Raw genomic sequence first — 72,089 nt, 5'->3', positions numbered from 1 at the left:
CAAGCAAACTCTTGAGCCCTCTACATACTCTGATCCTATGAACAGTGGGTGATGCCCTCGAACGGAGCATTTTGGATGCCTTGAGCTAATATGGATACCGCCCCGTCTACCACCTCGAGTCCAAGGAGCTCCCTGATCAATCTCTCCTCTATATTAACGAGTTTCTCATCCTCCTCGCCTATTGCCCATGCATGCCATCCCCGACATCAAACTGGGCCATGAGGTTGGTCTTTGAGGAGGCATATAGCTCATGTAATGTGCATCTGGAGCTGATCATGCTTTTAGATGTCAACGTTGCCGGTGCTACAGTCACCCAATTGATCACCAGTGTTACTAGCACCCACTGCCTGATTATATTGTAGCATCCCATTATGAAGCTGAGTTGGAGTTGTGTGCCACTATCTAAAGCATATTTTCTTTCAAGGTATTGAAGCGCTTCAGCTTCTCTTCCTCCTCGCCTCCTGTAGTATAGCAGTTCCCAAGCAAGAGGCACTGCCACCACCTCTTGCTGAGCTCTCTACCAATATTGTCGAGGTGTCGTAGCTGTCCGCAAGCTAGGTTGTCCAGCATGTGAGGTGCAGCAAATGCTCTGTGAGGCCAGTCAACAGGACAGGTAGAGCCTCGCTAGAGCAGGACGAGAGAGAGAGAGAGAGAGAGACGCTAATATTCCAAGGCACACGGTTTAATGGTGTTTTACATGGTTAATGACCTTGAAATCACTTTAGGTGCATACACCCAAAAGCAAAATTTTCTCTTACACCACTACAATCCACCGATGTAATTTTAGGTATGCCTTTTTGTCATGAGCATAACCCCGACATTGACTACACGACACATACAATGTACTTCACTTTTAACTGTCAACACATCAATCTCATTGGTGACCCATAACTTGAGATATACCCACTCCTTTCACACACTCAAGTTAAATGTGCACTTAGGAAAGAACACAAAGCGTATATAGTGTATGTGACAGAAGTTGGGGAGAGCAGCATCCCCCTCTCTCACCTCAACCGCAACAGTTTTTGCATGCATGTAATGATTTTTTTTCTCACAATTACCCACCTCACTTACCTCCCTCTCGTGGCGGCATAGACCACACAATAGAGGTCATCGCTGGCAGTCAACCACCGCACCATGCACCATATTGTCACAATCCCATGCACCAACATGAGATTCAACAACAAGTCTCTGACCTCCTAGAAGAAGGACTTATTAGACCTAGCTCCTCTCCTTTTGGCGCACCCGTCCTATTAGTCCAGAAGAAAGATAAATCATTTAGGATGTGCATTGACTATAGGACTCTCAACAAGGTCACTCTGAAGAACCGCTACCCTATTCCCCGTGTAGATGACCTCCTAGACAAGTTAAAAGGTACCTCATTGTTTAGCAAGATAGACCTAAAATCAGGGTATCATCAAATTCGTATGCACCCAAATGATATTTTTAAAACCACATTTTACACACAGTTCAGGCAGTATGAATTTGTTGGACTTCCTTTTGGTTTCACCAATGCACCAACAATATCCTCCCGCATGATGAACAAAATGTTTCTGAAGCACCAGCATTTTGTCATTGTCTTTTTTTATGATATTTTGATTTTCAGTAAATCACAAAAAGGACATGAATAACATTTGCACACTATATTTGAGCTTCTACGTGACCATGATCTCTATGCTAACCTTAATAAGAGTCATTTCTTTCAAAAAAAATAGAGTATTACATCGTCTCTAGTGAAGGTATTCGACCAAATCCCAAGAAGATAGAGACCATTCAGAATTGGCCAACCGCCAACACCATACACGAAGTTAGATCATTTCTAGGTCTCTCTGGCTTTTATCGTAAATTTGCAAGGACTTACTCTCACATTGCACTCCCTCTCACCCTTCTCACACGTAAGCATACGACTTTTCGCTGAGGCAAAAATCGACAAAAAGCATTTAACACACTCAAGTATTTGCTCACATGCACGTGTTTTACAATTGCCTGATTTCACACAATCTTTCTTTGTTGTAATTACTTATGCTAGTGGATCTGGAATAGGTGTTGTGTTAATGCAAAATAACCACCCCATTGCATATGAAAGTAGGAAGCTTAAACCTAGTCAAGCCAACAACTACAATGTATATGATATGTAACTCCTTGCATTAGTTCATGCATTAGATATCCCAAAACATTATCTTATGGGCTCCGAACTCCTCATTAAGACTGACCAATAGGCTATCAAACACCTACTCTCTCAATCTACGATCTTTGATAGGCACATAAAGTGGGCGAGCTTCATTCAAAACTTTCACCCAATGACAAAGCCAATGTCGTAGCTGACGCCCTTAGTCGTAGGCTAGAAGATGATCTTTACTTTTATATATTTGCTAACATTCAAGAGGTGTATCTTAATTATGTTTCTACTGCTGAAATTCAATCTTTAGATGCTATGATTGAATAGATATGGATTTTTAACATGCCTAGTCTGGTTTGGTTGCCAATATTTATTTGGCTGTGGGTGACTACTCTTTTGCAAATGGTTTTGTATTTTATCGTAAAAAGCTTTGTGTCACTGCACAGTTTAGAGAACTCGCTATTAACAAAATGCATGCACCAAAGTAAATGGGTCACCATGGCATGCAAAGCACTCTCTCTGCTTGCACTGACTACTTCTTTTGGCCTGACATGAAGCACGATGCTGCACAATTTGTCTCACAGTGCATTGTTTGTCAGCTTTTCAAGAGGCACCATGGTAAAACTCATGGACTTCTTATGCCCCTATTCCAAAGGGCATAAGATGCTACACAATTTGTCTCACACTGCATTGTTTTTCAGCTTTTCAAGAGGCACCATGGTAAAACTCATGGTTTCTACATCACCTATTCCAAAGGGCCCTTGAAAAGAGATTTCTATAGATTTTATCGCAGTTTTTTCACCCACCTCTTCGCACAATGATATGATATGGACTGTCGTAGATAGGTTTAGCAAGCAAGCATATTTTGTTCCCTGTAAAAAGACTCTCACTGCGCCTCAAGCTACAAAAATGTTTTTGAATCTCATTTTTCCTCACCATGGTTTTCCTAAAGTAGTAATTTCTGATCATGATGGCCGATTTTGCAATCATTATTTGTTTGCATTATGCACTAACCTAGGCTCCAAAATGGACTTCACGTCTGCTTTCCATCCTAAAAGTAATGGCCATACCAAAGCTACCAATAGTACTATCCTTGACCTCCTCATGGCCTACACAATAGACATTCCTCTCCTCCAATTTTCTTAGAACAACACTACTCACTCTGCCACAAACAAAGCTCCCTTCGAGATTGTTTATGGTAAGAAGTTGCATGTCCCTATGATCACCATCACTAGTAATGTGACTACGGACAACACCCTTGCACAAGATCACGTTCTCATTTTGCAAGAAGTCACCACAGCTATCCAAAAAGTTCAAGCATGCTACACCGCAGAAGCAAACAAAAAGCGTGAGTTCGTTGAGTTCACTTTAAATGATTATGTTGGTTGTGTATTGAAAAGTGTCATTTAAAGAACATTGAAAAGCATCCCGAGGTCAAGTTAGACTCTAGATTTTATGGCCCCTTCAAGATCATCGAGATCATTAACCCCAATGTATACAGGCTTGGCATTCCACATCATTGGCGCATACACAATTCCTTCGATGTTAGTTTGTCGCAAGAATTTAAAGGCACCCCACCTATTGCACCTGTTTTTGGTGACCCACCATTACTTGAAGATGATGAACAATTATTAATTTTGGAACCTATTATTGACCATGATCTTACTATTATATGCATTGGTACACAATATCACAGATACCTTGTTAAATATAAGAATCACTTTGTTGAAAAATGTCAATGGTTTTCGGCAGTCACTTTAAGTCCCATGTACTAGCACTTGATTTCTGCATACCACAATCAGAGTAATGCATTTAGGCCTGACGAGGCATCATTAGGCAATGCATAGTGTCAAAATTTGGTGGCATGGTTTTAGTTGTCAATGGAATGCAATACATGGAATGGATTGGCACATCGATTGGTTTTTATGGAATTAATTCAAACATATGTTAGAGCTCCTACGCCTAAAAAAGGCAAGTCTCTCCATTATACAAGTTTTTATGGAATTGATTGTTGTTACATACATGTGTATTAGAGTTCCTACTCCTAGTGAGGCATGACACTGCGTAATATTTTACATGTAGAACTGGTTTAACACATATTTTTTGGCAAATTTTTATAAACAATTGAGGTCAGTTGCTTTTGTAACCCCGGGGTATGTTATGGAATGGATGATGAGAAGGTTGAGACTAACCATGTGTGCGTGATGTCATAAAATCTAATATCTAACCAACCCAAATGATTTTCTCATATTAAATTGATCACTTAATGTGGGAGAATAAACGGGAACAAGTGTTAAGATATAGATATGTGCTTATAGATCTATCTCAACACGGGGCCAATAGTAAAGGGGCCCTAATGGGAGATGGTCTATCAAGAGCAAGGCTAACCAATGGATCATATGACCTTAGGGTTAGCTTCATTGAAGACCTCCAATAATGTGTGTAAAAGTCCTTTGACCTTAGGTAAGCTAGGGTTGAGCTTGAGGTGGGAACCCGGCCCAAGCTCGAGGTGCTTGTCGTGCTTGAGGTGCTCGTCCTGCTTGAGGTGCTTGTCATGCTTGAGGTGCTTGATTAAGATGCTTGAGGTGCTTGACTGGCTCCATGCTTGAGGTGCTTGACTTGGTGCATGATTAAGGTGCTTGAGGTGCCTTGAGAAGCTTGCCTGAGATGCTTGTGGGAACACCCCCTACTTCAAGTGCTTAATCATGCTTGATGACTAAGGTTCTTGCTCATCCAAAGTCAAAAAGATCCCTACAAGGACGGGGGCGAGCCTACAAGGGGGGGGGATGAGAGAGAACACACACACACACACACACACACACACACACACACACACACACACACACACAAGGGAAGCCCCATCTTGAAGAGGCAGCAAGGACACTTGTCAAGTTCCTCCTCATGTTGCCCTCATGGTGTGCCTGAAGCCTATTGGTTGGCCACCCAAGGGATCCAATGATAATTTAGGATATTTAATTAATTGATTTTGCATTTATCAAGTCCTCTCTCTCAAAGGGGAAAGGGGGACACTTGTCCCAAGGCTACCCCTGTTGCTTGTAATGGCTCCTGCTTGTGATTGGCTAGGCCTGGAAGGGTCCAATGAGCTTCAAGCATGAGCTACAAGGGGGGGTTGACCCAAGCAAGCTAGGGGGGTGCTTAGGGGTATACTCACCTACACACACTCACAAACACTCTCATTGTGTACTATGCAAAGTGCAAGAGCTCCCTCTCCTCCTCCAAGCAAGTAGAGGTTGAGAGCCTACACCAACACTCTTGGCTATGGAGTGCAAATCCATCCAAGAGACATGCTTCAATGCTTGAGCTTGCCATCTATTTCTTCCTCATTAATATGCTATTATGTATGCTGGCACAAGAGTTATGATAAGTGAGGAACTAGCTCTTTCTCGTATGAAATGTTTCTTCTTCCTCTTCCCTACCCTCATTCCCTGCTAGCTCTCTCCACCTTCGAAGGTGTTTGAGGTCTTGGGACTGAGGCTTGGTATAGTTAAAGCTTTCTTCAAGTTTAGGTTATGCTATGATGGTGATGCATGAATCTTTCCATCTTCATTGCTTCACCTAGGTTACAAGGAACACAAAGAATGTATTGTAACAAGTCTCTCTTTATGGGAGAAATCAAAATACAAATGCCTATTGGAGGGGGGACCGGCTCCACATAAATCCGGTCCTCAACTGTTGTCATGTTCTCTAAATTCTCTCTCTTGCAAAAGTATTGTCTATGCCAAGTTAACTAAGTGCTATGATTATGTTGCTATCTTCAATTATGTCTACCCGCTATGCTCACAAAATCATTTCTTGAAAGTACTCTCATTAAATTCCGCTACTCTCAAATTGAATAGGCAAATTCCATTACATTGGTATCAGAGCATTTGGTTTCTCTTTTCTTACTTAAGAAGAGAGGTCCTTAAGTAGCCTATAAATGGTTGATTTTGTTAATTATAATAGAGTAAGTGGAACTGGGATCTAATATCGGTTTTGTTAAGCCCACTATGTGGGGGATGGTGCACACCTCGGGAGCTTTGGACTTAATAATGGAGTCTTTTTAGACTTGCCTACGGATTTACCATTATTGAGCCATAAGATGTCCGAAAGGAGCTAGCCCTTGGCAACTCTGCTATGTTAGACCTACTCCTCTACTCTCTATAATTAACCACTTTGAGCCGTGGGTGCAGATACTTAAGAGCCGAATTTCAAAGGCTAAGAGGAGTGGCAACTAAGGTTTTGAATCTCCAAAGCATACACTAAGTATAAACAAAAATTTTGTTAACATGGCTGACAATAATCAAGAGAGTAGAATGAACATTGATAGCTTTGATTTTGCACATGAAGGTGCTAATGATGATGCTCCCATGTTTGTGAATTATCTCGTCACTAGGTTGCAGCAAGCTATGGGCAACCCTGCTTTGCAAGCCGAAGTTACTCAACAACTTCGTGCTTATGGAATTTCCGTTCCTCTCCCAGAGGAAAGAGAGCTTAGGAGGCCTCTTGAAGAGACCCCCAAAAGAAGACTCTCTCCCATTCGAGAGGAGGAATCCAAAGAGAAAGAAAGAAATGAAAGTCTAAGTTCTTCTGAAGATGTGGCTCCACGAAGACGGCGGTCTAGACGATCGGCTACTCCTCCCAAGAGGAAAAGAGCAACCTATAGTCCTTCTCCTCATCACTCTGAAAGGAAAGAGAGGAAACAAAGGAAGAAAAGGGCTAGGAAGAGGTCACCCTCTTCTACTTCTTCTTCACCTTCCTCCTCTTCCGATGAAAGTTATGGCTATTCTCCTAGAGAATACAAGAGGGGAGGACATCGCAAATCATTTCCTGCATGGCGAAGGTCACAAAAGCTAAAGAAGTTCAAGGAGGGAGGAAAGAGTATCTCTTTTCTCACCTACGATGGCACCTTTGGTGCTACCGACAAAGTGTTGGCCTTCATCCAGCAATTTGATGCGGCCTTTGGGGACGAGGGCTTCACAGAGTCCTCCAAGCTACGCCATGTAGCTATGCACTTCCAAAAATCAGCTCGTCAATGGTGGGCTAGCCTTCGTGGCAATGGAGAAGCCCCAAAGACATGGAAAACTCTACGAGTTTCCATCATGAAGCAATTTCTTCCAAGCGATACTAAAGATAAAGTTCTTTCCGAATGGTGCGGCTTGAAGCTTCTCTCTCATGAGTCTATCAACAAGTATGTAGACAAGTTTTGGGATTTACATCTCAAAGCTACTGTCTTTCAAAAGATAGACTTTGCCGAGCAAAGACAACAATTCTGTGCGGGATTACCTGAAGAGATGGCCGAATACATCAACTCTCAACGGCCTGGTACTATTACCGAAGTAATCCATCACACCATCGTTGCTTCACGCATCAATTTCCATCAAGGGGCTAGACGTAATGTCAAGCCCATGGAAAACAAAGATAAAAATAATGCAAAGGGGAAATCCAATGCTCAAAATAATTCCCAAGGCACTTCCAACAACAACAATCGGTCCAAGGAGAAGGGAGTTTACAAAGGTAAAAACAAACTCTCTCCTGAAGAGCTTGAAGCTTTTCGCAAGGACCATAAGTGTTTCGAGTGTGGGGAGCAAGGACATGGCTATCGTTCTTGCCCCAAGAAGAATACTGGCAATGAGACTCCTAGGGCTTCCACCATCGAAGCTCCGAAAGAGGATGCTCATTGCAAAGGATCATCACTCTCCTATGCTTGGGGAAAGGTAAGAGAGCATGATGCCTTCATCTTGTTTTACCCTAGCTCTACTCTCAACTTCATATCAATAGAGTTGGCCACCAAGTCGGGCATTCAAGCTTTTGAGATGGGAGATATAGTAACAGCTGATGCAGCTTTCAAGGGACAACAAGCCTCCGTTACTCCCTTGATTGGGAAGTTGAGGCTTCATGTCCAAAGCTATGTCGACAAAGAAGACTTCTTTATCTCTCCTCTCCAACATCAAGATGTTATCCTAGGGGCACCATGGTTTGATCGCATGGCTGCCAACATGAAGTTCCCTGAAAGGAGAATTTACTTCACCTACAGGGGAAAGAACATGTATATAGATGCTAGTGAGCGTGGTCGCACTATTCCACTTGTAAATCCTCTTTCTTTTGATAAATCAATGAAGAGCTCAGTTTCTGCGTACATGATTTATGTCAAAGAGTCTCTAAAAGCTAATAATGTTTCATCAAATGAAAATGATAGGAATCAAGAAGAGTTATACTTGTCTACTTTTCTAAAAGGATTCCAAGATGTGTTCATCGATGATATCCCTATGGACCTACCTCCAAAACGAGGGGATGATGACCATCGTATTGAGCTCCTTCCAGGAAGCTCACCGCCTAACAAACCTCTTTATCAAGTCTCACAAGCTCAACAAGAGGAGATTATGAGGCAAGTACAGGAATTGGTAGACAAAGGGATGGTGAGGCCTAGTTCCTCTCCCTTTTGTTCTCCAGTCCTTTTAGTGCAAAAGAAAGATGGTACATACCGTATGTGTGTGGACTATCGAGCACTAAACCATATCACTATCAAAAACAGATTTCCCGTGCCTCGGGTAGAAGATCTGTTTGATAAGCTACAAGGATCTACCTACTTCAATAGGATTGACCTTAAGAGTGGCTATCATCAAATAAGGATAGTGGATGAAGATATCCTAAAGACCGCGTTTCGCACAACACTCGTGCTTCCGGATCTCTCAAAGCCATTTGAGGTCCAATGTGATGCTTGTGGTGATTGCCTTGGAGCGGTTTTGCTTCAAGAAGGGCATGCCATAGCATATGAGAGCCAAAGGCTCAATAGTGATGAACGAGTCTTGGGAATTTATGAGATAGAGCTTTTAGCTGTTCTACATGCCCTAGATACATGGAAGCACTACCTATTGGGGACTCCATTTATCCTACGAACCGACCACCAAAGTCTCAAGTATTTCATGACGCAAACCAAACTTTCTGACAAACAAATGAGGTGGGCAAATTTTCTTTCGCAATTTAATTTCCATATTGCTCACATAGCTGGTAAGCACAATCAAGTTGCCGATGCACTTTCACGACGACCAAAATTTAATGCGGTGTCTATAGCTACTCACAATGATCTATCCTCTATGATAGATGAGTAGGCTACTGACCCTGACTTTAGAGACATAATGTCAGCCCTTGCTTTGGGGAAGAAAGAGGAACCATTCACCTTGCAGGATGGTTACCTTCTCCACAGCAATAGGCTATGTGTTACCCATTCCCTTCGTGAGAAGGTTATGTATGAATCCCATGCTCCTCCATATGCAGGGCATAGAGGTATTCAACCTACTCTCCGAGGAGTAGAGACGTATTTCTATTGGCCTACCATGAAAGTGGACATACAAGAGTATGTTTCAAAATGTGTAGTATGCCAAAAGACCAAGTATGATAGAGGGAAGCAACCTGGATTACTCCAGCCATTGCCTATTCCAAATTCACCATGGGAGAGTATATCCATGGATTTCATCTTTGGATTACCCAAGTCTATCCATGGGAATACAGGAATATGGACAATAGTCGACAGGTTTAGCAAGCAAGCACATTTTATTCCTGTCAAAAAGACTATTAAGGCACATCAAATGGCAACTCTCTTCATATCTCAGATTTTCAAGCACCATGGATTACCCACATCCATCGTGTCAGATAGAGATCCTAGAATGACCAGTAATTTTTGGAAAGGTCTCTTTGAAAATCTAGGAACAAGATTGAATTTCTCTTCGGCCTATCACCCACAAACGGATGGCCAAAGTGAGATAGCCAATCTTACGATACTCGATCTACTCAAGACTTATGTTACCGAAGTAGATCAACGCTCGCAATGGGAAAAGTATTTACCTCTAGTAGAGTATGCCTACAATAATATTGTACATACTTCTACGGGGAAAGCACCTTTCGAGATCATAGAGGGAAGACCTAAAAGTCCCTTGCTACTCAAAGTACATGGGAAGATCTTCGCCGCCGATGAGTATAGCCGTGACCTACAAGAATCTTTTCAAAAGATTAGGGAGGCTATAGCCATCTCTCAACAAAGGCAAAAAGCTGCTACTGATAAGCACAGAAGAGCCTTAAAGTTCAAAGAAAATGATTGGGTCTTACTCAAGTTTCCTAAGGCTCGATTAAGGAAAACGACAGGCAAAAATTCTACGGGCCATCAAAAGTATTATGCTAAACTAGCAAAAAGATACTATGGTCCTTTCCAAATCTTGAAGCCCATCAATGAGACGGGTTATCAACTCAAGTTGCCCAACCATTGGCTTATACACAATGCCTTTCATGTAAGCCTACTTAAGCCCTACAAAGGAGAGCCACCAACTGAACCAATTATTTAAGACCCTCCCGAAGTTGAAGACCAAGAAGAGGTGCTACAACCCGAAACTGTCCTTTGGCATGAAGACAAGGTACTACGACATGGTAAGATAATCCAACGGTATCTTATTAAGTTCAAAAATTATCCTTTTGAAGATGCTAAATGGATGCAAGGACTACAACTTAAGGATAGTATGAACCTTGTCAATACTTACAATGCTACATTAGAGTAAGCAAATGTACAACTCTCTTTTAAATGACTCATGTTTTTGTCTTATAAAACTAATCCTCTTTTTAATTGTGCACAAACTTAACTAGTATGCATGCTTAGAATCATGTTTGTGATGACGACGTCTCTCAAACACCAAGTAGAATTTGTCACTCTACTTTGGGAGAATGAAATGGACTACAGAGCAGACATGCTTGCGGCAGCTATGTCTCCCAAGCACCAAATGGATTAGTCATCCATATTGGAAAGATGTTGTAGTGTAAAAAAGGGATCCTCTACCCGTACGATTGACTAATGACTAAAGCTTTATCTCTTCTACCTCATAGTCGAGGACGACTATGATTTCAAGAGAGAGGTAATGTTATAAAATCTAATATCTAACCAACCCAAATGATTTTCTTATACTAAATTGATCACTTAATGTGGGAGAATAAACGGGAACAAGTGTTAAGATATAGATATGTGCTTATAGATCTATCTCAACACGGGGCCAATAGTAAAGGGTCCCAAATGGGAGATGGTCTATCAAGAGCAAGGCTAACCAATGGAGCATAAGACCTTAGGGTTAGCTTCATTGAAGACCTCCAATAATGTGTGTAAAACTCCTTTGACCTTAGGTAAGCTAGGGCTGAGCTTGATGTGGAAACCCGGCCCAAGCTTGAGGTGCTTGTCGTGCTTGAGGTGCTTGAGGTGCTTGTCCTGCTTGAGGTGCTTGTCATCCTTGAGGTGCTTGACTGGCTCCATGCTTGAGGTGCTTGACTTGGTGCATGATTAAGGTGCTTGAGGTGCCTTGAGAAGCTTGCCTGAGATGCTTGTGGGAACACCCACTACTTCAAGTGCTTAATCATGCTTGATGACTAAGGGGCTTGCTCATCCAAAGTCAAAAAGATCCCTACAGGGACGGGGGCGAGCCTACAAGGGGGGGGATGAGAGAGAACACACACACACAAGGGAAGCCCCAGCTTGAAGAGGCAGCAAGGACACTTGTCAAGTTCCTCCTCATGTTGCCCTCATGGTGTGCCTGAAGCCTATTGGTTGGCCACCCAAGGGATCCAATGATAATTTAGGATATTTAATTAATTGATTTTGCATTTATCAAGTCCTCTCTCTCAAAGGGGAAAGGGGGACACTTGTCCCAAGGCTACCCCTGTTGCTTGTAATGGCTCCTGCTTGTGATTGGCTAGGCCTGGAAGGGTCCAATGAGCTTCAAGCATGAGCTACAAGGGGGGGTTGACCCAAGCAAGCTAGGGGGGTGCTTAGGGGTATACTCACCTACACACACTCACAAACACTCTCATTGTGTACTATGCAAAGTGCAAGAGCTCCCTCTCCTCCTCCAAGCAAGTAGAGGTTGAGAGCCTACACCAACACTCTTGGCTATGGAGTGCAAATCCATCCAAGAGACATGCTTCAATGCTTGAGCTTGCCATCTATTTCTTCCTCATTAATATGCTATTATGTATGCTGGCACAAGAGTTATGATAAGTGAGGAACTAGCTCTTTCTCGTATGAAATGTTTCTTCTTCCTCTTCCCTACCCTCATTCCCTGCTAGCTCTCTCCACCTTCGAAGGTGTTTGAGGTCTTGGGACTGAGGCTTGGTATAGTTAAAGCTTTCTTCAAGTTTAGGTTATGCTATGATGGTGATGCATGAATCTTTCCATCTTCATTGCTTCACCTAGGTTACAAGGAACACAAAGAATGTATTGTAACAAGTCTCTCTTTATGGGAGAAATCAAAATACAAATGCCTATTGGAGGGGGGACCGGCTCCACATAAATCCGGTCCTCAACTGTTGTCATGTTCTCTAAATTCTCTCTCTTGCAAAAGTATTGTCTATGCCAAGTTAACTAAGTGCTATGATTATGTTGCTATCTTCAATTATGTCTACCCGCTATGCTCACAAAATCATTTCTTGAAAGTACTCTCATTAAATTCCGCTACTCTCAAATTGAATAGGCAAATTCCATTACATTGGTATCAGAGCATTTGGTTTCTCTTTTCCTTCTTAAGAAGAGAGGTCCTTAAGTAGCCTATAAATGGTTGATGTTGTTAATTATAATAGAGTAAGTGGAACTGGGATCTAATATCGGTTTTGTTAAGCCCACTATGTGGGGGATGGTGCACACCTCGGGAGCTTTGGACTTAATAATGGAGTCTTTTTAGACTTGCCTACGGCTTTACCATTATTGAGCCATAAGATGTCCGAAAGGAGCTAGCCCTTGGCAACTCTGCTATGTTAGACCTACTCCTCTACTCTCTATAATTAACCACTTTGAGCCGTGGGTGCAGATACTTAAGAGCCGAATTTCAAAGGCTAAGAGGAGTGGCAACTAAGGTTTTGAATCTCCAAAGCATACACTAAGTATAAACATAAATTTTGTTAACATGGCTGACAATAATCAAGAGAGTAGAATGAACATTGATAGCTTTGATTTTGCACATGAAGGTGCTAATGATGATGCTCCCATGTTTGTGAATTATCTCGTCACTAGGTTGCAGCAAGCTATGGGCAACCCTGCTTTGCAAGCCGAAGTTACTCAACAACTTCGTGCTTATGGAATTTTCGTTCCTCTCCCAGAGGAGAGAGAGCTTAGGAGGCCTCTTGAAGAGATCCCCAAAAGAAGACTCTCTCCCATTCGAGAGGAGGAATCCAAAGAGAAAGAAAGAAATGAAAGTCTAAGTTCTTCTGAAGATGTGGCTCCACGAAGACGGCGGTCTAGACGATCGGCTACTCCTCCCAAGAGGAAAAGAGCAACCTATAGTCCTTCTCCTCATCACTCTGAAAGGAAAGAGAGGAAACAAAGGAAGAAAAGGGCTAGGAAGAGGTCACCCTCTTCTACTTCTTCTTCACCTTCCTCCTCTTCCGATGAAAGTTATGGCTATTCTCCTAGAGAATACAAGAGGGGAGGACATCGCAAATCATTTCCTGCATGGCGAAGGTCACAAAAGCTAAAGAAGTTCAAGGAGGAAGGAAAGAGTATCTCTTTTCTCACCTACGATGGCACCTTTGGTGCTACCGACAAAGTGTTGGCCTTCATCCAGCAATTTGATGCGGCCTTTGGGGACGAGGGCTTCACAGAGTCCTTCAAGCTATGCCATGTAGCTATGCACTTCCAAAAATCAGCTCGTCAATGGTGGGCTAGCCTTCGTGGCAATGGAGAAGCCACAAAGACATGGAAAACTCTACGAGTTTCCATCATGAAGCAATTTCTTCCAAGCGATACTAAAGATAAAGTTCTTTCCGAATGGCGCGGCTTGAAGCTTCTCTCTCATGAGTCTATCAACAAGTATGTAGACAAGTTTTGGGATTTACATCTCAAAGCTACTGTCTTTCAAAAGATAGACTTTGCCGAGCAAAGACAACAATTCTGTGCGGGATTACCTGAAGAGATGGCCGAATACATCAACTCTCAACGGCCTGGTACTATTACCGATGTAATCCATCACACCATGGTTGCTTCACGCATCAATTTCCATCAAGGGGCTAGACGTAATGTCAAGCCCATGGAAAACAAAGATAAAAATAATGCAAAGGGAAAATCCAATGCTCAAATAATTCCCAAGGCACTTCCAACAACAACAATCGGTCCAAGGAGAAGGGAGTTTACAAAGGTAAAAACAAACTCTCCCCTGAAGAGCTTGAAGCTTTTCGCAAGCAACATAAGTGTTTCGAGTGTGCGGAGCAAGGACATGGCTATCGTTCTTTCCTAGGGCTTCCACCATCGAAGCTCTTGACCCTGGCTCTACTCTCAACTTCATATCAATAGAGTTGGCCACCAAGTTGGGCATTCAAGCTTTTGAGATGGGAGATATAGTAACAGCTGATGCAGCTTTCAAGGGACAACAAGCCTCCGTTACTCCCTTGATTGGGAAGTTGAGGCTTCATGTCCAAAGCTATGTCGACAAAGAAGACTTCTTCATCTCTCCTCTCCAACATCAAGAGGTTATCCTAGGGGCACCATGGTTTGATCGCATGGCTGCCAACATGAAGTTCCTTGAAAGGAGAATTTACTTCACCTACAGGGGAAAGAACATGTATATAGATGCTAGTGAGCGTGGTCACACTATTCCACTTGTAAATCCTCTTTCTTTTGATAAATCAATGAAGAGCTCAGTTTCTGCGTACATGATTTATGTCAAAGAGTCTCTAAAAGCTAATAATGTTTCATCAAATGAAAATGATAGGAATCAAGAAGAGTTATACTTGTCTACTTTTCTAAAAGGATTCCAAGATGTGTTCATCGATGATATCCCTATGGACCTACCTCCAAAACGAGGGGATGATGACCATCGTATTGAGCTCCTTCCAGGAAGCTCACCGCCTAACAAACCTCTTTATCAAGTCTCACAAGCTCAACAAGAGGAGATTATGAGGCAAGTACAGGAATTGGTAGACAAAGGGATGGTGAGGCCTAGTTCCTCTCCCTTTTTTTCTCCAGTCCTTTTAGTGCAAAAGAAAGATGGTACATACCGTATGTGTGTGGACTATCGAGCACTAAACCATATCACTATCAAAAACAGATTTCCCGTGCCTCGGGTAGAAGATCTGTTTGATAAGCTACAAGGATCTACCTACTTCAGTAGGATTGACCTTAAGAGTGGCTATCATCAAATAAGGATAGTGGATGAAGATATCCTAAAGACCGCGTTTCGCACAACACTCGTGCTTCCGGATCTCTCAAAGCCATTTGAGGTCCAATGTGATGCTTGTGGTGATTGCCTTGGAGCGGTTTTGCTTCAAGAAGGGCATGCCATAGCATATGAGAGCCAAAGGCTCAATAGTGATGAACGAGTCTTGGGAATTTATGAGATAGAGCTTTTAGCTGTTCTACATGCCCTAGATACATGGAAGCACTACCTATTGGGGACTCCATTTATCCTACGAACCGACCACCAAAGTCTCAAGTATTTCATGACGCAAACCAAACTTTCTGACAAACAAATGAGGTGGGCAAATTTTCTTTCGCAATTTAATTTCCATATTGCTCACATAGCTGGTAAGCACAATCAAGTTGCCGATGCACTTTCACGACGACCAAAATTTAATGCGGTGTCTATAGCTACTCACAATGATCTATCCTCTATGATAGATGAGTAGGCTACTGACCCTGACTTTAGAGACATAATGTCAGCCCTTGCTTTGGGGAAGAAAGAGGAACCATTCACCTTGCAGGATGGTTACCTTCTCCACAGCAATAGGCTATGTGTTACCCATTCCCTTCGTGAGAAGGTTATGTATGAATCCCATGCTCCTCCATATGCAGGGCATAGAGGTATTCAACCTATTCTCCGAGGAGTAGAGACGTATTTCTATTGGCCTACCATGAAAGTGGACATACAAGAGTATGTTTCAAAATGTGTAGTATGCCAAAAGACCAAGTATGATAGAGGGAAGCAACCTGGATTACTCCAGCCATTGCCTATTCCAAATTCACCATGGGAGAGTATATCCATGGATTTCATCTTTGGATTACCCAAGTCTATCCATGGGAATACAGGAATATGGACAATAGTAGACAGGTTTAGCAAGCAAGCACATTTTATTCCTGTCAAAAAGACTATTAAGGCACATCAAATGGCAACTCTCTTCATATCTCAGATTTTCAAGCACCATGGATTACCCACATCCATCGTGTCAGATAGAGATCCTAGAATGACCAGTAATTTTTGGAAAGGTCTCTTTGAAAATCTAGGAACAAGATTGAATTTCTCTTCGGCCTATCACCCACAAACGGATGGCCAAAGTGAGATAGCCAATCTTACGATACTCGATCTACTCAAGACTTATGTTACCGAAGTAGATCAACGCTCGCAATGGGAAAAGTATTTACCTCTAGTAGAGTATGCCTACAATAATATTGTACATACTTCTACGGGGAAAGCACCTTTCGAGATCATAGAGGGAAGACCTAAAAGTCCCTTGCTACTCAAAGTACATGGGAAGATCTTCGCCGCCGATGAGTATAGCCGTGACCTACAAGAATCTTTTCAAAAGATTAGGGAGGCTATAGCCATCTCTCAACAAAGGCAAAAAGCTGCTACTGATAAGCACAGAAGAGCCTTAAAGTTCAAAGAAAATGATTGGGTCTTACTCAAGTTTCCTAAGGCTCGATTAAGGAAAACGACGGGCAAAAATCCTACGGGCCATCAAAAGTATTATGCTAAACTAGCAAAAAGATACTATGGTCCTTTCCAAATCTTGAAGCCCATCAATGAGACGGGTTATCAACGCAAGTTGCCCAACCATTGGATTATACACAATGCCTTTCATGTAAGCCTACTTAAGCCCTACAAAGGAGAGCCACCAACTGAACCAATTATTTAAGACCCTCCCGAAGTTGAAGACCAAGAAGAGGTGCTACAACCCGAAACTGTCCTTCGGCATGAAGACAAGGTACTACGACATGGTAAGATAATCCGACGGTATCTTATTAAGTTCAAACATTATCCTTTTGAAGATGCTAAATGGATGCAAGGACTACAACTTAAGGATAGTATGAACCTTGTCAATACTTACAATGCTAAATTAGAGTAAGCAAATGTACAACTCTCTTTTAAATGACTCATGTTTTTGTCTTATAAAACTAATCCTCTTTTTAATTGTGCACAAACTTAACTAGTATGCATGCTTAGAATCATGTTTGTGATGACGACGTCTCTCAAACACCAAGTAGAATTTGTCACTCTACTTTGGGAGAATGAAATGGACTACAGAGCAGACATGCTTGCGGCAGCTATGTCTCCCAAGCACCAAATGGATTAGTCATCCATCTTGGAAAGATGTTGTAGGGTAAAAAAGGGATCCTCTACCCGCTAAGTACGATTGACTAATGACTAAGGCTTTATCTCTTCTACCTCATAGTCGAGGACGACTATGATTTCAAGAGAGAGGTAATGTCATAAAATCTAATATCTAACCAACCCAAATGATTTTCTTATATTAAATTGATCACTTAATGTGGGAGAATAAACGGGAACAAGTGTTAAGATATAGATATGTGCTTATAGATCTATCTCAACACGGGGCCAATAGTAAAGGGTCCCAAATGGGAGATGGTCTATCAAGAGCAAGGCTAACCAATGGAGCATAAGACCTTAGGGTTAGCTTCATTGAAGACCTCCAATAATGTGTGTAAAATTCCTTTGACCTTAGGTAAGCTAGGGTTGAGCTTGAGGTGGGAACCCAGCCCAAGCTCGAGGTGTTTGTTGTGCTTGAGGTGCTTGTCCTGCTTGAGGTGCTTGTCATGCTTGAGGTGCTTGATTAAGATGCTTGAGGTGCTTGACTGGCTCCATGCTTGAGGTGCTTGACTTGGTGCATGATTAAGGTGCTTGAGGTGCCTTGAGAAGCTTGCCTGAGATGCTTGTGGGAACACCCCCTACTTCAAGTGCTTAATCATGCTTGATGACTAAGGGGCTTGCTCATCCAAAGTCAAAAAGATCCCTACAAGGACGGGGGCGAGCCTACAAGGGGGGGGGATGAGAGAGAACACACACACACACACACACACACACACACAAGGGAAGCCCCAGCTTGAAGAGGCAGCAAGGACACTTGTCAAGTTCCTCCTCATGTTGCCCTCATGGTGTGCCTGAAGCCTATTGGTTGGCCACCCAAGGGGTCCAATGATAATTTAGGATATTTAATTAATTGATTTTGCATTTATCAAGTCCTCTCTCTCAAAGGGGAAAGGGGGACACTTGTCCCAAGGCTACCCCTGTTGCTTGTAATGGCTCCTGCTTGTGATTGGCTAGGCCTGGAAGGGTCCAATGAGCTTCAAGCATGAGCTACAAGGGGGGGTCGACCCAAGCAAGCTAGGGGGGTTCTTCGGGGGTATACTCACCCACACACACTCACAAACACTCTCATTGTGTACTATGCAAAGTGCAAGAGCGCCCTCTCCTTCTCCAAGCAAGTAGAGGTTGAGAGCCTACACCAACACTCTTGGCTATGGAGTGCAAATCCATCCAAGAGCCATGCTTCAATGCTTGAGCTTGGCATCTATTTCTTCCTCATTACTATGCTATTATGTATGCTAGCACAAGAGTTATGATAAGTGAGGAACTAGCTCTTTCTCGTATGAAATGTTTCTTCTTCCTCTTCCCTACCCTCATTCCCTTCTAGCTCTCTCCACCTTCGAAGGTGTTTGAGGTCTTGGGACTAAGGCTTGGTATAGTTAAAGCTTTCTTCAAGTTTAGGGTATGCTATGATTGTGATGCATGAAGCTTTCCATCTTTATTGCTTCACCTAGGTTACAAGGAACACAAAGAATGTATTGTAACAAGTCTCTCTTTATGGGAGAAATCATAATACAAATGCCTATTGGAGGGGGGACCGGCTCCACATAAATCCGGTCCTCAACTGTTGTCATGTTCTCTAAATTCTCTCTCTTGCAAAAGTATTGTCTATGCCAAGTTAACTAAGTGCTATGATTATGTTGCTATCTTCAATTATGTCTACCCGCTATGCTCACAAAATCATTTCTTGAAAGTGCTCTCATTAAATTCCGCTACTCTCAAATTGAATAGGCAAATTCCATTACACGTGATGTAGCAGGTAAAGGCAGCTGAGTTCTGGGCAAGTGGCTAACATCAACTAGCAAGACATTGAATAATCCAATAAGACATAGGCTTTGTAGTTAGTTCAATAAATTCCCCTTATCCTAAAGTGGAATTCAATGGCCTCGTTCATATGGTTTACCACATATTTTTTGGCAAATTTTTATGAACAATTGAGGTCAGTTGCTTTTGTAACCCCGGGGTATGTTATGGAATGGATGATGAGAAGGTTGAGACTAACCATGGGTGCGTGATGTAGCAGGTAAAGGCAGCTAAGTTATGGGCAAGTGGCTAACATCAACTAGCAAGACATTGAATAATCCAATAAGACATAGGCTTTGTAGTTAGTTCAATAAAGTCCCCTTATCCTAAAGTGGAATCTAAATGGCCTCATTCATAAGCTGACCCTTTTTATCAATAAATGTAACTACATGTGTAGAGGAATCGAGCTCACTCTAAGCATGGGGGGATGATTGTACCCAATGCTCTCTCTCTCTCTCTCTCTCTCTCTCTCTCTCTCTCTCTTTGCATGGTACCTCGGTCTGGAGGGACATGCACACAAGTATGAGGTGTGTTTTCATCATCACGACTTCCCTGTTCGCAAAATTTTATGGATTTCATTTAACCTCAACTCGACCCATTGGACAGAGCATATCCTAGATTATAATGCGCATTATGCATGGCACTATATTTTTATTTATTTATTTTTAAATCAAGCAAACTTGAGGATAATTTCACTTGAGAAGACATGACTATCCTAAAGAAGATATTTCCATAAGTGTTTTTAGAATGAAATCTCTTTTATAAGGAAGTAGTGTTTGAGCAAGGGTCCTATGAGAGACAACCTTAGATGAGGGTTCATAGTGCAAGAGCTGTATGCATAGGCTAGGCCAATGTATATGCAAGTTGGCCAATGATTTTCTGGTCTAAGACGAACGCCCAAGAGAGCCTCTCAACGTGCATGTGTAAGGAGTTGCATCACATCGTCTATCTCATGAAAACACAAGGGAAAAGCTGATTTCTTTAAGCTTCTTAAACATCTCATCTTCTCTGGTTCTCATCGTATTATTATGCACTCACCACTTGACAAAATGAAGAGCACCATGGATATTCTCTCATCATATGTTAAATCTCAACTTCGAAACCTTTTATGAAAATTCTAAAAGCTAACTATGGGTAAACCCTTAATTGTGCTTTCTTTATGGATGCCATGAAAATGTCTATGTAATATTAATTTGATAGATTCCTTGACCTGTCTAGTAAGGATTGTAGCACATATTTTTCTAGCTTGCAAATAGATCAAAATGTCTTAAGAGCACAGATCATCTAGGTGTGGTGCAACATTTCTGTTTTAGAAACATCTGTTTTAAAGACATGCTACTACTTATGGCCCCTAATCCCCGATGACAACCGTTTTAAAGTGTAAAGAAATTATTGGGCAAATTTCAATAAAATTGCCTGGAGCCATGGATGATAGAACACTCGTTAGTCCAAAGTATGGGCAGACATTCTAAGCCAGATTTGGTGGTACCACCACCTTTTTAGGTTGATTTTTCCTGATTGGCTCAAAAAGTCTAATCCACTCAACAGATTTCCTTGGGTCCTAGGATCTTGGTGGGCATTAAGTGGTGGAGTTGGGTTTGGGCCAACAAGTGAGAGGCACCTCCTCTTTATGTGCCACAGGAAGATGGGCATGGGAGCAATGGTCCCAATGCGAAGGTGACCCAGTCAGTTTGCAACTGGGATTCAAACCCCACCGCAAGGATGATAGGCCAACTCCCAACCAACCTGCCTGCGTGCAATTTCTTCTGAAACTTTGATGAATGCAAAATAATAAACAAAGAATAAACACTAATCTATGATCGTCACGCCCCTCACCTTGCCTCATGGCGTGTCATGATCAAAGTGCAATAATGGCCGATTGGTAGCCTTGATGAGGCTATTTCACGAGGGGAACACATTCAATCAAATTACAGCATTCATCCATTTAAAATGCTCTAGATAACCCTAATGCCAGAAGTCACGAACTCTTTACTTGTACTGCCATTGCCCACTTTGCACTCCCTTGTATTAGCATGGATAATCAAAAATCAAAAAATATGGTAAAGACATCATCAGTTCAACAAAGATCCCTAGACTTACTAGACTCCGTAGAGTCAATTACTTGAGCACGGGGGTCAAGATTTGAGGCAAATCCAGTGGAATGCTAGACATTGGTAAAGTATAGACCGCTTCCAGCCATCTCGGAGAGCACATGTGCTTGAATAGTACAAAGAAAAGGTAAAGTAGTTATAATCACCTACACTAAATTTCCATCAGATTGACGCAGCACGCGCACAGCATCAATTCCCCTATGAGAACACATATTTTGACCAAAACTGAAGCAAATTTTTGTAATTTCACGCTGGTCACATCTACAAAGCTTCCAAGCTTAAGCCCAACAACTTCAGGAGTCCAAATAGCTAGCCCCATGAGCTTTCTCTATGTATAACCGCTTTTTCTTTCAAGCCAAAAAGGAGCAACCACCTTCACTTGCTACAGATAAGCAGCATATTCGCATTAACTGAAAGCTGTTGCTTACCTGCTGGCTTATCGCAAGCAAATTTCATGCTCATTACTTCGACAAGCAAAGCCCTTCAAGGTACAATTGCCTCAGCCGGTCAAGATTATAAAAACATCTCAACACAGAAACTGAGAGAAGCACAATTGTGCTCGCATATCCGAGGTGCCTGCAGCAGCCAACATTGAAGGGTCACTTGCCATTTGTGCAAAGCCACCCCAAGCAACAGGAAAGATTATTGCAGTAAGCATAACCTCACCATCTTCAGAGGTATGGCTCCCTCTGCCCATTCATCCTTTCTGCTGACTTTACTCCCAAGACAGTCTTCTTCCTTTATTACAAAGAAGCCAGCTCTGATTCTAACTTGCCTTTGCAATTACACATCCAAAAATTAAGATGTACCTGCCCATGTTTTATCACACCCTCCCTGCACCAATAAATCAACGGCTAGCAACACTGTTCGTTCCCATGGCCTCGCCAACAATTAGATTTATTCCTCGAACCCAAAGCTCGGCTACAAAAGCCACACTGGCCTCAAAATGTATTTCCCTTCCAGTAATAGTCACCACTCTAAAAAGACCAGGCTTGTCTGTATCACGGTTCTTTCGGTTTTTTCGGAACGTTAAACTCGACCCCCGACTTGCTTCTTTGCAAATGACATTCCTCCTCTTCGACTCTCCCCATCTAAGAATTCCTGACTTCAACATCTTGACAATCTTCATGTGCGGTTGTCCCTTTCCCTCTCTGGTATGTTTTGTGAGTTGTCCTTCAGCAAGCACAAGTTTCTTTGCCATGTGATCTAACAGTACTTCCTCCACCCCCTTACAGGATGAACTTTTTCTTGCTAGAGATAGAGCAGTGTCACCCCTAGGATTAGCAAGGTAACAATCTGCTCCCTGGCTAAGGAGAAGCTTGCAGGCATCAAGGTGACCCTCTTTCATGGAGATCATTAGAGCAGTGTATCCCTCCTCATTCCAAGAATTAATGGCACATCCTTGCTTCAATAAATGAGCCAAAACTTCACAGTTACCTTTTCTTGCAGCAAAATGCAGTGCATTGAAGTTTCTCTCTTTGAAAGCGTTGTCAAGGATTGAATCAAGGAGTATTCTTTCACATTCATCCTTCTTACCACACTTGTCCGCCAGCATTAATGCTGTCTCTCCTTTTTTATTCTTCAGCTCCATGGAGGCCCCTGCATACAACAGCACTTTAAAAACTTCCATGTGACCTTCCTGAGCTGCAACCATAGCAGCTGAAAGCCCAAACTTATCTTGCAAGTTTACATCCATTCCCTTATGCTCCAAAATCTTCTTCATGACTTTCGCATTTCCATGCCGTGCTACAAACTGCATCACACAGAACACTCGCAAGTCACTCGAGAAAATGTTTCTTCCAGACAAAATAGAATCCCATATGAGTTCATATGCAAGAGAACGATCGCTACAAGACTCCAGGAGGTCAATTACAGTGTAACCTGCCTTGTTAACCCTAGCAAAATCTGCCCCTGCAATCAAGAGTTCATGGAAGCAGTCAAGGTGAGCGGACACAGCACACAGCATCAATGCAGTGTCACCAGTGTCTGTCATTGCATTCAAATTACATCCTTGATTCATTAATGTCTTTAGGACTGGCAGGAAACCTAGTTTGGCTGCCAGATGTAGCGGCCGAAACTGACACCCATCTGTTGTGCTCACACAATGTTCAACATCGGCTCCAGCCTCTAATAGTATTTGAGCTGCAGCAGCATTGCCACAAAGTACAGCATGGCACAAAAGCGATCTACCCATTTGCACAGAATTAGCCGACACATGTTCAAGAAGCAAGCGCAGTATCATTCCTGTTGCTTCCCAATATTCTACGGCACACCACACTGCACTGTAGGGCTCTGCCATTCCAGCACCCACCCTTAAAACTTCTCCCGAATTTGAATCCCATGACCATGCTCCAAGCCGAACTTGACAATCTGCTTTGGCTCCTGCCTGCAGCTCTCAAGAAACTACCACCATTAACATATTACACCAATCAAAACATTTACGAATGACACTAGTTGCCTTCCTGGATCTATCTTTCCTAAACCCTATACACTGATGCCAGCCAAGTTGTATACTACTTACTTCGAGCAAATACTTCACTACTGGAGATTGCCTGCAAACAATGGCAGCCACCAACGCAGTACAATCAACACTTGTATGAAGAGCAGGCTTGATTGAGCACAGAAGCACTCTATGCATTGAATTTACATCCACGCCACTCTGCAAAGAGAGAACGTGCATTAGTAGATCAAGTGTTAAATGTATAATGGACAAAAGCAAAGCCCTCCACTGACACACAAATGCTGGATAAGTACTTGCCTTAATCAAGAGCTCCACAACACCAACAAGACCACGACTGCTAGCCCGAATCAGGGCATTGGTCTGAACCTCAACTCTGGCCATTTCCCAGCTGATCAAAAAATCTGCCATATTCACTTGACCAGACAGGCATGCCTCCAATAAAGCCTCTTCACAAGCAGGTTGAGACGAGCCAGCCTTTAATAAGATGCTTAAAACCTCAGGGTGACCTTCTCGAGTTGCTGCAGTGATGGCATAGCCTCTAAATAGTCTTTGATTGACATCTGCACCTGCCGTCTGTACTCAAACAAAGGACACGTGACAGTCAAATCAGATAGGTAGAGTTTTTATGAAGCGAAGAACTTCTCAAAAGCAGATAACAAAACGTGAAGAGATGGATCTGCTTGTTATGGACTGTGCAGATCTTTTATTTTTTTCTTTTAAGACTATTTTTGCTTTATTTGAGTCCTTGTAATGAATGGCTTCGCATTTACAAAACCTAATTCATCAAACCATTCTTTTAAGATCAGCCTCAAAGAGTACATTGATTGTAAATTACTTAAAGAAAAGCTTGAGCTTCAGCCTGAGTGTTTGAGACAAAAGGCTAAGCTCATGCAAGTGGTCGATTTTGAGACACACTACAGTAAGAGGGCTACCAATGCAAATCAAGGTATTCTTTTCAAGTGCTCCAGCCTCTTGTAAGTATTTGAGACAAAAGGCCAAGCACATGCAGAGTTCGCTTTTGAGACACACTACCGCAAGAGCGCTATCAATGCCAATCAAGGTACTCTTTAAGTGCTTGTGTTGAATGCAGTGTGCGCTTTGCATTTACAAAAACCTGCTTCATCTAACTTTTCATTCTCTCGTAAGACAAGGCCAAGCTCACGGAGAGTTTAATTTTGAGACACTACCGTAACAGCGCTACCAATGCAGTGCCCAACGCCCTAGTAGGTTCTTGAGATGAACCGTCTTCCATTCACAGAAACCTGGACTGACTCCTACCACTCTCTAAAAGGAGGTAGACAGATTCCCACTTTAGTGAGGTTTTGCAACAAGTCCAAGAAGGAATGCATAGTCCAGAAATTAGAGTGGTCCAGACCCCTCCCACGATTATCGGAGAAAGTTTTCGTTACAAGAACATGAAGCAAGAGAGGCTAGTTCACACCCCTCCCATTCCAATTTGTTTCTGTCACTTTCAAAGAGTAGAATTCTCTTTTCTTTTCAAAGAGAGGGAATCAACCCCTTTTCTTTCTGAAATCCTAAAATGATTGAGGACTCAAGTCCTTTCTGTTTCCAAGGGAGACAGTTCTCCCTTGGCTATAATCTTCTATGAGACAGCCACCAAAAGGGAAAAAAAAGCAAGTTGTATCTTGCTGAAATCTTGTACCTAAGCCTTGGAATATTGAATTTCTGCCTATGCCTTGCTTCTTGCCTGCTGTAATGCGTTTGATGTCAACACGTCAAGTTGGAATGCGCATACAAATTCCCGAGCTGAGAATTCCTTCATAGTTGGCTTTCAACAACTAAAAATATTCTGGATAGCCATGAAAGAGAGAAGAAAGTACTCCTTTACTGCCATGTGGCTGATGAAAGATCTAAATTTTCGTGTATCCAATGTCAATATTCGTTCAAAGACATAGCGATGAAGACGAGAGCGCGCCCGATGCCCGACACGAAGATTCTTTGAGGAAAAAAAACTGAGAGAGGTTCTTCGGGTTCTTGGTTCTGTTTGGCTCCTTGGTGGTTCTTCCCTTGAGTACGCGAAACCGAAGCACGCACAGAGCTCTGATACCAATGTCACGTACAACGGAAGTGTTTAAGGATTTAGCTCGCATCTAGTACTCCGCACAAACATAAGGTTACTTTACTTCACTTGAAAGAACTGAACTGAACTGAATGAAAGAGAGACACAGAGAGAGAAAAGAGAGATGACACGGCATGTCACATCCCAACCACCCTCAAGGGCCCCCTTGCTCTGTTGCCAGAGCAAGTACTTGCTTTATTACTTGCACAATGCTGATACAATGATGCTAAGTGTTGAGATGCTAAGATGCTAAATGGGTACATGATGCTACTACTGATGCTGGGTACTGCTGAAGTGCTATAGGGTACTGCGAGTACTTGGTGCTTTGTATTGCGGGGTACTTTGGTTACTAAAGATATTTGGGTGCTAAGGACACGGCAGTCCTGATGATCCCTACGTTGAGCTAGGCAAGAGCCAAGCCAAAACGCGAGGGGTGCTAGATGTTGGGGTACTGCGTCAAGGATGACAACAACAAAGGGTACTTCTGTTGCCGTGCTGCTGAGGTGCTAATGGGTACCGCTGGAGATACTTGGTACTACGATGGGGACGACCCCGAGGCTGTGGGCTGATCTGCTATCGCCGACGACGGCGATGGCTGAAAAACTGAAAACGCTGGTCTTGTTGGCTGATCTGAAAACGCTGCTGATCTGCAAGGGCTGGTCGCTGAATTCACGGTGCTTAGGGCTGAAAAACTGTAACAAATTGCCGATGTGCCAAAGCCTAAAGAATGGAGCCAACTTACAGATATGGCCGAGGTGCCTAAACTGTCACAAAGTGATGACGTGGCTGCCCGAGAGCAAAAACCCTAACCCTAATTTCTGCCAAAAACCCTAACTGCTGAAACCCTAATTCTGAAAACCCTAACCCTAAAACTTGCAAACCCTAATTCTGAAAACCCTAACCCTAAAACTGCAGAAACCCTAACCCAAACCCTAAGAAGAAGCAACAGAAGAAGAAGAAGAAGTTTTACAGACTTACAAACCTATTTTTAAAGAAGAGTTCCCACTGTAACAAACTTGGACACTCCAAGTCAAGAATCAACCGCGACAGCACCAAATAACCACTTCAAAACAATTCACAGATCACAATAGATTTGCACTGGCCCGGCGGAGTTCCATGCCTAGAGATATTGGCCCCAAAGACTGGCGCCCCTTTCGGTATTTCTTTTTGTATTAATCAATCATCAAAGTACAAGAGAGCGGTTAGGGTTTCACTCTCAGACTCTGCATCCAGATGCTCTGAGAAGTGAGGCCCTCACCACTAATTTAAAGGTTACAAGGGATGCCCAAAAACAGAGCCCCAAAAGCTTTAAAAATCAAAAGCAGTTCTCTCTCTTAGAGAGAGTCTCTTTTTTTTTTTTTTATTAAAAAAAAGCAAGTTCTCTCTCTTTTATGCAAAAAGCAACGCCCAAAAGTTGCCAGCGCAAATTGCGGCGCAATTTCCGGAAAATCCATACAACCCTGCCACGTGGCACTGGCGCCAAAAATTAGGGTTTCAGCCAGCAGTTAGGGTTTCCAGAAATTAGGGTTCTCTGCGAATTAGGGTTTCTGGCAGTTTTTAGGGTTTGTAGGAATATTAGGGTTTCTAGTAGAAATTAGGGTTTCTGTTGTCCGCCACGTCATCACTTTGTAACATACCCCCCTCTTGAAAGCATTGTAATCGACCGCGATTACGCCTGCAAAACCGACAAAAGCCATAAACCGTCTTAGCAGACACTGACTGTTAGTACCTACATACTAGGAACACACATCGAGCACATGTACAAAATCGACAGTCACATCACACGACATCACATGACATCACCAAACATTACAGGACATCACATGACATTCAACATTCATTCGGATCTTAGACCATGATTTATCGGCAATGTAGCTAGCAATCACATCTAGGTCCAATCGGGACCTCATCGATGTCCGATTGACTAACCCCTATTGCAACCATGTCTATTCGAGATCAATCAGACCAAAATGCTACAGTCATTTCGGCTATCAGTTCCTGCACTCAAAAGAAGTGAAGAAACAAATCAGTATCATTATCAGGAATTCCATTTCATAAAGTCATCAAGCAGAATACTGTCAGCTCTCAGTATCCCTGAAGCTCAAAGAGACATCAGTGACTTTAGTATCAAAATCGAGGCATCTGTTGACAAAGGAGTGGAGTAACTCCCCTCTTGTGCATCCCACTGCACCAGATCTTCGGCCAAGCTGAATTCTGGGTTCCATTTGGAGTAGACTATGCTAAACCAAAAGCATCGAGGTAAAGTTTTACAATCTGAGGAGTATCTGCTAGGTCCTCCTCCTCCTCCATCCACTTCACATCAAGTGCAGGATAATTCTTGAACTTAACCAAGAACCGCCTTTGGACTTTACCCTTATTCTTCGTATCCTTATGTGCCAAAATCTGTTCAGGAACAAGAATCTCCTCGTTTTCTTCCACTTCGGGTTGCTCATCAAGCTCCCCATCATCAGGCACATCACCTTTAAAAGGTTTCAAGAGATTCACATGAAATGCATTGTGAATCCTCCAAGTATCTGGCAGTTTCAGTCGGAAGGAGACTTGATTTATCTTTTCAGTAATCTGGAAAGGGCCGTAGTATCGCATACTAAGCTTTGGAAAAAGCCTCTCCTTTCCCTTGTTCTTTCGTAGGCGTGCCTTCTCAAAACGTAAGAGCACCCAATCATCCTCCTTCAATTTCATGTCGCGACGATGGCGATCCGCTGCCTTTTTCTGTCGTTCTTGAGACTTCTGCAAAGTCTCGCGAACCTTGGCAAAAGCCGTATCCAGATCTCGCGTATATTCATCCGCTTCAAAGATCTTATCTTTCGTGCTCACGAAGGGTGGAACCTTTGCAGCACCTTCAACAATCTCAAATGGCGCCTTCCCCGCCGACGAGTGTATCGTGTTATTGTAGGCAAATTCCACCAAAGGTAAATATCTTTCCCATTGAGTCTTCTGATCTGAGATATAAGACTTCAATAAATCTAGAACCACTGAATTGGCAATCTCGGATTGCCCATCAATCTGCGGGTGGAACGATGACGAGAACTGCAACCGCGTGCCAATGTTCTCCCAAATTGCCTTCCAAAACAAACTCGTAAATCTGGGGTCTCTGTCGGAGACAATTGTCTCAGGCATGCCATGTAATCTGAAAATCTGGGCCACAAACAATCTCGCTAAGTGATCCGGCTTGACTGTTTTCTTCACTGGAATAAAATGAGCCTGTTTGCTAAATCTGTCAATAACAGTCCAGATACCATCGTGACCACTCTGTGTTCTCGGGAGATCAAAAATGAAATCCATCGCTATACTTTCCCAGGGGCGGGTGGGTATGGGTAAAGGCTGTAACAATCCCTGTGCTTTATGCCTGTTAAACTTGACCTTCTGGCATACCAAGCAACTGCGCACAAACTCTTCCACATCTTTCTTGAGTCTCGGCCAAAAGAAATATCTCTCTATCCCTTTCGTGGTGGTAGCAATGCCGCGGTGACCCGTAAAAGGTGGACAAACTTGAACACTCCAAGTCAAGAATCAACCGCGACAGCACCAAATAACCACTTCAAAACAATTCACAGATCACAATAGATTTGCACTGGCCCGGCGGAGTTCCCTGCCTAGAGATATTGGCCCCAAAGATTGGCGCCCCTTTCGGTATTTCTTTTTGTATTAATCAATCATCAAAGTACAAGAGAGCGGTTAGGGTTTCACTCTCAGACTCTGCGTCCAGATGCTCTGAGAAGTGAGGCCCTCACCACTAATTTAAAGGTTACAGGGTTGTACGGATTTTCCGGAAATTGCGCCGCCCGATAATCGACCACGGCGTTGTTCTTGTGGTACCACGGAATCCCTGTGAGAACATCACAACCCTCCAAAGGCATTATGAAGAAGTCCTCATGCCCCAAATACCCCTGACAATGCAACCGAAGTTTGCCAATGACAGGTGTAATGGCTGCGTCCCTGCCGGGTGCCGCTAGAACTGCCTCTGCAAGTGGTCCCATCCGATCGGGAGTAATCTCGAGCCGCGCCGCCAATTCCGGTGAAATGAAGTTGGCCTTGGCTCCTCCATCAAAGAAAATCAGGGCCTCTTGATCTTTCACTTTGCCCCAAGCTCGGCAAAGTTCTGTACTCTCATCCATGGTGTCGGGATCAGTACCCACACAATCTGGAACCAGTCCTGTTTTCATCTTGCCTTTTCGTACACGGTCCTCAGCTGCTCTCGAACTCTCAGGCCTTTCGTCGTCCTTGTCATTCTGTTCTTTCTGAGCCTTTTTAGGGCACTTCGCGGAGATATGTCCAGTTTCACCGCATCCAAAGCACTTCCCCTCCCTGATGTAGCGAGTCCGCTCCTGAGGAGTAAGTCTGGGTCGTGCATCCTTTTTCTCTGGGTTGCTCTTTCTTTTTCTACTTTCATTCCCAGAAGTCTGTCCGGTTCGTTGTGTCGTGACCTCATCTGTGGGGTAGGTCAGACTGCTAGAGTGAATTGCAAAGCCCCGCTTCGCATGACTCATCAACTCCTGAATAGAAGCTGACTTCTGTTCCAAGCAGTGGTCTCGGATCTCTGTAGGTAGACCTAATGTAAACCGTTCAATCTGCTCTCTGAACGAGATCTTCTTGAATGAAGAGGCAGGTAGAAAAGAGTTCCAAAATCTTTCACAGTAAGAATTCACTGTATCGCTCTTGGTCATCCGGAGATGGTTCCAAGCAGCTGGTATATCTCGCTCAAACTCTTGAGTCAACCAAGAAGAAATAAAAAGCCTCTTGAATTTCAGCCATGTAATTGGCACAGACTTGCTTAATAGAAGCGTGGACCACCAAGTGCGAGCATTCCCCTTAAAATAAGAGGCAGCTCTCCGAATCTTGGAGTGCTCTGAATAGCATCCTCCCGCGAAAGCGATGTCAAACTGCTGTATAAAAGACAAAGCCTTCGAAGCATCAGAGTATCCCGAAAAAGTATCAAACTTAAGTGCTTGGCCACCTTCCTTAAACTCTCGGACTTTCTTGCTTTTATCTTCGAGAAAGTCATACTGGTTGGCTTTGTAAAAATTCCTCTTGTTTGCATAAAAGTTTCCGTTGTCAGAGTCTGAACTGTCCGTAGACGAGTCCTCTGTAGAAGTGTCACTCACTGGGCGAGACCTAGATTTCCTTGCCTTTTTCTTGCCCTTTCCGAAGCGTTGTTTCTTGCTTCGCTTTTTGCTTTTCCTGTCTTCTTCGCTCGAGTCTGAAGAGCTAGAAGAACTGTCAGAAGAAGAAGAAGAACTGGGTAGGCCTTCAAACTTGACGCGCTTCTTCAGTTTCTTTGCTTTGTCGAATGTCGACTAACGACCCAAATATCCCGGGAAGTCAGTACCTTTGTTCTGCTTTTTGCCGTGCTTTTTGCCTTTCTTTTGCACGTCGAAAAGCTGAGCAATCCGTGCATCAACCACGTTCTCCAGTTCCTTCTCCGTATATTTCTTGGAGGCAGAAGGTTTCTTGAGAGCGGGTTTCGGGAGTGGTGTTGTGGTTCTCTGCCACTCCCTCTATACCTCTTCCAAAGAGGTCTGGTTCATATATTTTGCCATCTTCGGGTCCTTGGCAAAATTGAGCATCATCTTTGTTGCATCGCCAATCAATTGACGACGCTCCATCTCTCTTTGCTCCGCCTGAGTAGGCCGAGGCGGGCCATACTCTCTGTCTGAATCTTCGTTGTGATCCCAGCCCGCATCTCCAGATGCAGAGGGAGTCGACTGATCATTGCCTGAAGCCATAGGTGCCGCGGAAAAAAAAAATCGGGGATCGGATTTCCCGTAGAAGAGAAATTGGCCGTGCTCTGATACCACTGTAACAAACTTGGACACTCCAAGTCAAGAATCAACCGCGACAGCACCAAATAACCACTTCCAAACAATTCACAGATCACAATAGATTTGCACTGGCCCGGCGGAGTTCCGTGCCTAGAGATTTTGGCCCCAAAGACTGGCGCCCCTTTCGGTATTTCTTTTTGTATTAATCAATCATCAAAGTACAAGAGAGCGGTTAGGGTTTCACTCTCAGACTCTGCGTCCAGATGCTCTGAGAAGTGAGGCCCTCACCACTAATTTAAAGGTTACAAGGGATGCCCAAAAGCTTTAAAAATCAAAAGAATCAATTCTCTCTCTTAGAGAGTCTCTTTTTTTTTTTTAATTAAAAAAAAGCAAGTTCTCTCTCTTTTATCCAAAAAGCAACGCCCAAAAGCTGCCAGCGCAAATTGCGGCGCAATTTCCGGAAAATCCGTACGACCCTGCCACGTGGCACTGGCGCCAGAAATTAGGGTTTCAGCCAACAGTTAGGGTTTCCAGAAATTAGGGTTTTCTGCGAATTAGGGTTTCTGGCAGTTTTTAGGGTTTGCAGGAATTTTAGGGTTTCTGTTGTCCGCAACGTCATCACTTTGTGACACCCACCAACTTACGGGACCCCGTCCGATGGGGCCCAAGTGACATAAAGGCATTAAAAATAAAGCAAAATACACTCAAAGGACTTTGCACATCAAAATATGATGACGTGGCACCCGTACGGACGTTCCAGAATTTGCGGCGGATTTTTAGGGAAATCCCGAATTTTAGGAAAGTCACTTTTTGGGGTCATCTTTTCATATTTGATGCTTTTAGGCTTTGGGCCTTTAAATATGAGCCTTGGGGACCCTCTCTAGCACGTTTTTAGCGCGAGATTGCAGAGGAGGTGCTCCCCGACTATTGTACTTCGCAAATCAGCGGTAATAAAAAGAAATACCGAAAGGGGCACCACGGTTTGGGGCCAATACTCTCTGGGGTGGAATTTCGCCACTCCGTGTCGCGTGTCGTCTCTCTCTCTTTCAGTTCAGTTGTTAATGAAGTTCTAAAAGTCTGTTAAGTCTGCTCTTTTCTATTGGCACGTGGTGCCCGCCTTGTGACAGTGGTATCAGAGCATTAGGCGTGTGCTTTTCTGAAAGCATACCGGTCCTACAAAAGAGCAGACAAAGCTATTGGAATTATTATGTGAGCCGGACTCATTAGCCGCTCCCACCCTTACTTCATCGCACATCTGGCGCGCTCCCATCTTCACCGCTCATGTCTTACAGGGCATAAGCCAATTAAGAGCACTTGCAAGAGAAGGATCCAGATTTGTTTCAAGTCACTGTTTTTCTCAGAAGCAGTGCCATGCACATGTTGATGTCTACAGCTACCAAGCAGCATACTCCAAGTACTTGGCAAGCTTTCAAGATGAAAAAAAAAAAATTTGCCCGAAGTTATATATGGTTTCTGACATCTTCCTTCGGAGTGCAACTTCTGACAGAGTGGGGTATCCTGAAATGCTTGCCATGGAAACCCTTGCAGATTATATCTTGAAATTTCTCGACATCTCTCAGTAGATGTCTCTTCACGAGCAGATGACCTTGGAGGTTTAGTGCGATTGCTATCTTGGGACTACCATCGCCTCCAAAGCAACACTATTTGTCCAAGAGCTGACGGACCATGTTGTGCTCGGCTACGACCTTATGGAAGGAACCTAATCCTAAGTTTTAGTGCAGGTTTCAAGATGGAAAGTCAGTCAACTTTTCGAGCTCGACTGTTGTCGAGATTGCTTTTTAAGTTGAGTTCTGTTTGATCTTGTTTGGTGATCCTGTTTGGACTTTGTTTGAAATGGATGGTATCTGTTTTGAACCTGTTTTGGTGCCGATTTGAATTGTTTGACTCTGGTTTGATACTGGTTTCAATGATTGGTGGTTTTACTCCCGGGTGGAGAAGTGAGAAATACTGTTTTGGTATTGTTTGAACCTCGGAACGATGCAGGCTGATGCCTGGGGAGCATTCTGTTGTATGCTAGAAAACCTCCGAACGACGCAAGCCGATGCCTGGAGAGCGTTTGGTTGTATGCTAGTAAAATAATTGTTGTTGTGACTCTCGGCCCGGACCTGGATGGTTATGCGGGAGGAGTATTAAGAAGTCTGAGCAGTGGTCACTCTCAACACCTCCAAACAACGCAGGCTGCGGTCTGGGAGGAGTTTGGTTGTAAAAGGCCTCTATATCTCCCGGCCTGGACCTTTTTAGGTTATGCGGAAGGAGTGATGAGGGAGTCGTTGAATATCTCCCGGCCCGGACCTTTTTAGGTTATGTGGAAGGAGTGATGAGGGAGTTGTTGAATATCTCCCGGCCCGGACCTTGTTAGGTTATGCGGGAGGAGTGTTCATCGGCGGCTTTATGTTTCTATGTCTTGTAACATGCATATGTAAGCATTTGTGTTGCAGTGCGATGTGCCAACCACTTAATATTCCTAATTGGATGAGATTGCCTGGGTATGTAATTTTAGTGCATCAAGACACCCGTGGAAGATCAGTATGGTCTGGGTGTGATGGCTAATTTTACTATGCCGAAATATCAAGAGTTCCAATCGGGACGAAAGAAGAAGCTAACTCCCTGATCAAAACAGCCCAAAGGAGAACTAACTCCTTGATCAAAAGAGCAAAAAGGAGAAGCTAACTCCTTGATCAAAACAACCGAAAGGAGAAGCTAATTCCTTAATAAAAAGAGCAAATTGATTGTCCCTCGGAATGACCCTCAGAAATTTTTGAGCTAACTTGAGTTGTTTTGCAGATATGCTGTAATCACAGACGATTACTCTCTTTCAAGAAGGGGAGATGTAACAAACTGCTGACATGTCAAAGCCTAAAGAATGGAGCCAACTTAGAGATATGGCCGAGGTGCCTAAACTGTCACAAAGTGATGACGTGGCTGTCCGAGAGCAAAAACCCTAACCCTAATTTCTGCCAGAAACCCTAACTGCTGAAACCCTAATTCTGGAAACCCTAACCCTAAAACCTGCAAACCCTAATTCTGAAAACTCTAACCCTAAAACTGCAGAAACCCTAACCCAAACCCTAAGAAGAAGCAACAGAAGAAGAAGAAGAAGTTTTACAGACATACAAAGTCTTGACGAGTGGCCTATTTTTAAAGAAGAGTTCCCACCAACTTACGAGACCCCGTCCGATGGGGCCCAAGTGACATAAAGGCATTAAAAATAAAGCAGAATACACTCAAAGGACTTTGCACATCAAAATATGATGACGTGGCACCTGTACGGACGTTCCAGAATTTGCAGCGGATTTTTAGGGAAATCCCGAAATTTTAGGAACGTGACTTTTTGGGGTCAGCTTTTCATATTTGATGCTTTTAGGCTTTGGGCCTTTAAATATGAGCCTTGGGGGGCCCTCTCTGGCACTTTTTTAGCACGCAGATTGCAAAGGAGGTGCTCCCCGGCTGTTGTACTTTGCGAATCAGCAGTAATATAAAGAAATACCGAAAGGGGCGCCAAGGTTTGGGGCCAATACTCTCTGGGGTGGAATTCCGCCACTCCATGTCGCATGTCGTCTCTCTTTCTTTCACTTCAGTTATTAATGAAGTGCTAAAAGTCTGTTAAGTCTGCTCTTTTCTATTGGCACGTGGTGCCCGCCTTGTGACAAAAACAATGGTGGGAGAGGCTGAGGGAAAACGCCAAGTCTGGCTGAAAATGCTCATGGCTGTTGAGTACTGCTGAGAAGAGGGTGCTCTCGATACTACTTCGTCTTCTACCTCTTCTACCTTCTCTAGCACCCGAAGGGCTACTTTTATAGGTGCAAAAAGCTTGGTCGAGCAGCAACCAAATCAACCCCACGAATTGGAACTTTTTGCATGTACTGCTTTTGAGAACCCTTGGGGCCATTAAATATAAAGCTAGGGCCACTCCCGTTCTCAGAGTTTGCTGACGAGCAACTGAGCAAAGAGGACCCTCGGTCTTTGTCCTTTGCTCAAGCATTAATATATTAATATAAAAATAAATACCGAAAGGGGCGCCAGACTTTGGGGCCAATACCTCTGGGCACGAAACTACGTCGGACTGTGTCGACTCTATTCTAGATTGTGATAAAGTTTGTGAAGAGTTTTAAGGGATTCTCGCATGTGTCATGTCAGATTAACGACTTGGGGTGTCCAAGTCTGTTACAGTGAAGAAAGGTAAGGGTGATCAGAGGTATTTCCAACGGTTGCTTGTCGACGAAAGTGGATGCACGCTACATGCGAATGCGAAAGAGGGTTAGGGTTCCTTTCTCCAACTCCTTCCATATCCGCATACAAGGCAAGTAAATCTTGGTATCCAAGAACTGGATTTTCATGTATCCTATGTCGATCTTCGTTCAAAGACATAGCGATGAAGACGGGAGCGCGCCCAATGCGCGATGGACTAAGGGTGAGAGTGGCTAATAAGTACACGATCGGGACACGAAGATTCTTTGAGGAAAAAACATTGAGCGAGGTTCTTTGGGTTCTTTGTTCCGGTTGGTTTCTTGCTGGTTCTTTCCTTGAGTTTGCGAAGTTGAAGCACGCACAGAGCTCTGATACCAATGTCAGGTGCAGCGGAAGTGTTTAAGGATTTAAATGGATCTAGTACTCCACACAAACACAAGGTTACTTTACTTCACTTGAAAGAGTTGAACTAAACTAAATGAAAGAGAGAGACACACAGAGAGAAAAAAGAGACGACACGGCATTTTGGGTCCCAACCACCCTCAAGGGCCCCTTTGCTCTATTGCCAGAGCCATCGCTTGCTTAATTACTTGCACAATGCTAATACGATGATGCTAAGTGTTGAGATGTTGAGATGCTAATGGGTACTTGATGCCATTGATGTTGGGTATTGCTAAAGGGCCCCCTTGCTGTGTGCTAAAGGGTACTGCGGGTACTTGGTGCTTGGTACTGCGGGGTACTTTGGATAGTGAAGGTACTTGGGTGCTAAGGACACAACGGTCCCGATGATCCCTACACTGAGCTAAGCAGGAGCCAAGCCAAAACGCAAGGGGTGCTAGATGTTGGGGTACTGCGACGACGACCATGAGGGGTACTTGTGCTACAGTGCTGTTGAGGTACTAATGGGTACTACTTGCGATACTTGGCACTGCGACGACGACGACAGTGTTGTGGGCTAATCTGCTATCGTCGAGGATGGCAATGGCTGAAAAATTGAAAGCGTTGGCTATGCTGACCGATTTAAAAATGTTGCTGATACGCAAGGGCTGATCGCTGAATTTAGGGTGCTTAGTGCTGAAAAACGCTAGTGAGAGAGGCTGAGGGAAAAGGCCAAGGCTGGCTGAAAACGCTGATGGCTGCAAGGTACTGCTGAGAAGAGGGTGTTGTCGATACTACTTCGTCTCTGCCTCTTCTACCTTCTCTAGCGCCCAAAGGGCTACTTTTGTAGGAGCAAAAAGCTTGGTCGAGCAGATGCCAAATCAGCCCCACGATTTGGAATATGAAAGGTCATTTATTAATTAATGCAATGCTAGAGGTGATTCACACGCGGTAAAGTGCTTGAATGCCGAACGAGTCACCGACTGTACTATGCAAGAGAAGGTATGAAACCCTGACCTGCATGGGCATGCACGTGGATCACAAGGGTGCCATGCTAGGACCTAAGCTAAACTAAGACTGACGCTAGACTGTAGTAGAAGCTTATCGATATGGCGCAAGTGGAGTGTGCACGTGACATCCCCCCCCTTGTCGAACTTCTTTTGGATGCTTTTTGTACTTCCGATGTTGAATGCTTCTGATGCTTGTGGATGCATAAGCTGATGAAAACTCCTCCAAACTGGTGGATACTGTGGATGTAGGTACTGTTGCGATGTGACCAACCGAGTTTACTAGGTAGCCTTACTACTGTCGCAGAATATTAGCCTTGATGCAGACTCTGCTCTGCGAGCAAGTACCGACCACTTGAATAGTCCTGTCATGAAAACATTGCGGGTGAGGATGAACGGTAAGGGTGCTCGGAGGTATTTCCAATGGTTGCTTGTTGATGGAACTGGATGCACGCTACATGCGAATGCAAATGCAAAAGAGGGTCGGGGTTCCTTTCTCCAAATCCTTCCATACCCACATACGAGGCAAGCAAATCTTCGTATTCAAGATCTCGATTTTGGGGTATCCAATGTCGATCTTCGTTCAAAGACATAGCGATGAAGACAAGAGCGCGCCCGATGTATGATGCACTTAGGGTGGGAGTGGCTAATAAGTCCGGGATCGGGACACGAAGATTCTTTAAAGCAAAAAAAGTGAGAGAGATTCTTTGCGTTCTTTTTGCACTTGAAAGAACCAAATTGAACTGAATGAAAGAGAGAGAAGCTAAGAGAGAAAAAAGAGATGACACGGCATGTCAGGTCCCAACCACCCTCAAGGGCCCCCTTGCTCTGTTGCTAGAGCAAGTACTTGCTTTATTACTTGCACAATGCTGATACAATGATGCCAAGTGTTGAGATGCTAAGCTGCTAATGATACTTGATCCTACTGATGCTGGGTACTGCTGAAATGCGAAAGGGTACTGCGGGTACTTGGTGCTTGGTACTGCGGGTTCTTGGTACTCGGTACCACGGATTTAATATTTACGTGATCATTCAAATATTTTAGGTGATCAAAAAGCGTTAATTAACTGGAGTTTTTCAAAATTGGTTTCTTCCCCCTTCATCCAATAGTATAAATGCATAACTTTGTCAAGGTTAACAAAAGATTCACCTTACCAACTAGATGTTCACTGTAATGTCATTTTGAGTGATTACATGAATTTAAATCCCTGCTCGGTACTGCAAAGAACTTTGGGTAACACTGAGCTAGGCAGGAGCCAAGCCAAAACGCAAGGGGTGCTAGATGTTGGGGTGCTGCGTCAAGGACGACGACGACAAGGACGACAATGAGGGGTACTTGTGTTGCCGTGTTGAGGTGCTAATGGGTACTGCTGGCGATACTTGGTGTCACGTGACACATCCAACCCTATGTGTCCGTGGACAAGTTACACCATAACAAGGTTTCCATCAAGTCCAGTCAGTCTAGATTAGAAGTGATCTGGCACTTTTGTGAGTCTATTCGTAGACCGTGCATTCCCAGTCACTTAGCATAGATGCATATCCTCTGGTTGCACACAGCATGATCATCAGTATTCCCATAAGAATCCATTAAAATCAGTTAGGGGATTTTTCCAGTGCATTTAGCCTATTTTCCCTATTTTTGACATTTTTCACTTATTAATTTAAGTGACTTTCCAACAAAAGTAGGTAGGGCAATTTGGGTAAGAAAATATATAAGCAAACCAAAGCTAGCACTCTTTGGCAGATGAGCAAGGAGCACAACAGGCCTCAGGCAGCAGGTACTCCCCTCTCTCAGCAGACATCTCCAAGCTTCCCTTGGCGCTCCCAACACCCCTTCAGCCTAGCGTTTTTGCTCATCGCCAACATCCCATCCTGACTCGCGTTTTCAGCAAACCTCGGGACCGCAACATCCCCTACCACCCAGCGTTTTCATTATCACCAGCAAAGCTGCAAGCAACTAGCGCTTTCAGCCTTCATTTGCAGCAGAGATACCATCGTTTTCAGCACCAAGTACAGCAACAAATTCAGCCACAAAAACGCAGCCAAATCAGCGTTTTCAGCAGCCCCGAATCAGCCCCAAATTCTCAGCAGATAGCGTTTTGTGGACAGCAGTTAGAAGGTTGCAGATTTCAGCCCTTAGGTCATTGTCGCCATCCCCGTCGTCGACACCGACATAGTCCCAAGTTGCATCAGTTTTCCATGCATCACCATTGTACCACTTTGTGCAATCAATCGTAGACTACTCTCGCCAACAAGAGTGGGGCCTTCAGAGGAGGGTTTTACAACGTCTCTGGTGTCGTATCTCTCTTCTCTCTATCTCTCAATTTCATACACTTGCACGCGAAGTGTCCACTCACTTTGTTCGTGATCATAGCACTCTCCATTAAGAACGGAAGGCTCTCCCTTCCATAAGAACTAAAAGGAACCTTGAGCAAATATGGATCACTCATCTTGAGAAAGTACAACATTCATTCCGCTGCACCTTACATTGGTATCAGAGCTTTGGCAGTGTTCTGTATCACTCAAGGAAAGAACCACAAGAAAATTTTTTTGCTTGTTGCGGTTGCACGAACCCAAGTTCGCTTGGGCGTGTCGATTCCTAATCGTGTTTTTGAAGAGTGACAGGAATCCCAGGAAAGAAGGGCTTGTCCAGCCTCCCCTTGTTCACTCATTGAGAGCGGACCGTGCACTTAGCGGCCGGCCAATCGACGTGAGGTGGGAAAAAGCAACCTTGGTGTGAGTGCAAGCACGCCAAGGGGTGCGCCCGAAGAAAGGAGTAGAACTCGAGTGAAGAGAAGATCCTTCTCAAACACGGTTTGCAAGCGAAAGAAAACCTGAAGAACCTCAAGACCCTCAAGCATCCAAGAACCTAAGACCCTCAAGAACCCAAGTCCCTCGTGGACTTAAGAACCAAAGATCAATAGTGCATGGTCATCACCCGAAGCAGAATGGATACTTCACATACAGGTGGTGAGCATGAGAGAGGCGACAAAGAGTTTTCCCCACAAAGAGATTTTTTTGACCCTCCCCCTTCTCCATCTACGCCACGAGTTGTACCAACTTCCATGGAGATGATGGTCAAGTCGATGTTGGACATGATGGCGGCACAACAAGAAGCGAATCGCGAAGCGACTCGCCTTGCGCTAGCACAACAAGAAGCGAATCGCATTGCGCTGGCACAACAAGAAGCGACTCGCATTGCTTTGGAACGCAAGCGCGAAGAACGAAATGAAAGAAATGCAATACAACAACAAGAAGCGAATCGACTTGCATTGGCACAACAAGAAGCGCCTTGCTTTCGAACGCGAGCGCGATGAACGAAACGAACGAAAAGCAGAAAGGGAGGCCGAGCGAGGGGCTCAAAGAGAGCTACGCACTCGAGAATTGCTTCGACAAGTGCTAGCCTCGAAGTCCGAACTAGCCAAAGATTGTGGGAGTTCCTCAAGTGGCGCAAGCCACGATGCGGATTCCAACAACCCAGTCACCGAGAAGTTGACTTTCAGTAAGTATGATGGTAAGATGGATGCTACGGTTATTCATTCCTGGTTGCATCAATTTAATGCTTACTTTGCTACAACTAAGAAGACAAGAAATAGCAAGGTTTTGACGGCAGCTATGTACCTTGCCGGTGATGCCATCAATTGGTACCATAGATGACCGTCAAGAACAAGTTTCCGATGCCTCGCATTGAGTATATCTTTGATAGGCTCAATGAGGCAAAGGTCTTCAGCAAAGTCTATCTCAAAAGTGGATACCATCAGGTACGGGTATTCAAAGGCGACATTTTCAAAACCGCCTTTCGCACCGAGCGAGGGCAACGGGAGTATATTGTTATGCCTTTTGGATTGACTAGTGCCGTGGGTACATTCAATTGTCTCATGGTAGGTCGTTTCGGCGATATGGTCGGTGTATGTGTGTTCATCTTTTTAGATGATATTCTCATTTTTTCTGCATCGTGGGAACAACATGAAAGAGATGTCAAAAGGGTATTAACTCGTTTGGATGAATGTTAGTTGTACATTGCAGCTAAGAAGTCTGAATTTTTTCTTACTGAAGTCACTTATCTGGGTTATATCATTTCTGCAAAAGACGTCAAGCTAGATCCCGCGAAGTTGGAACACGTTCGTAATTGGGATTTGCCCAAAACTGCATATGATGTGCGTTCTTTTCTTGGTTTATGTCAAGCATATAGTTCGCACATAGAGAATTTTGCACGCATTGCTACACCTATGACTGATGTTTTGAAAGGGGTAAAGACTCGCCGTCAACGCGTAGACTTGCCCGAGGCAGCCATTGAGGCTTTCGCAGCTCTCAAGGTTGCGGTGACAGAAGCACCGTGTCTTATCCTTGCCTCTTGGGATGATCCCTTTGAGGTATGGACGGATGCGAGCAATGTCGCCATAGGCGCTGTGCTTCAACAATATGGTCATCCAGTAGCTTTCCTTAGCCGGAAGCTCAATAGTGCGGAAAAGAATCATTCAGTTTATGATAAAGAACTTTTGTCTGTCATTCACTCTCTTAAGCATTGGAAGCATTTTCTTTATGATACAGAGTTTACAGTGCGCACAGATCATCAAGCCCTCAAGTGGCTCCAGTCTATGCCTAGTGCACATTGAAGTGATCGCCAAGCACGGCGGTCATAATTTTTTGAGCAATTTGGAGGTTTGATTGAGTATCTGCCTGGAAAAGCTAACCTTGTTGCAGATGCGTTAAGTCGCAAAGGACAAGTTTTGACTCTTGAGCCAAGAACTATATTTTCTATTCAGAGTGAGTCTTTTGACAGCATGAAGAATCACTATGCGGATTCCGAGTTTGGTAAGCATTGGTTGCAGGCTCTTGCTTCCCAAGGGCCAAGCAACTATCTCATTCGTGATGGATTGTTGTTTTTTCGTCACCGTTTATGTGTGTTGCCCTCTCTCAGGCCAACAATATTGCATGATGCACATGATTCTCTCACGAGTGGGCACAGGGAAATAAACACCACATTGGAAAAAATTGAACGATTTTTTTATTGGCCTAAAATGCGAAAAGATGTGTTTCGTTATGTCACACATTGCACTATATGTCAAAAGGTAAAAGCTCCTCGGGGTAAGCAACAAGGCCTCTTGATTCCGCTGCCTATTCCTGATGGACCTTTTCAGGATATTTCTATGGATTTTGTGACTAACCTACCACCAAGTTTGCGTTCAAGGAACACTCAATGTTTAACAATTGTTGATCGTTTCAACAAATTTTGCATGTTGATTCCTTGTAAAGCCACAGTTACTGCACAAGATGTAGCATGATTGTTCATTAAGCATTGGTACCCCTCTGTGGTTTGCCAAAGTCAATTGTTTCAGATAGGGATGTTAAGTTCACGTCCAATTTTTGGCGCGCATTCTTTGAAAATTTTGGCACTAAGTTGAATTTTTCATCGGCTTTTCATCCACAGTCAGATGGTCAAACAGAAATTTACAATCATTTGGCTTTTGATGTTTTAAAGTCATATGTGCATGATCAGCAGTCTCAGTGGGAGCTCTATCTTCCATTGGTACAGGCTATTATAAATGACTCTTTTTCTTCTGCTATTGGTCGAACTCCGTATGAGGCAGCTTTTGGTCGTCCGTTCCAGTCACTTTTGACTCGCTCAGTCAGTCAAATGCCTCATGCCAATGCTGAAAGTCGGTCATTGGATGAGATTTCTGAGAGTGTGAAGCTTCGGCTAAGCAAGGCTCGGGAATCTTATTCACGGCAAGCTAATAAGCATCATCAGGATGTTTCGACCAAGGAAGGAGATTGGGTGTATTTAAGAATCATGAAGCAACGTCTTAAGCAAGTTGGAAAGAAGTGTCCAAAGTTGTCTTTTCGTATGTATGGTCCATTTCCAGTCATTAAAAAGATAAATGAGGTTTCAATGAAATTGCAGTTGCCTAACTCATGGTCAATGCACAACGTTTTCCATGTTTCTTGGTTGAAAGTGTTTCAGGGAACACCTCCAAAGGACATTTCGGAAGAAGAAGAACCGGAGATCATCGATGAAGCTGAAGTCATGGAGCCAGAGCAAGTGTTCTTGCATCGGTTTCGCCATGGTTCAAAGAAGCAAGTGCAACAATATTTTTTTAAGTTCAAGGATCGAGGAACCCATGAAGCGGTGTGGGTGGACGAAGAGTTCTTCAAGGATTATCCGGAGTTGTTGGCAGACTACAAGGAAGCCATGCAACTCGGTACCAATACCTCACTTTAAAAAGCAGGGGATGTCACCTGACACATCCAACCCTATGTGTATGTGGACAAGCTACAGCATAACAGGGTTTCCGTCAAGTCCGGTCAATTTAGATTAGAAGTGATCTGACACTTTTGTGAGTCTATTCGTAGACCGTGCATTCCCAGTCACTTAGCATAGATGCATATCCTCTGGTTGCACACAACATCATCATCAATATTCCCATCAGAATCCATTAGAATCAATTAGGGGATTTTTCCAGTGCATTTAGCCTATTTTCCCTATTTTTGACATTTTTCACTTATTAATTTAAGTGACTTTCCAACAAAAGTAGGTAGGGCAATTTGGGTAAGAAAATATATAAGCAAACCAAAGCTAGCACTCTTTGGCAAATGAGCAAGGAGCACAACAGGCCTTAGGCAGCAAGTACTCCCCTCTCTCAGCAGACATCTCCAAGCTTCCCTTGGCGCTCCCAACACCCCTTCAGCCTAGCGTTTTTGCTCATCGCCAACATCCCATCCTGACTGGCGTTTTCAGCAAATCTCGGAACCGCAACATCCCCTACCACCTAGGGTTTTCATTATCGCCAGCAAAGCTGCAAGGAACTAGCGTTTTCGGCCTTCATTTGCAGCAGAGATACCAGTGTTTTCAGCGTCAAGTACAGCAGCAAATTCAGCCACAAAAACGCAGCCAAATCAGCGTTTTCAGCAGCCCTGAATCAGCCCCAGATTCTCAGCAGATAGCGTTTTGTAGACAGCAGTTAGAAGGTTGCAGATTTCAGCCCTTAGGTCATTGTCGACATCCCCGTCGTCGACACCGACATAGTCCCAAGTTGCATTAGTTTTCCATGCATCATCATTGTACCACTTTGTGCAATCAATCGTAGACCACTCTCGCCAACAAGAGTGGGGCCTTCGAAGGAGGGTTTTACAACGTCTCTGGTGTTGTATCTCTCTTCTCTCTCTCTCTCTCAGTCTCATACACTTGCACGCATAGTGCCCACTCACTTTGTTCGTGATCATAGCACTCTCCATTAAGAACGGAAGGCTCTCCCTTCCATGAGAACTAAAAGGAACCTTGAGCAAATATGGATCACTCATCTTGAGAAAGTACAACATTCATTCCGCTGCACCTTACACTTGGTACTGCGACGAGGACAACCACGAGGCTGTGGGCTGATATGCTATCGCCAAGGACGGTGATGGCTGAAAAAACTGAAGACACTGGTCCAGCTGGCTGATCTGAAAAAGTTGCCGATCTGCAAGGGCTGATCGTTGAGTTCAGGGTGCTTAGGGCTGAAAAACAATGGTAGGAGAGGCTGAGGGAAAACGCCAAGGCTAGCTGAAAACGTTGATGGCTGTTGAGTATTGCTCCGAGAGGGTGCTCTCGATACTACTTCATCTTCTGCCTTCTCTAGCGCCCAAAGGGCTACCTCTATAGGTGCAAAAAGCTTTGTCGAGCAGCAACCAAATCAGCCCCACGATTTGGAATATGAAACGTTGTTTATTAATTAATGCAATGCTAGAGGTGGTTCACACGTGGTAAAGTGCCTGAATGCCAACCGACTGTACTGTGCAAGAGAGGGTATGCAACTATGACCTATGTCTTGCTAGAGGCTCACAATGGTGCCACGCTAGGTCCTAAGCTATACTAAGACTAACGCTAGACTGTAGCAAAAGCTTGTCAACATGGCGCAAGTACAGTGCGCACGTGACACGTTTGGCCTCTTCAAGAATTGACGTTCTCTTGTGGAGAAGGAAAGCAATAGAAGGCTATTCGATCGGACAAAGGTGGGGAGTTTACCTCCAATGCTTTCATTATGTTTTGTGCAAACCATGGCATCAAGCGAGAGCTTGCAAATACCGGATCACCTTCAGAGAATGTTGTTGTGGAGCAGAAGAATAGGACAGTAGTAGAAATGGCACGGACCATGGTTGAGCATTGAGACTTGCCAAAGTCTTTCTGGGCAGAGGCAGTTGCAACAACAGTTCATACCATAAACCGATCTCCAACCTCTTCAGAAGCCTATTTTGGTCAGAAGCCCGATGTCTCCCACTCTCGAATTCTTGGGAGCGATGCCTATGAGCATGTACCCCAAGTCCAAGAGAATGATTTTTGTCGGCTACAACTCTCTTTCCGAGCAATATCTACTTTATGATCCAAAGAAGAAAAATGTTGTACTTGGCAAATGTTGTCTTCGACAAGATTTTACCTTCAGAGGGGCTCTCGCTCCAGTGTCTTCCACGATAACCCCTGATTTTGATTTGCGTTTTGATGAGTCCTCTTCTACTACCCCTGTTCCTCAAGCTCTGGTAGAGAATGCACCCATTCCCGATGATGTAAATGATAGTGGTTCTCATAATAATGCAAAATTAGAGACAGATATACCCGTAGCTGCTTCCCCCCGGGAGCAAGACAAACAACTTACCGAAGTGGCTATTGGAGACTTGCGAGATTCAACAACTTCACATTTTTCACCCGATTGGCATGAAGCCGGTACTACACGACAATCTCAGCGACTTCGAGTTGCTGAGGTGGATGGGACTTTATTATAGGTGAACTTTTCTTTGATGTCTACAATGATCCAGGACAGAGGTCCTCTCACACAACAGAGTATACTGTGAGAGGCACCTACGACTGCATCTCCAAGAGATCAAAAACCTACTGAAATAGTCTATCCAAGGGCAACTCAAGCTGCTCTTGAACTACCATCGATTGCAGATCCTCCTCTATCCCTCTGTCCAACTACCCTGGTACCTCCTCTCGATCAACAACTTCACATTTTTCACCCGGTTGGCATGAAGCCGGTACTACACGACAATCTCAGCGACTTCGAGTTGCTGAGGTGGATGGGACTTTATTATAGGTGAACTTTTCTTTGATGTCTACAATGATCCAGGACAGAGGTCCTCTTACACAACATAGTATACTGTGAGAGGCACCTACGACTGCATCTCCAAGAGATCAAAAACCTACTGGAATAGTCTATCCAAGGGCAACTCAAGCTGCTCTTGAACTACCATCGATTGCAGATCCTCCTCTATCCCTCTGTCCAACTACCTTGGTACCTCCTCTCGATCCTCGTCTGGTGACCTCTCCTCCGGAGGTCTGTCTGGGGGTTGTAGCCTACTCTACCTCTGCCAACCTCTGTCTCACTACCCTCTTGTAAACAAGAATAGGCTATGCCTGTTCCTGTCTACCTGCCCGTCTGTCTCTGTGTCTGCTCTACATTGTGTTGTTGTTGAGCACTTTGTTGTTGCTAACTCTGTGCAAAGTCCTACTGCTGTAGAACTCTTATGTAGCTTTTGAGGGTTGTCACCTCCTCCAACCAATCTGTCTCTGCTATCGCCCTATAGGGCAATTCCTCACCAAGTGCCCCATATCATGGCATCTAAGGCGCTGGTTTGGTCTTCCGATAACCACAATCCTCTGTGTGCACAGCACCCCTTTCCACTCAAAAGTGATGGAATCTGGAAAAATTGTGGAAGGGGTAGTAGCCACCTTTATAGATGGCACAGATGTCTCGACCTACACTGAGCGAATGAATGGTATGCCAGAGATAGAACCCATCTGTCTCCTCCAAACTCCTCCAAACTGGTGGATACTGCGGATGTAGGTAATGCTGCGATGTTAACACCGACCAACCGAGTTACTAGGTAGCCTTACTACTGTCGCGAAATACCAGCCTTGATGCGGACTCTGCCTTGCGAACAAGTACTGACCACTCGAAAAGTCCTGTCGTAAAAACATTGCGGGTGAAGATGAAAGGTAAGGGTGCTCGAAGGTAATTCCAATGGTTGCTTGTCGACGGAAGTGGATGCACGCTACATGCAAATGCGAATGCGAAAGAGGGTTAGGGTTCCTTTCTCCAACTCCTTCCATATCCACATACAAGGCAAGCAAATCTTGGTATCCAAGATCTGAATTTCAATGTCGATCTTCATTCAAAGACATAGTGATGAAGACGGGAGGTGCCCGATGCACGATGGACTAAGGGTGGGAGTGGTTAATAAGTCCACGATTGGGACACAGAGATTCTTTAAGGGAAAAAAACTTAGCGAGGTTCTTTGGGTTCTTGGCTCTGGTTGGCTACTTAGTGATTCTTCCCTTGAGTTCGCGAAGCCGAAGCACGCACAGAGCTCTGATACCAATGTCAGGTGCAGCAGAAGTGGATTTAGCTCAAATCTAGTACTCCGCACAAACACAAGGTTACTTTACTTCACTTGAAAGAACTAAACTGAACTGAATGAAAGAGAGACGCAAAGAGAGGAAAAAGAGATAACAAGGCATGTCAGGTCCCAACCACCCTCAAGGGACCCCTTGCTCTGTTGCAAGAGCAAGTACTTGCTTTATTACTTGCACAATATTGATACAATGATGCTAAGTGTTGAGATGTTGAGATGCTAATGGGTACTTGATGCTACTGATGTTGGGTACTGCTGAAGTGTTGAAGGGTATTGCGGATACTTGGTGCTTGGTACTGCGGGTTCTTCGTATTGGGTACGGGGTACTTTGGGTACTGAAGGTACTTGGGTGCTAAGGACACGGCGGTCCTGATGATCCCTACGCTGAGCTAAGCAGGAGCCAAGCCAAAACGCAAGGGGTGCTAGATGCTGGGGTACTACGTCAACGACGTCAATGAGGGTACTTGTACTGCGGTGCTGCTGAGGTACTAATGGGTACTGTTGGAGATACATGGTATTGCGATGACAATGACGACGACGACGAGGCTGTGGGCTGATCTGCTATCGCCGAGGACGGCGATGGTTGAAAAACTGAAAACACTGGTCCTGTTGGCTGATCTGAAAACATTGCTGATCCGCAAGGGCTGATCGTTGAATTCAAAGTGCTTGGGGTTGAAAAACACTGGTAGGAGAGGCTGAGGGAAAACGCCAAGGCTGGCTGAAAACGCTGATGGCTGTTGAGTATTGCTCAGAAGAGGGTGCTCTCGATACTACTTCGTCTTCTGCCTTCTCCCTAGCGCCCAAAGGGCTACTTTTATAGGTGCAAAAAGCTTGGTCGAGCAGCAACCAAATCAGCCCCACGATTTGGAATATGAAAGGTCATTTAGTAATTAATGCAATGCTAGAGGTGGTTTACACGCGGTGAAGTGCCTGAATGCCGACCGATTGTATTGTGCAAGAGAGGGTATGCAACCATGACCTACGTCTTGCTAGAGACTCACAATGGTGCCACGCTAGGTCCTAAGCTACACTAGACTGCAGCAAAAGCTTGTCGACGTGGCGCTAGTGCAGTGCACTCGTGACACGTTTGGCCTCTTCAAGAATTGGCGTTCTCTTGTGGAGAAGGAAAGCAATAGAAGTCTATTCGATCGGACAAAGGTGGGGAGTTTACCTCCGATGCTTTCATTATGTTTTGTGCAGACCATGGCATCAAGCGAGAGCTTGCGAATAGCGGATCACCTTCAGAGAATGTTGTTGTGGAGCGGAAGAATAGGACAACGGTAGAAATGGCACGGACCATGCTTGAGCATTAAGACTTGCCAAAGTCTTTATGGGCAGAGGGAGTTGCAACAGCAGTTCATACCATAAACCGATCTCCAACCTCTTCAGAAGCCTATTTTGGTAAGAAGCCCAATGTCTCCCACTTTCGGATTTTTGGAAGCGATGCCTATGTCCATGTACCAAAGGAGCAAAGAGGGAATTTTGACCACCATAAGAATGATTTTTACGCTACAACTCTCTTTCTGAGGAATATCGACTTTATGATCCAGAGAGGAAGGATGTCGTACTTGGCAAATGTTGTCTTCGACAAGATTTTACCTTCAGAGGGGGCTCTCGGCGTCTCGCTCCCACATCTTCCACGACAACCCCTAAATTGCCGATCCTTGGAGACCCAGATTTTGATTTGCCTTTTGATGAGCCCTCTTGTCACGATTGTGACTATGTTAACAGCAATACATCTACTCCTAGTTGCAGATACGCGAAGTGCCATGCCAAGGAGGACCCCTGCCCTTGGATGGTCACACCCCTTCACCCAAAGGACGTGTCTCTTCGCCAAAAGCCACACTCCTTCGACGACTGGTCACACCCCTTCGCTCTACAGGTGCAACTCTTCGCCCAATGGTTGCAGCTCTTCGCCGAAAGGATGTGTCTTTACGTCTAAAGTCATGTCTCTTCACCAAGAGACGTGTCTTTTCATTTGTGTCTATTCGTCTCCTATATAAGGAGCCCTTGTATCACACATTCAATCAATCAAACACAAAGTCTAGTAAGTCTTGTCTCGAGTACAGTTCAAGTTTCTTAAGTCTTAATCATGAGTTTAAGTACTTATTTGAGGATTAGCACCTAGAATCCTCACAGTGGTATCACAGCAAAAAATTTCCCGAGACCCTACGGTTGTGAGCCTCTCACCCTTGACGCTACACTCTACCCCCCCCTTCCCAACGTTGTATGGAATCGGAAGAACGGTGGCTTACGTACACATCTCGACATGAGGTAACATAAATTACTTATGTTCTCGTATAAAAATATATAATACAATCAACAAGAAGCAGCAGCATGGCTGTGTGCATACGTGATTCTCGTGTTGCTGCATGGGTAAGAGCGGAAGTGTGTGCCTTTTCAAGTGGCAAGGTGTACCTGTGAGTACCCCTTCGTGTGAGCACCCCTTGGCGGACTTCCTGCTCCGACGGGCTGAATTATATGCGGGCTGCTTTGCACCCCTTTGCCGGTGTCTCTTCGTGGGTGCCCCTCCGCATGGTACAGCCAACCCAAGCAATACCCTTATCAAGTAGCACCCTTAGCGCTGCAAGCCCACGATGGCAGCCTTTCGGCAATTCTTTTCTACGCCAGGCAATAAGAAACGCTACGTTTACTGCCAGCCAACGTTTTGTTTATGCCAGCGCTGAAGTTTATAACATTGGCCACCCTTTTAATTTTAAGGGGTGTTCGATCGGCCGCCCAACATAATTTTAAAGTGGGCACCCTTTGGGTACCCAACATTAAAAACAACTAATAACAAAGAGCCACCAACGGCAGCCAGCGCAATGAAAAAACTTCGCCAGCGTGAAGAAAATATGCCACCTCCTCTTCTGCTAATCCTCCGCGCTGCCAATTCTAGCCATTGCCGGGTGCGCAAGCGGGCTTGTTCACAGTCATGGCCGACGACGCCCTCGACGTTCCAGTTATTTTTCTTTCATATATAGACGAAGTTCCCGAAGAAGCCGTACCGGCGAATTTGACGATGCTCTTACTCTTATCAAGGAGCAAATGGCCACACTTTCCATAAGCCTCGCATCACTTCACACTCGCTTGGATGAGATGCACACGGAAAACACTTCTCGAAGTCGACCTGTTGTTTCTCGAACTACTAATGCAGCATCTTCAACACATTCTTCTGAAGCTTCAGTCGACGAACCAAACGAACCAGATCCAACTGAAGAGGTAGACAATCGCGAACTTCAATTACTTTATAAAAATTTTAATGCTGCACAGAAGAAGAAGCTTGATGTTAAACTGCCAGAACCATACACTGATCGCCGTGACAAGAGCGTGCTGGACCAATGGCTGTTCAAAATGGAGGTTTACTTAACAAACACAGACTTGGTCGAGAGTAAAAAAGTTGCACTTGCTAGTTCTCTGCTCAAGGACACAGCATTTCTTTGGTGGCAACGACGGGTTGCTGATGATAAACACACACCTTGGGATAAATTCCGGCGTGCTATTCGCAAGGCGTTCGAACCTGCCAATGCATATTTTCATGCCCGGTCCTCTCTTCGCCGCCTGAGCCAGACAGGTTCCTTGGCCGCGTACATCACAGAGTTCCAAAGGCTAACTCTGGAGATAGAGACCCTTAGTCCCTCTGATAAACTTCACAGCTTTATCGACGGACTCGAACCCAACCTGAAGGACGATGTGCACAAATACAACCCTACCACTTTGGATGCTGCAATCTCCTATGTAGAGCGTCTTGGCGATAATCGACGCCCTGCACGAAATTTTCTCCGTGGTAACAGATCTTCAAATAGCGCTCGCTTTTCATAGCGCGATCGCAGAGACAACTATAGCCAAAGTCAGTAACATCAGTCTCAATTCAGACAGCAAGCAACGCAACCTTATTCAACTTCAAGGTTCTATTCTCAAGATCGACAATCTGAAAGCACATCTTCTTCACATGTTCCTCCACTTGATCGAGGTAAAGAACGTGATTTTTCTCAAGATCAACATTCCCATACTCAGCAAGGCTCTTCATCAGATGGATCTTCGACTTCAAAGAAGGAAGGATTATGTACAATTTGCAGTGGTGACCGTAGATGGTATCAATGTCCAAAGAGACCAAATCCGTCTAATTCGAAAAGAAATTCCAATGCGGAAACATCATCGAAGTTTGAACAACCAGATTCTGCTAAGGATGAAGGAAAATCTGTGGTCAATACGATTCGTGTCTAAGAGGATACGAGTATTCTTATGAAGCATGCTTAGTGCAATTCTTCAGTTTTGGAGCCTCTCTCAAAGCAAGTTTTAAGCCTTCTTGGAACACTCAATGGTCGCTCCATCAATATTTTGGTTGACAGCGGATGCTCGAATAATTTCGTCAACACTCAGATAGTTCAACAGCTTGGCTTACCAACTCAGAAGACATCTCACTTATATGATGTGGAATTAGCAGATGGATCAATTTTGACTTGTGATCAGACAATTCGGCAGTTACAGTTCGAGATTCAAACTTATGCAGATCAATTGGATTTCGAAGTCATGCCTTTATCTTATTACGACATGATTCTTGGTCAACATTGGTTATTTCCGCATGATCCAGCAATTAGCTTTCGAGGACATACTATCAATTTGTTCAAAGATGGACGTGAATTGACTTTACACAGGCTTTCTCATGCGGAAAGAGTGATTCAAGCCTCACGTGTACAAGTCAAACTGTCACAAAACGGGAGCGTACACGAGCACTTAGAAAATCTGAAAATTATAATTCTTTGAAAACATGAGAAGGGAGAAGATCAACACAGTATTGGGGACCAGAAGATGGGCTGGTCCCCCCCCCCCCCTTAAGAGTATTCTTTTATTCAAGGAGAATTCTTATACAAGCACGAGAACCCGAGGAAACCCCTCCGTTCTGTAATCTTAGACCCGAAGGTCGTGCTCTCCCGTAAAGGGCTTGGGCACAAGGCCGTTCCTTCCCGTAAGGGACTTAGGCGCGAAGCCGTACTTTCCCGTAAGGGGCTTAGGCGTGAAGCCGTACTTCCCGTGAAGGGCCTTCCCGTAAGACGGGAGATTCCTACAAAACAAACCACACAAACACGCGACAACAATTCGTATGGCGAATCCACAATAGATACCTCTCGCTCTTGCGTGGGAAAAGCGACTTCCGTGCTTCGTAATCTCGCGATCTTGCGGTAGAGTCTTCTCTTGCTGATGTTGGTACCTCCCGTGAGTGAGGGCATGTGGTGCTTTTATAGCTCCCTGGCCACGGCACGAATAACTGCTCGCGTAGAGATCGCGGCCGGGTTTTTTTTTTTTTTTTTCCGTTGTTGTACCCGAAATAGGGAGAGAGAATTCGCTGGCTGGTTTTGTTGCTTTATCTTCTAAGTGGCTGCCCACTTATTAAGTGGACAGCCGGCATATTTTAAAATTGGTCTGAACCTGCCCAAAAACTCAATAAAACCTTATAAGTTAAAACCAATGCATTTAACAACACTTCCCAGGCATCCCTGGATGCAACCACATGCACGAATGCAATGCAAACATAGATTCCTCGCGGGAAAGCGTCTACCTTCCCGCGATTGTTTCTGCTTTTCGTAAAACGCTTCATTGAACCCATCTTTATTCTTGTGCTTGCGTTCTTACGCGTATTTTCTTACTCAGTTCGGATTTCCTCCTTAGCCTACGGGATGCCCCCTTACTGATGCACCCGTCACCCATCATGTGATGCATCAGGCGCACTCATAACCCGGCCCTTTCCACCGAACTTACGGAAACTCCTTCGCGATGTTTACCGTCACCCATCAAATGACACATCAGAGTTGTCCGTTCTTGATGGCAGTTCCTGTAGCTACAATCTTTTAACAGTTCTTAGTGTACACAATAAAATATCCTAGAAAAAGAAATTAATCATTAAAAATAAGAAAATAGTCCACTTAGCAACACAAACAGCATGATACAATGGATTATGAAGAGAATATAATCCACGATGCAGATGCAGATATTATTATTGATGAATTCTTGAATTCATTAATTTCTCCTGAATCAAGTGATGAAGACAAAGATAAAGATATAGTTGCAAATTCCGAGTCTGAAGACGACTATGGTTTCTTTGATTCTTTACTGGATGATGATATGCCAATTACAAGTCATGAAGTTACAGTTCCAGAAGATGATTCTGAAGAATTTTGGGATTCATTATTGGAAGATGATTACAGTCTCAATCCAAAATCTTCTCCAGAGATTATTACAGTTGAAGTTATCCCATCTGAAGAATGTCTTGAGAAGACTTCCTCTTTGCCAAATATTACACAGTTATGGAAGATTTTGAACCAGAAGGCTTACATCACACGAAAGATTTTGAAGATCAACTTCTTGTAGCAGTCAACCTGATTAAGCCAGATTCCTCTAAAAAGTCTTTGAACAATGCAATGATATGGGACTTAACAGTCAAAGCAAAAAGGTTTCGCAAGAAGCAAAGGTTCAAGACAAAGGTTTCCGATAACTCAAAGATTGAAGATTTTCAAAGATTCAATGCTTTTCCAGAGTTCTATCAACATCAGAAGTCATTTCTTTGACACGGGCTCTCATTTTAAATGGGAGGGAATGTCACGATTGTGACTATGTTAACAGCAATACATCTACTCCTAGTTGCAGATACGCGAAGTGCCATGCCAAGGAGGACCCCTGCGCTTGGATGGTCACACCCCTTCACCCAAAGGACGTGTCTCTTCGCCAAAAGCCACACTCCTTCGACAACTGGTCACACCCCTTCGCTCTACAGGTGCGACTCTTCGCCCAATGGTTGCAGCTCTTCGGCGAAAGGATGTGTCTTTATGTCTAAAGTCATGTCTCTTCACCAAGAGACGTGTCTTTTCATTTGTGTCTATTCGTCTCCTATATAAGGAGCCCTTGTATCACACATTCAATCAATCAAACACAGAGTCTACTAAGTCTTGTCTCGAGTACAGTTCAAGTTTCTTAAGTCTTAATCATGAGTTTAAGTACTTATTTAAGGATTAGCACCTAGAATCCTCACCTCTTCTCCTACCCCTGTTCCTCAGACTCCGACGGAGAAAGCACCCATTCCCGATGATGCAGATGACAGTGGTTCTCGTAATAATGCAGAGTTAGAGCCAGATATACCAATAGCTCCCCCCTCCCCCCCGGGAGCAAGGCAGACAAGTTACCGAAGTGGCTGTTGGAGACTTTGCAAGATTCAACAACTTCAAATTTTCCACCAAATTGACATGAAGCCGGTACTACGCGACGATCTCACCGACTTCGTGTTGCTGAGGTGGATGGGACTTTATTATAGGTGAACTTTACTTTGATGTCTAGAGTGACCAAGGACAGAGATCCTCTTACACAGCAGAGTTTATTGTGAGAGGCACCTGCGATTGCATCTTCAAGAGATCCAAAGCCTACTGAAATAGTCTATCCAGGGGCAATTCAGGCTGCTCTTGAATTGCCATCGATTGTTGATCCTCCTCTATCCCTCTGTCCAACTGTCCTGGTAGTATGGTACCTCCTCTCGATCCTCGTTTGGTGACCTTTCCTCCGGAGGTCTGTCTGGGGCTACAGTCTGCTCTACCTCTGCCAACCTCTGTCTCACTACCCTCCTGTACACAAGAATAGGCTCTGCCTATTCTTGTCTACCTACATGTCTCTGTCTCTATGTCTGCTCTACATTGTGTTGTTGTTGAGCACTTTGTTGTTGCTGACTCTGTCAGAGTCCTGTTGTGCAGAGTCTTGTTGTGCAGAACTCTGTTGTAGCTGTGAGGGTTGTCGCCTCCTCCAACCAATCTATCTCTGCTATCGCCCTCTAGGGCAATTCCTCACCAAGTGCCCCATCTCATAACATCTAAGACACTAGTTTGGTCTACCTGTAAGCACAGATGTCTAGACTTGCACTGAGCGAATCAATGGTATGCCAAAGATAGAACCCATCTGTCTCAACACCAAAACTGTGCTGGCAGCTCTGGAAAAGCTATTTTTATTGGATACTTTGGAACCTGACATCTTTGAAACCTGACATTTGTCCTCAAAAGCAGCCAATGAAACATCCCCTTATCATGGATGCAGAAAGACTTGTCCCCGAAGCCGAGAGAAGTGTGACTAATGACCCTAGAGGCAAGTTCCTTTGATGAAAAAATAGCAATGAAAGTACCTTTGCAAAGCAAGACGATTTCCTCCACTTTGCCTTCATCCGAACCAGCTAGAGTGCACGAGAGGCACTCTCGGATGTTGATATGAGCATAGGAACACCCCACCAAGGGGCCAATAGCCCCTCTTAGAGGGAACTTCAATACGATCACCAATCTTGCGTTGTAGGTCTTCAGAAATCACCATAGGTGCCATAATACTTGAGAGAGAGCTGATGAAGATAATACTTGTGGTAAAAACCTTGACCCTTTCCTCTTCACCGCTTACACCCGAAAGAGAATAATAGGGAGAGGAGAGGGAGTGTGAATGAGTGTGATGTTTGCAATGTGACCAACGTTGTCTGCTGCCTATATAGAGGGTCAACAAACACAGATGGCTAAACAACCGCAAACAAGAAAGGTCTGCGGGCTGAAACACGAGAGAAGGCAGCGGGAGAGGATGTGGATGGCGTGTATGGATGACAGGGGCAGCGTGAGCTGTGGGTGGCTACGAGCTGTGGGCGGCACAAGGTGTGGATGGCAGGGGTAGCGCAAGCAAGTGTTGGCAAGGGTAGCGAGAGCTTGGCCGACTGCAGGAAGCTCAACGAAGGTGGCAAAGCGTCGCGCTACGGGGGGCTGCAGAGGTGAAATGGGGCGGCAAAGGTAGCGCGGGTGAGTGACGGCAGCAAGCAGGTGGAAGCACAAGGAACGGCGGCGGCAGGTGGAAGCACGACACCACCTACGCGTTGGTAACTGTAGGGGCTGACATCAGTGGATTAGGGCTTTCGCCTTAGGGTTAGGGTTGCGTGCACGCTTAGGGTTAGGGTCTCTCTCTCTCTCTCTCTCTCTCTCTCTCTCTCTCTCTCTCTCTCTCTCTCTCTCTCTCTCTCTCTCTCTCTCCGCTTCCATAGAGGGAAAACGAAGGATGAGTGCTCTTTCTTTCGAGGTTTCGCCCTTGCTCCCATTTTTCTTGTTGCCCACTCTCCAAGCTCTTGACTGCATCGGCTCATGAATCCCCATCAAAGCCATGAGTTCTTTTACCTCTTCGTACACATTATCTATCTTTAAGGCCGCAAATTCTCACGTGTAGAGAGCGCACACGCCTTCTTTGCTCCTCTTCTAGTGTCAGGTTAATTATGGTGAGTGTGGACGTAGTTGTTTCCTTGCTTTTCCCCTTCTTGGCGACCTCAATCAATTTCTCGGCCTCATCTGCCTTTTGTTGAGTCTCTGTGATAACATCCACCCAAGAGGTCGTCATTTCTTTGTGTTGCTCTTCCCCCTCTTTGATGGCTCGCACTTGTTCTTTGATCGTGTTGAGCTCTCCTATTACTGAAGGTTGCAATTCTCCTTCAAGCGTGTTTCGTGAGCGTGCCTCGGCGAGCTCCTTCTTGAGTGGTGGATATCATTGTAAAGGTCATTGTAACTCTTTGGTCTCATAGGTCATTCTGGCCTTCTGAAGACGTTAATATAACATTTCATTTCATTTTCATCTCTCTCTCTCTCTCTCTCTCTCTCTCTCTCTCTCTCTCTCTCTCTATATATATATATATATATATATATATCCACCACATTGTAACTCTTTGGTCTCATAGGTCATTCTGGCCTTCTGAAGACGTTAATATAACATTTCATTTCATTTTCATCTCTCTCTCTCTCTCTCTCTCTCTCTCTCTCTCTCTCTATATATATATATATATATATATATATATATATATATATATATATATATATATATATATATATATATATATATAGATATATATATATATAGATATATACACCACAAATCAAGAGCATCTAAAATGAAGGGCTTGAGCCAATAGGGTAATAGCCTACTAGTTTGCATGTTTATGTGAGCTTTGAAAGTTTATGCCACCAGCACAAAAACATAAGAATTCTCTATATATTGATGAGATAAATGATCTTGATCACATCTGATATCCATTGCATGTGACATTTCCCCTATGTCTATCCTTAATCAAGGACCTTGGGACCTAACTCCTACCAATAATGATCTATCCTTGGGACATGTGTATGCCATATACGTAGAGAAACACAATATTGCTCAAACCGTGGCAATGTAACAAATTCATTTAAAGTTGCAATTATCACCGGTTCATCTTGAAAAAAGCGGAAAAGCAAGCAGAAGCATACTAATTCACATGGCAAAAAGCATGACAGAGAACATACATAGCAAAAAGCACTAACTCAGCTCTTTTCCGACCATCCCCACAGCTAGCTATGCCATGAAAAAGCATTTTTCTCAGTTCATTCTCAAAATATGTAAGATGCATAAATGAAGAAGAGGGGGAGCAGATACCAGAATTTTCTTCACTATGTCAACATGGCCGGCATGTGCGGCAGCAAAGAGAGGGGTGACATCTGTCTTGTACTGGACATGATCAACTTTGAGCTCATCTGGGGCTTCCTCATGTTGAAAAGAGTTTGTGTGCTTGATCGTAAGGTTGATCGTTCCCATAAAATTGACATCGACAACAGCATTACCCAGAATCTCATCCACAAGTGCCTCATCCCCATTTAAGGCAGCCTCAATAAGCTTCTGAGATACAGCCTGCTCGTCTTCTCCAATGCCAAGGACTTGGCTCATAATGACCTTGCAAAATCAAAGCCCTGAGCAAATCATACTCTGCACTCTACAACCCACAGATGTTAACAACGTCAAGCCTTATCCTCTCTGTCATATGCAGAACACAACCAAAATTAGATTGCTAAACCTTTACCAATAAATGTCCCCTTGAGTCTGTAACTTACAACCTGCAACAAAATTAGAATTCATCTAGTCGCTAACGTTTTTGTTTCATCGTCCCTAAAAACCTCTCATTGCAATTTCGCTCGGTTACTAGGGGTTTATTCATGTCCTAAGTGAATTGCATGTAAGCATGACCCACCTAATGTGCAGAACCATTAACACATAAGACAATGATATCAATTTCCTTCTTAAATTAATCCATGCACAAAAATGATGCGGTCTAATCCCTGGAATTGTGGCTGCGGCAAGTGCTCAACAATTAAACTTCAAAAACAAAAAACCAATACTTCTTAACGACTTCATTCATGAAATACATGTGCTTGGATCCCATGCAAGTAAAATACTGTCCAGGACAGCTATAATCAAGCTATTACAAAGCATATCAGTATGTCAAGCTGAGGGTGTATCTATGTCAAGATTTTCTCCTCAGATTGCAAATTTCTTGTATGCTTGCAAAATAAGAGCTGTGCCAAATATTCTCAAGGCAAAGACCGATTGTTAATCAACGAATAAAACAGCAAAGCCAGCCAGTTTTCTTGCACTACCTCTGAAAACCTAGACAAAGCAAATGTTGTTCAATAAAGAGAGCAAACCAAGTGCGGGTAGAACTTACCTGCAGTTCATATTACACAGCATCACCGTTTGTAGCATGGATTCAACAGCACCTCTCTAATGACAGAAAGTCATGTGTGCTGCGGGTGACTACCAGCTCCAAAGGACGAAAGGGTGCCATCGTACAAAAATAATCTCAACTTCCTGTATGAGCCACGTTCGATTCCAAATAAAGTGCTCCATTTCTCGTCTCCTCAGCTAATGTTTCCTTAGAGTGAGTGGTAACAGATAAGTGACATGAATCCATTGAGGTCATCTAACAAAGTAGAAAGACCTGTGCAGCGTGAAATGCACAGCTAGTTTGCCTGCACAGCTTTGTGAGGACAGAGCTCCCCCAGCATGCATTGCGAAGAATTCTATCTAGGAAGGGCGAAAGACAGTTGGGGGGCGCCGCTCAAGCTTTTGAAGCAGGAGAGCAGGAGCTTGTACTCATGTCTCGCACTTCATCTGCGTCGTTGTGTGTATAACACGCGAGAAACGAGCGATGGACCGATGGTGCCTCCACAGAAAAGCCGACTCGCTGATCTCGAAATCCGAGGATGGCAGAAGACGAAAGACCGAACTTGGAAGAGAAAAAGATTAGAATTTTAAGACACTGTTGGCTCGAACAAGCATGGCACATGTGTGTCAACTGTTGTCCTCGTCATTATTAGTCAGAACGTTGGATTATAAGGCATTTCCTAAAAGTATCGTGTAACAACATCTAGCCAATTGTATGTTTGAAGCACGCAAGGTTAGCTCCTAGGCCTAGATGAGGGGTAAGAGGAAGAACACCACACCAACAAGGAAAGCGCCATTCATTTGTCACTAGCGGACACAAAGAGTTCCATTCTTATGTGCTTGATATGGAGCCTTTGAAATGAGTGAAGGATGAGGAGGCAATCTTAAACAACTTAAAAGTCTATTTACTATTATAAAGGATTGAGTGATTGATCGACCAAATCCTTAAATTGCATGTGTGTAACATATGTGCAAGTAGAAACTAAGAAAAAATTTAACAATGTAGGCACTTTTTCATAATCCTTTGTGTCTCTGTGTGTTTGAGAGTTTGAGGGAGGGGGGAGGATCTTGATCGCCTCGATGCAACAATCATCAAAGGATTTCTTCTGAACAAAGAGAGCAAGGAAGTTATAGCTTATGTGCCAATAGAATAGATGTGGCCATTATATTGTGTTGACCCCAATGCACCAAGGCTTTGGGAGCATTTTGGATTGCACTTCACTTTTCTTCCATGGGATCCCAATTTTTTGAAGCCAGTGAACTACTACAAATGTACAAGAGGATAACATCGCCATTGTCACAGCTAACTTTAGAGGCCAACCTTGCTAGACTCACGTCACCAAGGAGATGGTATGCCAGGTGCTACATTTGGCTCAAGTAAATAAAACACTCCCCAAGATATCTCACTCCTTGATAGAGAGTATGCAAACATTTGAAAGCTATGATTCACATAGCAAATAAGATATGCTATCCACAAATTATGTTGGCATTGCAACTACACACCTAGAATTTTAAATTGACAAGTGCCCATAGATTCAACGTGCTAGAGTGACAATATGCTAATGTATATTCTTTTGAACCACCTCAATGATCGAGCTATGGATTTGAATATGTCCAAGATATTTATAAAGATGATGAAGAGTGTTGCGAAGAACAAGATAAAAAGGTGATAGCAAAATAAAGAGGTTCAGTGTGCTATATCCAAGAATTATGTTATCTTTGAATCTCCTTGCCTATATCAAGGGCTCAACGTCATCAACAAATTACCAACAGCAATAAGGCCAAGTGCATACAATGTTGAGAGAATGAGACCAAGCTGATAGAGTGTGAAAAGAGAGATGCGAAGACGGAATAGAAGGCAAGCGATGGGGGCAAGAGCTCACCAAGTCCCTCTAGAAGATGACAAGAAGGAGACTAGGACCAAAAAGAAGGGTCATTTTTTAGAGAGAGGTTCAACGAGAAGCTCGAACTGCACAAAAAGAAGGAGGAAGACCAAAAAGAAGAAGAACATGAACAAAAGGCCATGGAGGAGTCAATGTGGAAAGCCAAAGAAGAAGAAGACAACAAAAGATAAGAAGATTTGGTCGTGAGGAAGGCACTAAAAAAGAGTGAACAATTGGCATGAGAAGATGCCAAAGAAGGCATGGGATAAAAGGGAAAGATTGGCTCGAGAAGAAGCTCATCAAGCGGCACTCAAAAGGATGCATAAAGTAGTCAAAGAGTGAGAAGTGAAGAAACAAAGAAAGCCACCAAGAACTCGAGAAGAAACAACAAGAAGAGAGGTTCCATGGACCAAAGAAGTGTCGAAAGACCAAGCCACAATTGAAGATGAAGCAAACAAGACAGTAAAAAGAAGAGAAGACCGCGCACAAAAGATGATGAGTATGATGGGAATGGAAGCTATTTTGATCATGTAAAGAAGAGAAAGATATTGAAGAGCCAAAAAATATATCTCCTCGATCTCCCCTCAACTCCAAACCCCAACTGCTGCAATTGCAAAAGAAGCCAAACAAGGCAAGGTTAAAGTAATTCATGATCTATATAGTGACACTAAGCTAGAGTGTGATGGGTGACTCTTTAGCCCTAATCAATACGTTGAATATTGTTATGGAGTTACAATCATAACTCGTAACATTCCACAATATAGAGCATACTCACAATTCCACTTTACACTTGCATGTGTTCAATAAACTTCTTGTTCTTGAGCCTCTTTTTGATTGAACTATGATCATCCAACTTCAATAAAATCGGGTGATTAGGCTCATAAACTGTCATAGATGAAGTGGGTCAAATCATTTTTTGGATACCTAGTTGGTGACATATCTCAATTCATGGAAACTTGCATGTCCTGCCCATGAACACTCCCGTATGCCCCTAGCACCTATAAAAGCTCATGGCACTTGCATTCTCATGGAACTTTGATCCATTTGTACTTCTTTTTGGTTTTGCATCACCTGTTGACCATAAAAAGTAAATCCCATCCTTATTTGGAATCCCTGTTGATCTTTGCACTATTTACAACTTGATGTTGTCATGGATTGCTAGATTGTGAATAGGCTTATCTTGTTGTTGACCACATGCTTCCAATTCTCTCTTAATGTGGCATTTTTGTTGCCCATTTATCTTTGTAATACATACTATCTTGATTTTCTTGAGCTTAGTTATGTAGCCCTAAGCACTTGTGGTGAGCCTCCTTTACTATCTATTGAGTATGTGAGCTTTGGCCTATGCACCAAAACATGATGTCTATCCTCTCTAGTCCAATCATTTGTAGGGACTGATTTGGGGTGCCTCTTGGAGCCAAATACATTGCACTACACACGTGTGCTACACTTTGTCACTTCTACTTAACTAGCCTACTATTGTGCACACTTCTAGTGTGAATTTCATTTGATCAGTATTTGAGCCACCATAGAACTAACATTTGGTATCAGAGCCATATAGAATTGTTGCTTTGCTAATTTATTTGAGCCTATTAATTTGGAACTCCTATTGATCAATTGAGAAGATTCTATGCTTGATTATGTTCTTGGGATTGATTTTTGTCGAGCCACTAATCTTCATAGAAACCTAATCTTTTGATTGATTAGGAACTAAGCCCACTAGCTACTAAAGGGCAAATTGCATGATTTTTATTTGCTAATATAACCCATTGATTAATCATCAAATGATCTCATCCACATCAATTTCAAGTGATTAATTGATGGCTTTATTAGTGGGATTACCCTTGCTTCAACCTCGTGGGAACCATTCCCACTCTAGCTATTGAATCCACTCCATCTAAGGGAGCCTTCCCACATGCAGCAAAGAGTAATCATCGGGCTGTTCAATCTGCAAATTCAGACTTAGCAGTCTGCAAAATTCAAACACAGCAGAATGATTGTACTGAATCAGACGTAGCAGTAAAGTGATGGAATGCATGCACAGAAGATGAGCATAAGTTAGAGATGGAGAGGATAGCTTCGACACGATGTTTTATGGGTACAAATAAAGTTGTACCTCTTTAGGTTTTTTCTAATAGATATAGTGTAGGATTATACAACCACCCATAAGGGTGCAATATATACAACCGCCCAAGTGCGGATGGGCACGTGACTCTTTATCCCAACAACCTCCCACCTAAAGGCAATGTGCCTGAAGTGGAGAAAAGAATCAGCTATGTAAAAGCTAAAAACACCTATATCTATCTAAGCCCATCATCTGTCGGCAATGAGCAAACCTCGCAGCTGGAAGACCCTTCGTGAGAAGGTCTACAGGATTATGATGCGTATGTACCTTGACAAGATCAATGCTCTTGTTGTCAAGTACATCCCAGATAAAGTGATACTTCGCCTGTATGTGCTTTGTCTTTGCATGAAAGACAAGATTTTGAGCTAGCATGATAGCACTCTGATTGTCACAATGGAGAGAGAATTAGAATGTTTGAAATGGCAAGCTCTCCCACCAAGCATGAAATCCATAAAGCCTCCTTGCATGCCTCTGTAGCAGCAACATACTCTGCCTCTGTTGTAGACAATGCAACACACTTTTGTAGCCTAGATATCGAAGAGACTTCTCCCCCTATGAACGTGAAAACATACCCTGAAGTAGACTTCCTGTAGTCTGCATTACCAACATAGTCTGCATCCGTAAATCCCGCCACAGATGCCTTCTGCTTGCCAAAGTAGATGCACAAATCCTTTGTGCCCTTGAGGTACCTCATAATACCCTTCACTGCTTCCCAATGCTTTCTGCCAGGACTTGCCATGTATCTGCTAACCATTCCCACTACAAATGCAATGTCAAGACGTGTAGCCACCATAGCATACATCAAACTATCAAAAGCTGAAGCATATAGAATCTTGGCCATTTCAGCCTTTTCATCATCAGATGTAGGGTTGTCCGCTACACTAAGTTTCACATATGGAGGCAATGGTACATGTTAACCCTCACGGCTCACGGACACCCTATCACCTACGAGACGGACGTTGTAACCTACGGTGGACATTGTATTATTTATTTGGTAGAGTCAGGTACCGGGCTTGTCGGTCCAATAGGAAAAGGGTAAGAGTGATCGCCGATGAGAGGTGCACTCTAACTGGGACATTCAAGGGATTAGTTGGCTAAGCATGGGTGCCCAAGTGTGAATGGGGTGAGCTCATATAAAAGCCAACTAAACCTAAAATTCACTCATTCTCTCATTTGTGCAATGCAAGAAGAGTGCTCTTGCTCCATCTCCTTCTCCATCTCCTTGTGTACTAATGTGTGTGTGTGTGTGTGTACTTGAGAGAGAGAGTGTGTGTGTGTGATCGAGCATTGCGGCGGCACGACGGCGGTGAAGCGGTTTAGCGCGACGTAGCGGCGTCTCCTTCTTCTTCGCGGTGAGGAATCCTCCACGGCAGGAGCATAGAGCGGTGAGTGACACACCATTGCTCTCTTTTGAGCTTACTAGTTAAGCTAGTTGTGTGCTTGGAGCCGTCTGTGGCTCGCACATAGTGTTAGGCAAGTCCCTTGCTTCGACAGTGCGGCAAGGAGTGCACATTTTTGGCGCCGCTGCCGGGGAATCGCCGTGCACTAAGCCCAAGAGGCACTTTGTGCTTCTTCTATGAGTTGTTTGTAGTAGGAAAGAAGAGGAAGAGGAAGAGGAATGAGTTATTTTTCTGCAAGTTGTTAATTTCTGTATTGTCTGCAAGTTCTATGATTTCTGCATAATCTTGTGTTTTCTGTTTGCACACAATCTTTGCACAATTTGTAGTCGTTAGCTTGTTCGCAGTGAATGAGTAAGTAGGTAGACAGTTAGCAATTTCTGTTTGCACACAGTCTGTACACAGTTTTCTGTTAAGGTTTGCCTGCACACAGTCTTTGCACAATAAGGTAGTGAGAGAGGAAGTAGGTGGACAGTTAGCTCACTATTAGTAAGCAGTTAGCAGAGTGGTTAACAGATTAGCTAGTGGTTAGCAACATTGTTAGTAAGTAGATAAGGTAGTGAGCTGTGAGCTGTTGACAGAGAGGTTAGGTAGGTGTTGACAGTGTGTGTGGCCAAGAAAGGGTCACCTAAACCGTGCGTGGTCGTCGCCTTAAAAATAAAAATTAAAAAATTAAAAAATTGTAAAAAATCTGAAAATATTTAAGCGTGAGTGACTGGGGGGCTACACTAAAATTTTGATTGGGATCATTTCCCCAGGCCCAGGCCCAGGCCTCAGTCCTCAGTCTTTTGATATATACTAGACTCACTCTTATATATATACCCTACCCCCTCAAGAGGGAATGAGAGCATGTGGGGCAAGTCCTCCACTCTCCTCCCTTCTCTTCCCACTTGCACCCTTAGACTTCTAATTTGAGCCTGGTTCCCTACTAGAAATTGACGGTTTTAGGGATTCCGAGGGCATAAGGTGACCAAACGGAGGGTTGTAAAGCACGGCATGTCTCTCTGACCGAGACGCTCGTTTTGAGCTATCATACATTCTATTCTATAGCTGGGTCAGAAAAAAAAGGACCAAAAAATTTAAAAAATAAAAAAAATAAGAAAAGACTTGGGTTGCAAAACACCCAAAAATACTAGGTGAGCAGCCTTCACGGGCACTCACTGACATCTTCTAGGGGATCAAAGTCATATGAACCTACGCTCTGGACGAGTGTTAGAGCACGAACATATTGGTAGTGCCTCCATTTACGCGGGCACCCATTATTCCTCCACCCTAGGTTTTGGACCTTCGGCCGGGACTCAAGGTAGCGCGACCCAAGATCCTCATATCGCGTCTAGTGATTCTTCCTCTGACTACGAAGTCATAGAGGGGTATCCTACACCAAACCCTGATAGTTCAAGTCAAGACATGCATGCCATGGGCCCACGGCCCGGGTCCAGTGTGTTTAGCCGCTTAAAAGAGACCCTTAGTAGAGCTACTCGCTCCGAACATGCGGTTAATGAAATAAATGAAGGGAGTGGGGAAGTAAATTCGTCATTCATGCCTAAAATAGACCCTATGCTTCTTGAGAGTGTGCATGTGAATGTTCCATCCACTGCACCTCCTAATCCTTTAGAACTATCTCCCTCTGAGGTTTTACTACCCGATGGTAGGAGTCTTGCCGAAGTACAAGAGATCGAACGCTATATGCAAGCAACAAGGGAGAGGGAAATTGAGAACCTACGAAGGCTAGAACAAAGTCGAGCCCTGAAAGCAAAGGCTCCTATGACAACAATCATGCCAGCCGAGCAACCGAGTGCTCCCAAGGTAGCAGTCACAGAGGGGGAAGCGATGGGGAGCAATAATGCTTCCACTTCGAGGGAAACCTCCAGCACGCCATGCCTAGATGGGATATTCCTAAACGAAAATTGGGAGTATGACATACAAGCAGAAGCTTTAACTGATCGGTACACAGGACACACCTATCATGTGGGTTGGTTAGATGTTCTACAATCCACATCGGGTGCTACTAGCATAGATGAGCAACAACAGAGAGTCTGTGATGTCCTCCATAGGATTGTCGAGTTAGAAAGACAGAACACAGGGATCAACATGCCTTCAACAGGCCTAATGAGATTCTTGGATACGGGAAAGGCCAACCAACCAACCCTATCACAAATGGAGACTCCCTCAGTGAGCCCCATTGATCCTCCATATGTTGTTTCGCTAGGAGCCTCAGTACAATCTGAGCCCATAAGTGGCAGCTTTACCTTCCCAGATCTAGCTCATCTTTCTCTTAATGACACTACGGCTACCATGCATATCCCAGTGGTGAGCATGACAAGAAGTACACCATGGAGTTCATTTGTTAATACTGCGCCGATGCCTAGTAGCACAGTGCCCCCAACTATACCTACATGTATGTATCAATCATGTGCACCTGTCGTACCTCAGCCTCATGTAGCTCCTACACCTCCGATTATTCCAAGAGCTTACAATCCACAATGGAATTATCCAAGCTCTTATACAAGTGGAGCCATGCCATTTAATAATAACATGCCATATCAGGCACCCCCTATGCGTAGGGCCACGCCTGTAAACTTTGGACCACCGTCTGGTACACCACCATACGAAATATGGGACCCAAGAGCCGCGCATATGCCAAGGCCAAGGCCAACTCCCATCTCACATGTGGTTCCAGGAGCACATACACCCATTACACCTACTCAAATAGGAGATTTGGCAGCATTTGCTCAAACTATGGGTCGCTCTATTGCGGAAAACATGCGAAGTGCACCTGATAGAGAGCCTAGGAGCAAGGCAGTTCAAGTAGCTAAGCTCACACAGAAATTCAATGGAGACGGAGATGCTAGAAAGCATATGGAAGTCTTTGAACATGTGTGTGATTCCTTGGAAGAGCACAATGAGCTACATAAGTGTAAGGCTTTGAGTTTGACCCTAAGCGGAAAGGCTGGAGATTGGTATAGAACCTTAAGAGTAGAAGAGAAAACGATCTACTCTACTCTTAGGAGATTGTTCTTGAAAGAGCACATACGAAAGGGAGTACTTTGGGGTGTAGCCTCTCAGCTCCAGAAAGCCTAACGAGAAGAAGGTGAATCCGTGAGAGACTTCATTAGTCGCCTAAAGAATTTGAATTCTCGATGCAATCCAAACGAGCGATTCAACAACAACCAATTGCTCGATAGATTCATTAGGGGACTACGACATGAAAGTATCTATAATGGCCCAGTCATTAGAGGTATCACTACTTGGGAAGCAGTCACCATGAATGCAATCCAATTGGAGGATAATTTAATGATTGCAGGAGAAAGAGTGTCTGCCGAGCCGAAGTCTAGTAGCTCGCAAGCGTCAGGGCATGAGCCAATGAAGATAAAGCCAATCGTGAAAGAGTAAACGATATCTGAGATGACTTTGACAGATCTCACCAAGGCCATCCAAGAAAGCCTTAGGGGTAATCGTGCTCCACAAAACACTCATATGTATCCAAGAAGGGAGCAACAATGGTGCTCAATTTGCTTGGGCCCACATACTACGAGTGAATGCCCTACTTTCAGAGTAAAGTTTAACGGGACTTGTAACGCGTGTGGTAGGTATGGCCATCAAGCAAAGGATTGCCTAATGCTTAAACACATCATGGAAAATAGACCGCCTATAGCTTGGGCAGACTCACCTCGAGTTCCTGCATTGATGCCTACCCCACCCATGGAGCAACAGTTGCCAGTACAGCACATGGTCCCTAGAACCCAGAATGTGGTCCAAACCACACCGTTGCCACCTCCAGTGCTAGGACCGCAACCCCCTCATCCAAGAGTTACACCTATGAACCAAATAGGTTGCGAGTCATCTAGTACTTATGTAGATTGCGAAGAGGACATAGACTCTAGTATCACCTATGGAGTCGACATGCTTGAGGAGTGTCCCATGTACTATATGGAAGACCATTGGGGACAAGTAAAACCTGTATATCAAGTAGCTGCTCTTGCGGCAAGAGGCCAAAATATCAACTACACTGCTAAGAGACCACCTCTTCAGTGCTACGAATGTGGTGGACCACATCGAGTAGCTGAGTGCCCCATTAGAATGCAAAAGAATGTTTCACTAATGCAAACAAGTCAAGGGAGTGCATTGGCAATGCCAATACTCACTTGTAATCGTTGTGGCATAGATCATTTAATCGCACAGTGTCCTAACAATCCAAACACACCGAAAATCGCACCATTGAACTTAATAGAGATTGTTGATGGGACACCACCAACTATAAACATAGTACCAGTAAACACACTCACACGATCGATGCTCCAAAAACAAAATTATATTCTTGAGGAAAGAGACACGGCATCAATTGCCCAATCTCAAAAAAAGAAGAAAACATGAAGAAAGAGATCGCAAAAAGCAGCGAAGTCAGACCCCAGCTCAAAGACCAACATAGGGACTGGTGATGACCCCGTATATATGAACGACGCTGAAGAAGATTCTGATTCAGGTGAAACCATGGAGACCAAAACGACCACTAACATAGAAACCAACAAGGAAGATCTTCATGAGCCACAATGGCCAGGATCCAAAAAGAAGATAGGAACTTACCCAAACCCTATAGAGGAGATTGAGCGAATCAAGCAATTAAGGAGTTTGGTAGAAGATACCCAAAGGGATCTAGAACCAGCACCAAGGAAGATCCAAATTACAGACACCGTGTTCCCTACGCAACAACAACCTCACCAAGTCCATAGACCCTTGGACATACCTAGTGTCATCCAAGAAGAAAGTGACTTAAAGTCATGGGAAAGTGGGCGTACTCACTTCTTGATGGAAAGAATGTTTACAGAGGGACTACCTGATCCTATAGACGAAATGGAGATCCCATCTTCCCCACGTCAAGGGAATGAAGTCCAAAAGGTGTCGTTAAACATTGCGAAATTGATGGATTTCATGTCTTCAGAAGTTAGAACCACCATCATGTCCAAACTATATAAAGACCCTGAGCTAGTCTCAGCTCTTCAAGCCTTCCTCAATGGAGAACTAAAGTTTGGGCTACCACAATTTTCACAGATGGATGGAGCTGCGGAGATGCCAATAGAGGAGGAACACATAGATCCACAACCCAACCTAGATGAGAACCTTGTTATAGAAATACCTGTTAACAAGTTGGGGCAATACTTTGAAGGTGATGAATCTAATGCTACTCTATCAATCACTACTAAAGGATTAACTGTAAAGGGGGTCCTTGACGGTGGTGCGGGAGTCAGCATGGTGACAAAGAGTTGTTGGGAGTCTATGGGGAGACCTCACCTTGAAGCCACAAGCGTAGTGGTAAAAATGGCTAATGGATCTATTGTTACGCCTATTGGAATGCTAAAGGATTTCAGGATCAAGGTCTTGGGACACAAGGTAAGGTAGACTTTCATTGTTATGGATTTTTCCAAGCATCCTATGTCATCTGAGATGATCTTAGGGCGTCCATTCATGAGGGAAGAAAAAATGGTGCATGACTGATCCAAAAACCACGTCTACTTACAGTTCCAAGACTCTGTCATTCGAGTTGATCTTTTAAGTGGTCGAACGCATCCTCTAGGAAATAAATTCATCATTGATAATCGATCAGACACAACAATTCACTCAGCTCCATTACAGTATTGTTACACGTGTAACGAAGACACGGATATTGGGGAGAACTCTCCTTATATGGATATCCTACCCGGAATGGCTGAGTTAGACAATGTCGATTGGGTACACCTAGCGGCAACTATAGATACATGGGGAGCTAGAGGAACAACCTGGGTAACACCAGATGGGGAAGAGATACCACACATTGCACCAGTAAACATGTTAGGTACATGTAGCGCATGTAACATCCGATGATAAGAAAGAGGCACACCTACCTGAGAGTGAAACTGATGATTCCTCGCAGGCTTCAGGCCAATACACATCAGAAACGGAATCTCAGGGAGAAATGGATTCAGAACCTGAGGAAACATCGAGTGAACCAAGTATAGAAACTAAACACTCAAGGCCTAGTACGACCATCTATGGTAATTTATATGAGAGTGAAGAAGATACAAGCGAAGACCTATCAGGCGAGTTGAGTTCAAACATTTACCAAAATCAAAACCTTAACAAGAAACAATGGTCATATAAGAGACGACGATATCGAGCAAATGTGAGAGCTAGGATAAACAAGGAAAGATCTACTGCAGAATGGCTTAGCTATCTAGGGGCATGTGATGCTCATCGAAAGCTAGTAGACAATTGGGGTGAACATCTCCAGAGTGTCATGTGGTGCAGCCCGCGACCCATTGACCTCGCTCAATTGGAGGTTACAGAGCCGAAATTGAGTCGAACTATAAGAAGACGTCAAAATCGAGAGTTAGCACAACAACAAAAGGAGGCAGAACTAAAAGAAAGGTCTCTGTCAGGACAAGAGCCTGCTGACTTACATACGGCTCTTGAACATTTTAAATCTTATACCACGGGGGAGCGAAAGGTTGTGTATGCCAAAGCCCAACGAATACCTACCAATGGAAGCAATGGAGTCTATGATGGTCTAGCGGTAGTTAAAGAGATAGAATTAGCAGAACCAGGTGAGGAGTCTAAACCAGTCTTTATTGCTCAAGACCTTACCGAAACTAAAGAGGTTGTACTTAAGGAGCTCCTCAAGGAATACAAGGATATCTTTGCTTGGACATATCATGACATGAAGGGCGTTCCACCTTCTGTGGTGCAACATACAATTCCCATGATCAACATTGCTAAACCCGTCCAGCAACGACCCTATCCAATGAATCCTAAGTACGCCAAAATTGTACAAGAGGAGATTGAAAAACTTATCCAATGTGGATTCATATAACCTATTGAGCACTCAGAATGGGTTTCTCCAATAGTCATTGCGCCAAAAAAGAATGGGAAACAAAGAGTGTGCGTGGACCTCAAGAAAGTTAATGCAGCTACTAGGAGAGATCATTATCCCTTGCCATATTCAGAACATGTGCTTGAAAGAGTTGCGGGCAAGGAAGCTTATAGCTTTTTAGATGGGTACTTTGGTTACAATCAAATCACAATTGCATTAGAGGACCAAGCTAAAACTGCTTTTATCACAGAGTTTGTAGTGTTTGCATTTCGTATTATGGCTTTTGGCTTAACAAATGCCCCTGCTACATTCCAACGATTAATAAACACTGCGTTTAAAGAATTTCTAAGGGAGTTTTGTGAAGCTTTCCTAGACGACCTTTGTGTTTATTCTTCTTGGGAGAAGCATTTGTTATATCTACGAAAAATATTTGAAAGGTGCAGATTTTATAGCATCTCATTGAACCCTTTCAAATGCCAATTTTGGGTTAAGCATGGAGTCATTCTAGGGCATATAGTGTCCAAGAACAAGATATCCACAGATGAGAGTAAGATTAAAGCCATTGCCGATTTGCCACCACCTACGAACTATAAAGGAGTTCAAAGATTTATGGACCATGTTGGTTATTATCGAAGGTTTATTTTAAAAACTCTG

The 72,089-nt window shown here is 43.9% G+C and overlaps 1 protein-coding gene across 4 annotated transcripts; it reads right to left on the bottom strand.

Moving 5' to 3' along the window:
- Nucleotides 1-21,238: 21,238 nt before the first annotated feature.
- LOC147450099 (uncharacterized) lies at nt 21,239-59,801 on the bottom strand. Of its 4 annotated transcripts, XR_015189096.1 has the most exons (6): nt 59,188-59,801; nt 58,125-58,458; nt 24,130-24,405; nt 23,893-24,030; nt 22,038-23,757; nt 21,239-21,947 (listed from the first exon to the last, which is right to left on the bottom strand). XR_015189096.1 is itself a non-coding variant. In XM_086519431.1 (5 exons), exons 2-5 carry the CDS (start codon nt 58,410-58,412, stop codon nt 22,219-22,221), a joined length of 2,241 nt encoding a protein of 746 aa, XP_086375557.1. In that variant the 5' UTR covers nt 58,413-58,458; nt 59,188-59,801; the 3' UTR covers nt 21,239-22,218. The 4 variants fall into 4 exon arrangements, 3 of the variants coding, with proteins under 3 accessions (XP_086375557.1, XP_086375559.1, XP_086375558.1); XM_086519431.1 differs by having other exon boundaries at nt 21,239-23,757; XM_086519433.1 differs by having other exon boundaries at nt 21,239-23,757; nt 58,125-58,451.
- Nucleotides 59,802-72,089: the final 12,288 nt, after the last annotated feature.

Source organism: Adiantum capillus-veneris, chromosome 9, assembly GCF_014529385.1.
Source record: "Adiantum capillus-veneris isolate H3 chromosome 9, ASM1452938v2, whole genome shotgun sequence".
In the NCBI taxonomy this organism is placed as follows: domain Eukaryota; kingdom Viridiplantae; phylum Streptophyta; class Polypodiopsida; order Polypodiales; family Pteridaceae; genus Adiantum; species Adiantum capillus-veneris.
Note: the sequence above shows the minus strand (reverse complement) of the source record. Positions and strands in the feature narration are given on the sequence as shown.

Bases quoted from the DNA above. Each gene is read 5' to 3' on its own strand.
- LOC147450099 (XM_086519431.1), bottom strand. From the start codon at position 58,412: ATGAGCCAAGTCCTTGGCATTGGAGAAGACGAGCAGGCTGTATCTCAG. The intron at 24,406-58,124 runs GTATCTGCTCCC...GTTTGAGTACAG, and splicing joins ACATAGTGAAGAAAATTCTG to ACGGCAGGTGCAGATGTCAA. The intron at 23,758-23,892 runs GTAAGTAGTATA...TGAGAGCTGCAG, and splicing joins TAGTGAAGTATTTGCTCGAA to GCAGGAGCCAAAGCAGATTG.